At 30.0% G+C, this 72089-nt stretch overlaps 3 protein-coding genes and 2 long non-coding RNA genes across 6 annotated transcripts; 2 read left to right on the plus strand and 3 right to left on the minus strand.

The window, feature by feature from the left end:
* Positions 1-8621: 8621 nt before the first annotated feature.
* On the plus strand, positions 8622-16011 carry LOC126673594 (uncharacterized). Of its 2 annotated transcripts, XR_007639339.2 has the most exons (3): positions 8622-8776; positions 9236-9359; positions 15944-16011. It is a non-coding gene; the product is annotated as an uncharacterized LOC126673594 (long non-coding RNA). The 2 variants fall into 2 exon arrangements; XR_007639338.2 differs by lacking the exon at positions 15944-16011 and having other exon boundaries at positions 9236-9774.
* Positions 14003-15616, minus strand: LOC126673593 (NAC domain-containing protein 83). The gene is made up of 3 exons (XM_050367799.2): positions 15102-15616; positions 14666-14952; positions 14003-14574 (listed from the first exon to the last, which is right to left on the minus strand). Exons 1-3 carry the CDS (start codon positions 15280-15282, stop codon positions 14275-14277), a joined length of 768 nt encoding a protein of 255 aa, XP_050223756.1. The 5' UTR covers positions 15283-15616; the 3' UTR covers positions 14003-14274.
* Positions 16012-29833: 13822 nt separating the features above from the next.
* Positions 29834-30882, minus strand: LOC126675358 (uncharacterized). The gene is made up of 2 exons (XM_050369991.2): positions 30710-30882; positions 29834-30522 (listed from the first exon to the last, which is right to left on the minus strand). The coding sequence occupies exons 1-2, from the start codon at positions 30768-30770 to the stop codon at positions 29942-29944; spliced, it is 642 nt and encodes a 213-aa protein (XP_050225948.2). The 5' UTR covers positions 30771-30882; the 3' UTR covers positions 29834-29941.
* A 3499-nt stretch (positions 30883-34381) lies between these two features.
* Positions 34382-36794, plus strand: LOC126675366 (uncharacterized). Its single transcript, XM_050370000.1, has 4 exons — positions 34382-35626; positions 35735-35840; positions 35945-36344; positions 36416-36794. The coding sequence occupies exons 1-4, from the start codon at positions 34382-34384 to the stop codon at positions 36792-36794; spliced, it is 2130 nt and encodes a 709-aa protein (XP_050225957.1).
* Positions 36795-51583: 14789 nt separating this feature from the next.
* Positions 51584-54022, minus strand: LOC126674994 (uncharacterized). Its single transcript, XR_007639662.1, has 2 exons — positions 53877-54022; positions 51584-51857 (listed from the first exon to the last, which is right to left on the minus strand). It is a non-coding gene; the product is annotated as an uncharacterized LOC126674994 (long non-coding RNA).
* Between the last annotated feature and the right edge of the window lie 18067 nt (positions 54023-72089).

Consider the following 72089-nt stretch of genomic DNA (forward strand, 5'->3'; position numbering starts at 1 on the left):
AAACAAAAATTGTACTTATTTATCACTGCTAAATCAAAATTAATAGTATGTGATTACTGGAAGATATTTCTTCATCAAAATAAATAAAAAATTGATTACATCAATAATAACATTATTAACAAATACTAGTAAAGATGGAACTGTTAAAGGAAATAACAAATTGTGTTTTTTCTTTCAAATTACAGACAACAAATGGGAAAAATAAATTGTAATATTTTGTTTGATAATTAAAATAAATTGTAATAGTGAAATTAAAAACATATAGACAGATTTCTGTTTCAAATTTTTGATTATAAATATCATAAACAGTAGTAGAAAATTGAACTATAAACTATATGTTTCCTTGTTTATCTATTTATATTTATTGTATAAATTAAAATTAATTGTTGATGTATCTTACCTTGATTTTAAAAAATCAATTCCGGAACCAGCAAAAGACAGTTTAACAATAGAAGAATAAATTTAACAAAAGATGAATCCTCCCTTCAATCGACCTTCCACTCTACAAAAGAAAAAAAAAACATAACAAGTTAGTTTTTGTATTATTCCCTTGCTATCGACATATCTCTTATCATCGATCTTTTATACGGTTTAAAAGCCGAGCCGAGCTGAACTTCCTAACTCACCTATACAGAAGTTAAAAGATCGAATAGATTATTCTCGCATTACACACTTTATTTTTTCATTATTCGTGAAAGATATAACTCGATACTCACTCTATGAATAGCAAGGTAACGCTATATGCCCATTAACTGAAGAATTAGAGAGCCATCCTTCGAGAAATCTATAAACAGTAATATCAATTCACAAAAAGATGTAATACATTTTTAAAGACGAAATTGATTATCATTCCCTTTTGAGGAATCTTTCTAATTTTAAATCAAAATAGCTTCGACGCATTTCAAAACTTTAGCTATTCGATCTTTATAATTCATTGTGCACGAGATAACCTAATGAATATCAAACTAGTCTTGAATCATTTTAAAACACATACTCTAGTTTTTTTTGTTGATAATTAAACTCATACTCTAGTTAATATCTTAACAAAACACCAAAGGATAGTACTACTAATAAATAACAAAATCTTTCAAAAAAAAAAAATCAATTTAAAGGAGACATAAACATATTACAATCAAAAGCAAACGATAAACCATTAAAGCTGAGCAACGTAAATAATTAAACATATATAAAGAAGAAATAGCTTATTTTTTTCTTATTTTGAACATGAAATTAAAGCTCATCACCAATTGCTTGATTTGGAATTAAAGTGACGCATCAAAATTGGAGGAGTAAAGAAATTTAGACGCACACAGCGTGGCACCGTCACAGTCGCACCACCTTATTCAATGCAAATTAGTGATGGTACCACGCTAGTGTGCGTCAAAATCCTTTCTTTTCTATCTTTTCTTTGGCCTGCCTTTTATTTTGGGAAGGCTCATTAATTAGAAGTCCAGAGGATTGGTTCTATTTATACTACATCATCACTCCATTACCCATCTAAAAGGGTATTCAGCGGCAAATCAAATAGTTTTCATTATTTATTTATTAATTTTGGACGAAATATTCATAGTTTATTACCTTTTTATCATTTTATTTTTTGAAACTATTTCTTTTTAGTATTATTGAATAATGCCAAAACTCTCCTTTTATCAAGAACTTGAAATCTTATCTAGAATAAACACATATACTCCTTCAGGGGGCGGATGAGCATGGGGCAGAGTTGGGCAGCCAGCCAAAACCTGGGGACTAATGTCTCAAACAGGGTGGAATTAGAAATTTTACTATAGAATAATTAATTTGCATAAAATAAAATTTTAAAAGACTAATTGTATAAATTAAAATCGAGTAACTATTAAAAAATTTAAAGGGTAATTTTATAAAAAAAAATACAGGGGCGATCGCTACCTCATATAAAAGGCTGGTTCCACCTCTGGTCTCGAACCACCATATCGCTCTGGTTGCCATCGACGATGTTTCTCTGCCTTGCCTACTGCTAATTTTATTTAAAGATTGAAAGGGCTAAGGCCTTTCATTTTTTTGAAATTTGTTGGGCTAAAATCAAAAACAATTTTAATATTTTCTTAATGTGTTTGTTAAAATAGCTAAACGACATATCATTTGACTGGATTATTTTTATATATCCAAACAATAATGTTTGAATTATTATTTTTGTATTTATGAACAGTCGAATGACACATCGTTCGTTTTTTTTAATTGAACAATGAAATTTTCGCTCCATCCAAGTATGAATTCTGGTTCCACCACTATATTCACTAACTCTTCTAAAATGATTTTTTTTTTATGGAAGCACAAATTCTACTCTAAAATACAACTATTGCTCCCTCCACTGCATAATATTTGTCGCATATGACCATTTTACATAGATTAAAAACTAATAAATATATTTTGATTTGTATTTACTTTTACTAAATTGTCTATATTAATTATTAGTACTTTATATTTGACTGGTCCTTTAAACCTTATTAAGTTATTTATTGCTAGGGATAAATTTGAAAAAATAGCAATTAATGTTTTCTTGAAACTCTAAAGTGATAAATATTATGGACCAAAAACAATTCTCAAATACGACAAATATTATGAACCGAAAGAAATAGTATTGAGAAGTCTGTTGCCCAACGTTTATCATTTGAACTATAACTAGTCAGTTTGGTATGTCATTGATTCATTATTAATCGGGGACGTCTTTTTATTTGAATATTTTTCACTTTATTTAATGAAGTTTATCTCGTACTAAAAAAATAATAATCGGCTTAATATGATTATGGATTAGTTATTATTATCCCATTCGAAGGAGTTTCGGTTTTATAAAATTTATATGTAAATAATTTTTAAAAAAAAATAAAGAAAAAAACTAATTAAATTTTGAATTTAGATAGCTTTTTGAACTATTTCAATAATTAAACTATCTGACAAAATGAATAAAAAATATTTATAAAATAATTATATTTCACTTGTTTAACACTTTTATCACGGTATTTGAAAGTTGAAAAAAGCATATATTGTTTTTTATTTTTTTGGTATCTAAGATTTAAAAATTTCTATATTTCACCAAACGATCCCATTTTAATAGTTCTGTAACGAATAAGAATGCCAGATCATAGTGTTATTGGAAATTTGTTTCTTTTATTCAACTTTCAAATATCTTTTTTGAAGTAAAAAGGTGAAAGATATAATTTTATTTTTATAAATTATCCTAAAAAAAGCTTGTAATATCACATAATAATATCTCCATTTCGATGTCCTATTTAATCATATATTGAAAAAATAAATCTCTCAAAATTAATCATAATAATATATCCATTTCGATGTCCTATTTAATCATATATTGAATAAATAAATCTCTAAAATTTAATCATATAATAAATAAAATTCAATAGATAATAAAATATATTATTGGATCCACAAATTTAAAAAAAGGGTAGCAGAAACAAAAAGAAAATGACAAAATTGCTGCACATGAGCTGATACACGGCTGTTCAGAGTTCATGACATGTGTTTAGGTTAGAGCAAGCTCCAGAGGAAAAGAGATGTTGATTTGCATGCATATTCAGCCAACAAACTACGGTTGGGCGGTGTTTTTTGTAACCTTTGGCTTTCGCAAACTACTCACATTTTCTATTATATATATAATCTATCAGAAAACTGTAGAGAGCCAAGTGGATTTTAGCATCACGCTCAGCCCTCATGGATCCCATCCCGTGCCGCAGCTGCTGACGCCCGCTCACAACTTCTCTTCTTCATTATCTTTTGTTTGCGGCTCCTGGAGCTCATCAATGGCCTTCGTACCCGCTCGATTTCTTTAGATTTGAACCGAATTTGCACACTTATTTTTACAAAATTTCAAGGCCTTCTGAGAAATACTATTTGTTTTCCATTAGCAAGCACTTGCGTGTAGAAATGACCACAGTTTATAACTTTATAGTTTACAGTTCGAAAAACACTTGAACTAGCCCGAAACTGTCCCTTGAATTATTTCAGACCGTTTTGTAACCGGCAATTTCCGGCTGCGCCCGATTCGAAAAATTAAAAAAATATATTAAAATTAATTTAAATTTAAAATTAAATTTCATATAATTAATTAATTAGTTAATTATATTAACAATGAATTATAATTTAAAATATATATTTTTTTAAAATATACCAGCCGATATTTTTAGTTCCAAAAAATTATTGAATCGGCCTGAAATCACTCTCTCCATTTCTGGTCCGGTTTTTATCCGGTTAGAATTTAACGGTTTTTGAAACAAGTTTGACCAGTCAAATTATGAACCGGTTTATAACTCAACCGGGCCCGTGATTTTTTCTACATGTTAAATTTAAATATAATTATTAGTGAAGTAATTATAATCTAAAAAAAACTTGTCGTAATCGAGCTTCTGGGTCCTGATAATTGTTCCACTTTTTCTCTAAATTATTTTACAGATTCATGCACGTTGAAAAATAAGTAAGGACATAACTAAAAACCCTATTTATTGATGTTAAGAAAACGGCCACGGTAGCGGATGTTAAAGAGGCGGTTGCAATTGCAAGCCTCTGGCGGCAACCACCTCCATTGATGGAAGACTACCACATGGCCGGTCACTTTAATCCAGCCTGCCGCTGGTCTCCTCTGCCACCACTTCGTCGAGCCATTACCGCCACTCTACCAAGTAAGTACTACCATTAGTTTAATTTGTGAGATCGTTTCTGTAAATCAACATTATACTGAAATAACCGTCAAAAACCGTTTTCATTTCTTTGAATAACACAAATCGGTTTTATCTTCGTTGACTAGCAATTTTTCTATTCTCATCTACCATCTTCTTCAATCCGATTTTATGCAATAATAATGCTGACTTGAATTAACTGAACTGAGAAATAAAAGTTTTTTGGTTGTGATTTTATCATAGGGATGATAATTAGTTCTTTGATTGTGAATTTGAGAAATTAAAGTTCTTTGATCATGAATTTGAAAAATTAAATTTCTTTGATTAATTTTGAGAAACTCTAAGGGTTCCAATTAAAATCATCAATTTTTCCTTTTTACAATTATGCAGTTACCTCGAATTGCTTCTGTTTCAATTTAAGCTCTTTAACTAATTTCAGACTTTTACTATTACAAATTTAATAGTAAAAGACGTTTTTAATACCTTGATAGTCATTGAAGTTAATAATGTATCTTCTTTGAATTTGAATGATTAGATTTATGTGATCATTTTATCGTTTTTACACTATCATCAACAAAATATTTTTATTAAAATATGAACCCTTCATCCTCGATTTCTTCCTCTAATAAGACCTTCCAAACCTAATTTTTATGTGTTGCTTTGATTGTATCATTAACTCCTAATTTTGATTTGGCGTGAGTTAATATCACATTCTTGGCGCTTTCTCTTTAAAGCATCTTAAATAGTGTTCTTTATTCTAAAAAGTATTTTCAAACAAAAATATTTTCAATAATAAAAAGTAAAAAATAAATTTTATTTAATAAAGTCTCTAAATTTAGAGATTATAGAGTTTATTTAATTTTCAAAAAATAAACATTTATGAAAAAAGTGATAAATGCTACGATATATTATTATGTTTTGTAATATAAAAAGTTGTTTTGATTTTTTAATTTGGAAAGTTGATATGAATTGTTATTTAATTTAAAAAACAATTTTGACATAAAATTTTATAATTGTACTTTTTATAAATTGATAAAGAATCTATGATAGATGCTTTAAAAGAGTGAAGTTTTATGTATTTGGCAATCTCTTAAATTTTGAATGGGAAATGAAGTTATTCAACGATGAAGATATATGTAATCATATACCAAATTACTGGTTAGTCCGTTCTAATTTCTATTTCACTTTACTTTATAATGTCATTATTTTGTTTTATTAATTTTTCTAATGCTTTTATTTTAATCAGTCAAATTTATTTTTGATAAATATGTATTATTATTATTTTTGTTAAAATAAATAAATTATAAATTGGGATGTTTTTTTATTATAATATTAATTTATTTATTATAAAAAATATATAAAATTTACATATTTTGATTTTGACAATTTGATTCTATTTTTAAATCTATGTGTAGTTTGGAATATAATATATTTGTTACGGTTGTTTATATAGATTAAAAACTATGAATTTTATTTTTTTAAACGCATTTTAAAAGTACATAAGTATTTGAGTTTATTAATTTTATGGCCGTTTCTATATTAAAAACTATGAATTTTGTTTTTTTAAAACGCATTTTAAAAATATATAATTATTTGAGTTATTAATTTTATGGCCGTTTCTATAGTTACTTTGTGTTTAATTTACTTTATCTATTTTACTATTAGATGAATGTCATTACAATTCATTTAATAGTGATAAGTGGATAAAGTAATATTTATTTTTAAAAAAACAAAGTAACTATAAACTAGTATAATGGCATATTATTTTATTTTATTTTGCTTCGATTTGCCTTTTTCAATTGTGGTATAGGCACGACGATATTTTGGCATTATAAAATATTGGTGGTGGAGTCACTAGAACTACATACAGCAATGGAGGAGTTGTTCATTTCAGACATCGCCGTCTAATTTTGGAGAAGATTGTGAAGTCCTTATAAATGCAATACATTTCTCCAACACTAATAACAAGAAGGCTGGAGTAGTTTTAGTTGATATTTTTTTCTAGTTTTTCGATCTTCGGAAATTAGATTTTAATTGGGTGGCCCATTTGGTGGCTAAAAAAGCCCTTGTGGATGACTGCTTTGCAGTTCTCATCATTTAACTATGGAATGGCTTATTCGTTAGTGTTGAAGAGTCATTTTCAATTTGTATATATCATTCTTCAAATAATGAAGTTTAACCTTTGACAAAAAAAAAAGAAGTAATTATAATCTTACTTAGCTTTTTATATTGCACGTCTTCTCCTTATTTAGTTATTTATGGTGATTATTTAGTAAAATACGAAATTGGGACACATGATACCATTTTTTCCATTATATAATCATTGATGAAAAAAATTTAAAATACAAAAACAAAAGTAATTTGTTGAAATTTCTTTAGTTATCGCTTATCAGGTGTTAGTTTAGATATAACTAATAATCCAACTATTTTATTTTCGAATTAAGCCATACACATTCAGCATGACATAAAAAAAATTCTTAACATATATTTTCTCCTCATATTTTAAAATATTTATTTTAAATTAAATATTAAATATTTAAAATTCAAATTTCAATTTTTTAATATTATTAAAGGTCAACATCAATAAAAAACAAAAATACGAGAATCTCGTTAAAAATAATAATATGTTATTTAAATTCAGAAATAGAAAATAGAAAACAATAAGCAAATTAAATAATCAAACAATATTTTGATTTTCTAGTTTTTTATTCGGAAAATAAAAAATTGAAAAATTGAGAAGAAAATTGAAAACAAAAAACAAATATTATTTTCTACAACTAAACATGACCCAAAGATTTTCTCGGAATAATCTCGTTTTCTAAAATAGTATTTGGACTTTAAAGTCTCATTTTTATTAACAAAAATTACTTTTTAATTTTTCGATTTTTGTAAAAATATTTGTAATACATATCAGATATCTCAACGATGCAACATATATCGAGTGAAAATATAAAATATATATAAAATTGATTAACAAATATATTTTTTAAAAGGATTAGCCAATTTTAGACTTTAGAATTTATTTATTTTTATCTAAATTTGGTTTAATCCAAATCAGTTTGTTCTTTTTCGTATAAATTTGGTCTTTTATTTTTAATTAACTTTATTTCTTAAAAAAATTGATTTCAACTATTAAAAATTACTCAATCCGTTCTAATTGATACACCATTTTCTGTTTTTAGTAATTAATTTTAAAATAAAAATCTTATTTATCTATAAATAGACATAGTCATCCTCGAATGAATTAATTATTTTGTATTTCAACATAGAAAAAAATTGTTTTTAATAACAATGCAAAAAACATCAATAAAAGAACTTGTTATTAATAGATTGTTATATATTTGAAAAATGATAAAAGGATAAAATTAGAAAATTTATAATAAATTTTAACTAATTGTTTTTAAATTAAGTATTTGTCCAAATGTCCTAGCATTTTAGGACAGAAAGTAAGAATTGACCTGATGTCTAGTTTTTTTTTATAAAAATACGTACTTTCAATAAAAAAATTATTTGATACCCAAAAAGTTTTTAAAAATACATAATAGGTTTATACTTTTTACATACTGTATAAGATATGTATTGATAATGTGCCAAATATGTATCAAAACATATTTTTTAAAATTAAAAAAAAACATTAATATGTGATATTTTTTACATTTTAGGTAAAATTAAAATTATTTGACTCAGTACATATTTTTAAAAGTTAAGTGACTTTTTATAATAATTTTGTAGCTATTTCAAAATTTTAAATTTATATTTTAGAAGATGAAACTGAATAAGTTATGACGTGATCCATCCGAGTCCGGCCCGTGAACAAGTAGCTCCACAAAGGCCCAGTGTGTAAGTAACAGAATCTTCCAACCCTAAAAAGGCCTAGGTTAATCAATCAAGTATAGATTAGGCCTTGAATTCCTTTGGCCCAAAATCTATCACTCGCCTAAAATTCGTAAAACATCTACGGCCCACCAGTGAATAACGAGGCGGGAGAATCGACGACTTCCAACTGTCTCCCGCGAGAGAGAGCAATGTCGTAGAGGAGTTGAAGTTTTGATTTTATATTTGCTCTTAAAACTAATGGAGATAGTGATGAACTATACTGCGTATGAAAGGTGATTTTCTTACCTTTTTCTAACTTTTTTGAATCAGAATTTTCAGTAATCGTCAGTTCAATTTTCTTATTGATGAATTAGTTCTTGGCGTAATTTGTTCCTGATGAATTGTTGAAGATAACACATTATTGTCGCCATATTACATGAAATACGGATTTCACTGATTAGTGCAAATTTGATTTGTTTCTGTGAAAGCATAAATTATGCAGCACATACTGTTTGTTTTGCTCAAAGGATAAATGCGAGTTCTCTAACTGTTCCTAAATTAAATTGACCTAGCAATCTAATTTTTTTTTGGTGCATTTGTGTTTATACTCTACCTGTTTATCATTGTGCTTATGTTTGTGAATAAACTAGAAAATACTTGCGGAACATAGACTTTTTACTTAGAAGATTTGCTTCTCAGTTGATCGATTTCTGTATGAAAATTTGAAATATAATTTAAAATATTTATTGCAGGATTACTGACACTTAAAGGCATGTGCAAAATTCCGACTACTCCCGTGATAATTGTGTGTCGGTATAATCTTTGATTATGGAAACAAGTCAACCACAGATGGATTGGGGGTGCCACGCTGACCAAGTAAGAATGTCTAACTCTATTAGGAATGTTTGGTTATTAATTGCTTCAATTTTTCTATGGTCGTCTTCAATTTGAGTTGATTGCTTTAGGTAGTCTCATTTTGATCCATATGTGGCTAGAAATTTATGCATGTTTATGTACATTGTCCTTGATCGCACAATTCCATGCTTCGTATTCCTATATAAGCATGACAAGTATACTTACTTGCCAATGATGATTATATTATTACACCAGGGAGCGACTTCTTAAAATTACTCAATACGTACGGCAATATAGTTTCTGTCTTTGTTGCTTGAATTGAATAAATTGCTAAGAACATTAATTTACGACTACTCAGTTTACATTGGACAGAGTTCTGCATAGGTTACGGTGATTTAACCGTGATAGTGAAATGAGTTACCAAGTAATACTTTAAGTTCAGTTCTTGGTGTGATCTTTAGTTACTTTTTAGCTATGTAATAGTGATATCTCATTTCTATAGAGAATCTCTACAATCTCTTTTTCAGGGTGATAATTACACATCACTTTTTCATTTAAATCTTTCCAGTTAGTTGGATTATAAATCTTTCCAGTAAGCATAGTGGTCCATAATAGTAATAGATGAAACTTGGTCTGGATGGACTCTAAACCACCAAAGGAAAGTTTGAAAACTCCCCTCCTTGTATCAGCGGGACCAAATGACTGATTTTGACATAGGAAATATTAGGATGACATTTTTTTTAATTGTATTTTGTGAATGTTATTAATTTAGGATATTGTATTTCCCCCATCTTTCTTGACGTTTAAACTTTTATGCACAACCTTTGACATGTCTGCCTCTCTGAAAATTCCTTATTTGACAATCCTATGTCTACTATCTCGCCCTTTATTTAATAGCTAGTTGAACTTTTTTCTTTTGGGACATAATTATACAGCTCTGGAGATTATAAATATATTGAAAGTTCTCTTGACCTGCTATTATTTTCTGCATATAGCTAGAAACTAGTATAAGTTATGAATAAGCAGGTTATCTGCCTTTTCATGCTCTTATCGGTAGTTAGTATCGGCATATTATGCCTATAACTGCATAGAGCCTGAAATTTCATTGACTGTCTATTTTAAACTATCTAGAGAATTAATTTCCTCAAGATTATTTGATATGTCCATCTGCTGTTATGAGTTGTTTATTGCCCAGTTTCCGTGTTGCAGCATAACTCAAATGCTTAAATAAATCTAAATCTATGTAGGGCAAGTTTATTAAAAAATGTTTTAAATTCTTTACTCTTGAAGTAGTCAAGCTTCAGGCCCCTAATTTTATTAGAAATCGAATGGCCTAAGTTAACATTGATAGGCACATCAACTGGTTGTTGCCGAAGGGGGGCAATTAGGCCCTTCATTTATAATAAGGGACCCATTTCACATGTATAATTTCTTAAGATAGATTTGTATTTCATGAGACCAGATCACTTGAATGTGGCTAAAATAATGCACAAGTCATTGTTGCAGAGATACTAAGCAACCCCTTTAAACTAAAAATTGTCCAAACAAAACAGTAATTTTATAAAGTGGTTGGTTTAGGGAACTGGTCAACTTACATTACTGATAATACATTCCCTGCCTGCAAAGTATTTGTTTGTGTAATGAAATGTCAAAATTGCCCATCCATGATAGAGACTTTCCATTGCATTACCCTCATAAGGCAGGTGAGTTATTGGTTCTTTATTGGATTGACCTAATCAGGTGAGGCTAACAAAAGTTTATGCCCTTTAGTGTGTGGTCTACCATGACGGGCTGCCCTCGTGATTGACAATATCTCAAGCCCAAGTCAGCAATCCACAATCATACCTCTATCCCCCCTCTTTTTTCTTCATGAAAATGAACCATGTGCTAGGATGACAAATCCTGTTGTTAGCTGAGTTCACTTTGCTAATTAGTTATCTCAGTGTGTCTTTAATGATCAAAATTTAGTTAGGATATAAACTCTAAATCCATTAGTGCAATCTTAAACTTATCCTAAACAATGAATTAATGAGCGGAAGTGCGCATAAAATTGGTTGGTTAAATATTTTTGCGGTTATCCAATTAAACTACTTTTACTTAAACATTTAATTTGTTATATTTTAGTAATCTAATATTCATTTTTCGGTAACGGGAGGTTACCGGTTAATTCCGGCAAAAGTTTCCTTATGAGTCAATCTGTCCCCATAAGCAAAATTTAACTTGAACTGATCTGTTAACCTTCCATTTCTTGAAAAATAAATGCTGGGTTACTAAAAAGTAACAATTGAATGACGGTAACTATTCTATAGAATTAATATAGCTGGGTAATCGCAAAAATATTTAAATCCTAAAACTGGTCTAAATACCCTCTTGATTTGAGCCAAAGGAAAAAGAATTAAGTATTTTATATTAAATGAAATGGAAATTAGTGACGTGAAGAACTCCAACAGCAGCATAAGATGATTTTGATTCTAAACCACTGTCACAAGAAACTCTGGTCGGCTTGTTTTTATTTCTTATCTTGCTGTAGTTGTTTATTCTAACCACTATCTTGCTTCTCATTTCCTATTATGGTATGATATTAGCTCAATTATATATTAATCATAAGGTTTATTATATGCCGTCCTCTCTCTCTCCTGTGTCCACTTGTCACTCTCTTATAGGCTTTCTGGCCCACCCTTTAACCTTTTCTTAGGCATCCACAATGATTTACACTCTTTAAAATATTTTGTACATTATAACATTACCATAACATCACTCCATTATCCCCTATTTTATTAAACTAGCTTTCACAACAGATTACACACTATAGAGAGTATATAATAATATGAACTCAGTCAAAACATATATTTATTTTCTTAGTTTACGATATATTTTTCTTATTAAAAAAATGATTTTATTGATTTGGAGAATGTTTTATTAACTTCCAATCCAACTGTGAATGAATTTTGCTATTTGATCTTTGGGTAGAATGGAAAACTACCTTACAGGTTACTTTAAACGTTACAATTTGCATGAAGATTGGATGATCGATTATCATCATTTCATAACTAGTGATTGTTTAATTTATGATCTGGTTAAGATTCTAGATAATTGAGCTGGTCAACTGTGAACTAGGTCCTGGCTGTTGCATGTATGACATGTGTGGGAGACAACCTTATTTGTTTATGAATTATTAGAATATAATCATTAATAATGCACAAGATTAATTAGCTAATGTATATAACTTGATTAAGTCAATAGCTGCACAGTAGTTGGAAAATAGTGGGAGGGTCTCAATTGTTAACAGATGCAAAACAGGGTTTCATTTTATTATATAGCTAGAAACTTGATCGATCTGCTCAATTTTTTTGTACTTTGTCAATTTTTACCTTAAAAGTTTCAAATACTTGCAGGAGGGTGCAAGAAACGGCATACTTAAAAAAATCATTAACTTAATTAACTAATTAATAACCTAGAAAGGTCATAGGATTAGCTTTGGACCCCAACTCATCTTAACACCAAGATTCTATTATTTGTTGATTTAAGTCTCTCTACCTTCACCTACTGGTCTTGCAATTTCAAAATTTAGTTAGCCATGTTTCCTCACCTTAACATACCAACTCCTCTTGTTTCTTATGTTTGCTGTATAAGTCTGACAAATTGCAGTATTGTCTTAGAATTTTTTCAAGAATGTCTGTTTCTTTAAACAAGATTCTATGCGTTTTTCTATGGTATAGATATGGAGCGTACATGTGAAGATTTTGATTTTGAAAGAGACCCAAATAGACCTTATAAAACCTTGAACTTTTTTTTTTGTCAATTATATCTAATTCTCTCATATATTTTTTTCTCTAATTGAATTCTGTATTTTTGATTTTCTTTCAATTCTACCATTTCATTCAATTTTAAATAAAACTCCGCGAGTATTTTTTATAAATGATTCGATGTGGCATTGGACCTAAAAAAATTAAAAGGTAAAAGAAGTGTAATGACAAAAAATGATACTATTTTTTGATTGAACAAGTATATACATTGAAGTTATTAAAAAAATCTGAATTTTTAGTTATTACCCTTTTTTTGTATTTAACTTTTCAGGTCCAATACTAATTAGAATAACACGTAAGAAATAAATGCTGGAAATTATTTTTATTCGAATCGAATGGTAGAGTTGATTTTATTTTTGGAAGTATAGGGCAACCAAAAAAAATATGGAAATATTAAAACAAATCAGAAAATGTTTCAGAGTTTAGGATTTTTTTTGTCATTTAAGCCTTAAAATAATATAACTATATTACTAATAATAATAACATTGTGGAGATTAGATTCATTTTTATTTAGCATCAAAGAATTAGGTTCTCCTGAGTAAATTTTACTTTTTCTCAAGTGATCCTGGAGGAACCTCATGTGAAGGTGTAATCTTGCAAAAAATCTTATTCTTGTTCTTGTTCAGATTCTTCTCCAAATGGGTTTGCCTTTTTTTTTTCTAAAAGAAAAAATTGGACAAAAGAATGTTTTGACAGTTTTCTTTTCGAATACTGATTTTTGCACCCACTTTCAATCCCTTTATCCTTTTTCACCTTTCATAATTCAACCTTATATTTCCTTCAAAAATAAATTGCCTTTTAGTAAAGAATTTCCTTGCTTCATTAATGGAGCAACAGCGAAATGTTTAAAGACAGGTCTTATCTGAAATTCTGGGATTGATTATAAGTTAAGCTATCATTGGACAATCTATTCTTCTCCACATTGCTGATAACACTTTTGTTGTTTCTTTTACTTCCTTTTGATATTGCTCTTTCTGTTTAGGGATAAACATAGATAAGAGACACGAAACCTAATGACAAGAGCATTAGATTGCTTAGCTGGGTTATTCTGATTTGGAAACCAGATGCCAAATTACTGATCATACAGGAACCTGAAGATAGGGACTAAAAACTAGAAACTAAAATTCTAATTATGTTTTTCTTCTGATATAAGGAAAACTATTGCAACTACTACTTTCTTCGTGATCATCTATTTCGTTTGATGACACTTCTGTGACTCCGCTTGACCCTGAGGATGACGAGGATGGAGCGAGATTCAAATCTGTCCTCTCCTTTCTCAAGAACTCGTAGAAAACAGGCTTTGTGCTTGTTGTCAGCTTTCGCCCTTTATTTTCATTGCCAAGTTGAGGATTTTCCTCCTCAGTTTTATTGCTTCTCTTCTTCAAAAATATGCGGCAAAGAACCCAATTGTCTGTTGGCACCAAAGGGCTCTGTAGACAAAGTATATCAGAATTAACTGTTAAGAATGTCAATTGCTGCTGAATTTTGTTTCTATGTCTCAAATGAAACTGAAAAACTCACCTGGATTGAGTTTTTCTTTTGGAGGGAATTGCAGGAAGTGTTATCCCTGGTAACAAGGCGATATTCGTGCATGATCCAGTCAGTCCTGGCACCATGAGGGGGTTTTCCTCTGTAAAAAACTAGGGTTTTCTTCATCCCTACAAGTTGGTTACCCTTAGAAGTTACAATTTCCTTGTCTAAACCAGTTGCCTTCCAGTAGCCAGAATTCGTCGCTCTGTTGGATCGATTCCCATTTGGGTACTTGGATTCTCTGGTGCTGAAAAAGTACCTTTCTTGCTCCAAATCACCTGAAGCATAGATAATCCATTTGTCAATTCAAGTCAATTTAGCTGTTATCAAATGCCATACATGGCATTGCAGTTAGGTTTCTAAAGATACAAGTAATTCAACAAATTACTTGAATTTTACCAATTTATCAACATAAATTGTGACTAACCTGGCAAATCCCAAGGATCAGATTTGCAGACATCAACTTCAGGGATAATAGAAGCAGGCAAAGGGCATGCAAACACCTTCCTCTTCAAATACTGAACAACAAGCTCCTCATCAGTTGGGTGGAACCTAAATCCAGGCGGCAGTCTAAGAACACCATTCTTGACAAAATTGAGCCTCTCCATCTTCTATAAAATTAGCTCTGAAAATTTAGCTCAAAATCCTCAAACCCAGAAATGGAACCACAACTAATTTCAGCTCAAATCAGAACGAAGTAGTTCATAGAAAATTAGCACAATTTAACAAAGAAATTGAACAAGAATAGAGTAATATAATAATTTAAAAAGAGAAGGGAGAGATTTGTGTATGTGTGTGGCTAATTGAGAGGGAAAGTATGGTTTCTTTATAGTAATGGGCGTTGAAGGCTGGAGAAAGAGAGAGAGTCTTTAGAATAAGGACGACCCATTTGGCGTAAACAAGACTCAAACTCTTGTTCTTGCTCGTAACTTTTGACGCTTATTTTTTGTTAAAAACGTTTGTGACTTTAGGGCAGTTTAATTTTTTATTATTTAAGTGTTTGAAACGAAAAAGGTTCAACTTTTTTAATATTAAACCAAATTTAATGCATCTCAAACTAAAACATTTAGCTTAGTTCTCCTCGACGTTTGTGTCTGGGTATAACCGATGCTGTTAAAAGCTCTTCTGGACGTTTTCCCTTCACTTATACTATAAACTCCTCTTTTGAGTCATTTCTTTATTATTTTCTTTCAACTGATTTACTTTTTTTCTTTCTATTTCATGCATGTGCTGTGAACTCCATTAATGCATCACCATTTGGTATACCAGTTTCTAAAGAAGAAGAAAACATTTGGCATAGTACTACTTTGAAGCATTTCTAAATAATAAATAATTATATAATATTAAAATTTGTATTGGTAGTTTTGCTGAAGTTAGATTAAATTATTGTATTTTTCTTATAATATTATGTTATAATCTCAATATAATATCATTATAAATTACCATAAAGTTAAATTTATACGCTGTTGGGTTTGTCCATTTTTCTTTAAACTCCTGTGAATCCACAAATTACATCATAATTTAACTTAATTAGTTTGATTTTACATTTGTACATGTAATTCTAGCCAACTATTAAAACTATAAGTAGATTATACTCTTTTTTTTATGTTGTAAAACAATTTTTATATTCATTCCGTCCCGAATTGATGTAATTTTTAATTGCAGTATAAATTATGAAATTTAGCGTATTTTTACACCAACTTTCCATTTCGACAATTTAAAATACAAATTATTGATCTTTTGCAATTAAAATATGGATTGGATTATAGGCTAGGATCGGTGAAGGTTGGAAGCTCAACCATCAACTGCCGTCTATTTTGGAACTCCGGAATAGTTTATTTTAACATTTTATTTTTTGAAAAATTGCTTGATTATTGTAAATAATTGATGATTCGCACCTAAAATTTATCAAAGTTATATTCGTGTTAAAATTATAAAACATGTTAAAGTTATAATTTATATTGCAATTATCCTGAAAATGAATTATAGTTTTTTCTATCTGAAAGTACAAAATATATTTGAAATTTCAATTGAAATATTTTTGTTAGTGTGTTTCCATTCTATTGTGCTTTTCTGAGTTCATCAAGTTTATAATTAAGCAACTATTACTATATTATAATAGTAATATAAGTAGGGCATAACGATTTTGAATAGCTTAAGGAGCATAACGAAAATATTGGACGGTGGAGAGGGTAAGATAGTCCTGGCACGCAAGGATGAAGGACAGAAAAGTAATTTAAGAAGGAAAAAGCAGTAGCATAGCATACAAGGAAGAGGTTGCAGCACCGTATGGGTGAAGTCAGCTTATGTCATTTAGGTTACAGCTGGAGCACACCAAAACTGTCTTAATGGCTAAAGGTAAAAGTACAAAAAGTACCCTTCCATACGCCACACGAGTCTCTAATACTGAACCAAATATAACTTCTTTGGCTGGCTCTTGCAAGGGGAACAAATTTTAATTTGTTTCTCATACCCGAACTGCCATAATTATCTCCAGTTTTATCGACCAATTTTTCTTTTTTTTACCTGTGTTAACCTTTAAAAGGTCCAGCCAATAACTCAGAACTCCAACTTAGATCCTACGTTTGCCTATAGTTAGAAATTCAGTTTCTGATTTTTCCGATGAACCAGTCAATTGGTAATTTACTAGTTTAATTAATCATGTATTAATCGAATGTTTTGCTTGCCCATCGTACATTACGAGGTCGGGGGGGGGGGGGGGGGGGGGGGTTCGAACCCTACCTTGTCCATTATTTGTATATATGTATGCCATGTATATACGTTAGTATATAGTATATGTTGTGGCATTTATATCTTGATTTGTAACTATGAAGCTCCGTTAGTCTTTGGAGGTTTTGTATGTAAGGGGAGACATGGAGATATTTATACATTAAAGGCCAAATGTCGTAAAAAAGCCAAACCTTTCACAAAAGTCCCGATCTTTCAATTTTGTCGATTTTGGCCAAAAATTGATTATTTGGTTTCACAAAAGTCCTGATCTTTCAATTTTGTCGATTTTGGCCAAAAATGGATTATTTGGTTTCACAAAAGTCCTGACCTTTCAATATATGTACATGCCATGTAAGCGCCACATAGGCAGATTGAAATCAAATTGAGAGTTGGCCACAATTGAAACTAAATAGTATGTTTTTGGCCAAAATCGACAAAATTGAAAGGTCAGGACTTTTTCGAAACTTTTATGAAAGTTTTGGCCTTTTACGACATTTGGCCTACATTAAAACATGAGTAATGTTATTTAACTCCCTATTTAATTCATTTTACTGTACCACCTGACGTGCCAATAAACGAGTGGACTAATTTAAAAAAGAAAATTGAAATTAATAGATTTTGAGTAAAAAAAAGCATGCCATGTAAAGCAGTATAATAATACTCCCTCCGTCCCAATAGAGTTGTCCACTTTGCCTTTATCACATAGTTTAAGAAAAGCAATCATTATTTATAGTTTTTGTAAAATTTTCCTTACTTTTCTTGTCATACCCCTATTTAATGTAGGGTCCACTTGCAATTTACTTTTATTAGTGGACTTTAAATAGGGGTAATGTAGGAAAATTAAGTGAAAAGTTAGTTACTTTTTGAAAGTGGACAAGAGTTTTGGGACAAAAAAAATTCTCAAAGTGGACAACTCTATTGGGACGGAGGGAGTATTAGTTAAAAAGTAGGAATGCATCGAGGATATTTTTGGACACACCGTGGGTGCATTTAGGGACATGCCACAAGTATTTAAGTGATTAAATTTTACTATTGGAGTTAATTTTGATGAATCTCCCTCAAGCGCTTGCATCAAACTGTTAGGTCGTGGGTTCGATTCTTTCCACAAGCGCTCCCCCTTCCCTAATTATAAAAAAAAAATGATGAATCTCATTTTTTTTTGGAAATCTTACTTATTTAAGCTTAATCTTAATATAATAAAATATTAAACATTTGTTGCTTTTATTAATTATAGTTAAACTTTTTAAAATCGGTAACTGACAAAAGATAACGAATATGCTAAAATGGAATAATCTTATGGATTTGTAAAAATTTGGCTATAACTGGCAAAAGCGGCAAATGTTTGGTATTTTATTGGAATTAAGCCTTTTATTTATATTTTGTGAATCACAATATTATTTATATAATATGTATGTTTATTGTATATATGTCTAACTGTAAAAAAAATATATGCGTCATTACAATATAAATAAAAATCTTTTAATTTTTGCAATATTATCCTAAATTAATTTTATCGTTGCAATTTTATCCTTTTTTTAATTAATTTAATTGTTCCAATTTTCACTCAAATTTCTATACCAACTCCGTAATTAGCAAAATTGATTTTTTTATAATTTATATTTTAACTTATAATGTAAAAAAATTGAAAGTAATGTTAAAATGTTATTTTAAATTTGTAATTTTTGGTGGTTGAAAATAAAAATAAAACTAAAATCTAATAAAGCCAATAGGCATTTTAGTGAACCGAAAGAAAAATGGATAAAATTGTTATGGAATTGTCAAATTGGAATAGTATTATAAAAATTACAAAATTCAATTTAAATATTACGCATAAAGATTTGGATTTTTTTTACAATTAGGCCTTGTATATATATAACATTAATATACAAATACATTTAAATATATTTTTAATTTTTTGTGTTACCGCCGTGTTCGTGTCTCGTTCTTTTTTTTTTCAATTTTGTTCGCTGTGGTCGTATCCACACATGTTGCGGTGCTTTATAGATTGTAATGATATCCTAATGTTTAGTGATTGTTTGTAATGGTGAGGGTTTGTCGCTGAAAGTACATCTAGTCTCTATTTAGTGATAAAAAAAATCAAATGTTTGGCTCGGAATAATAAAATTATTTTTATGGATTTAAAAATTTCATCATGTATATCGTATATAAAAATAATTAATTTATAAAGATAATTTTAAAATAATGCATTGTGCATTAATGGTGGATTTTCAAGTTATAGACGACAAATTTTAAATTTTTTTACTTTAGCAAACAGTTAATTTTAATAGGTTTCATTTAAATTCATAGATTTATGAGAACAAATCATCTAAAGTTTCTGATTTAAATGTTTTAGAAGCTAAATGGTAAAACAAACTTGGTATTTTCTACTTTTTTTTTTATGTAAATGTCTACTTTTCTTTTAGGTTGGTAAAAGTAGTATTTTTGAGGACTAAGCTAATGGTTGATAGTATATGCTAAATATGTCTCCTGAGATTGCTTGCAGAGCTAGAAGAAAATCTTGATGATATGGAGAAATAGATGAACCAAAAGAAGATGTCTCAACCCAAAATCTTTTTCTTGCAACTTAATTTGTTTTCTTTTTAATACGAGAAAGTAGCAAGTAAAAGGGTAATTGCACAAAAGGGTGCACGCATTGGATGCGTGTGTTAGCCAATTTGATTGTTTCTTGCAAATGCTTTCTCATTTTGGTTCATAAGAGGGAAAAGGTGGAGTGAGCTCTCTCTCTTCTTCTTTTTCTAAGTGGGAGTGAGATCGTTTTATCTCTATTTTTTTATTAGAGGTGTAATCAAGTTGAGTCAATTTGTGAACTATTCGAAATTGATTTAAAAAAATACTAAAACTAACTCGATTAATATAGTTGAATTGTAATTTAAACTACGTAAGTTAATTAAAGAGTTGGGCTAAACATTAAAATGTTCGGTTTGATAATCAAGCTCCCAAAATGAAATTTGATAGAATTCAAATCAAGTTCTAGTTTTAGATTTAAGAATCGAGTTGAGTTCAATTTGACAGTATTTTGACTCGACTCGACTATTTAAATGTATTCTTTTGTTGTCTTAAACTATTCTCTAAAAATATATTAAGGTGAAGAATATGATCCATGTCGTGGTGAATTTTAAAGGCGAGAATTGTTTCTTGTAGTCTATCAATACTTAGATCATATAAGTTTGATTTAATTTTGTTAAGTATGCTTATAATTGGGGATAGCAAAGAATATTTTGGGTTAAAAATTAGGAGGAAAGGGTAGAATTGTCATTTTGTTGTGGTTGTAACTCTTATGGGAAGGTGGTGGGTGAAGAGGAATAAAGATAAAAGGGGCCTACTTGCCTCCAAAACGACGGGCACCCACGTCGGATTCAAGGCAAACTGACAAAAATGCCACCTTCAAGTTATGCCCCATTTCAAGATTTTCCAAATCTTCTTGTCTCGCTATCTTGTATCACATTGAAAATTTAGCAGAAATCGTCGTCTCAAGAATCTTTTCCTTCTACAAAACGCAATTTTACCCTTGCAAAATTAAATCCTTTTTTTGTTTTCTTAGTCTCATTTAGCTCTTAATTTCTGTCATTGACTAAGAGAATTTCTTTCTATTATTTTTTGCTCATTATTATTGTCTAACCCCATGACAATTAATTTGGTATTTTTCGCCTTAGTAATAACGGCTGTACTTAGGAATCTTGGGGACTTTTGATAAATTTATGATTTAACATAGAAAAGGCTAATTAAATAGAATTTAATTTCTTTATGCATTGTCAATCACTCAAATGCAATTATACAAAAATTAGACATTTATAAAATTATGACTATGGCTTGTACGAAATTGAAATAAATAAATAAATCGGTCACTACTCTTACTAATACGCAAAATATCTATATCTCATAAGTTGGGCATCCAATTCTTTTATTTTGACAACTAATCCTAATTTCTGGTAGAATACTTAAAAGATTAAGAACCTCTTCCACCAAACAATGATTAACAATAAATAAACATTTTTAAAGTGATTGGATCCCATGTCATTGGTTCAATTTTATAATCTCATGCACCAAAAAAAGGATAAATTTTTAAACAAATATAATTTTGGTTCATAATTGAATATTAATAATTTCGATTTAGCAATAGGGGTAGTTGAGGGAAAGTGCACATAGAAAGTGGAGGGTAACGTGGGACAGTTGAGATTTTGTTAAACTTGGAGCCTCAAACATTGACATTATGAATAGGCTTAATTCCGTAGGGAGAAGGGAAACTCCTAATTTATAAAATTATTTTTGTTTTCATCATCAAATAAAATATTATTCTCACACAAAATTTATCATAACTAGAATTGATGAGTAAATTTTTTTATTAAAGTTTGAGTTGGATGATAAATGATGTAGATTTCCATCTTTAAATATGTCATTGATTCTTTACTAAATGAATTCTGATTAAAATTATATTTAATTGTTTCAATCTATTTAGTGTAAGTTTTTTTTTAATATTTATATTATAGTAACTTACACTTAATAATAATTGAATTTTATAATTGTTTGAATAAATGTAGAGAGGAATGAATCGAGAGACAGGCCCGAATTATGTCTAGCTCAATTTTGACCTCGTTATACAACTCTGAGATCAAACTTTAATGAATTTAAATTCAAGTTCAAGTTTGAATGACATCCAAACTATTCAACCTCGATTCTAGCAAGCTCGATTTCAATTAAAACAAAAAAAATTATACTTAATCAGATGTGACGCTTATATTTTTTTTACCATAAATATGAAATCCAATCTATTAAAATAATATATATCTAATTTAGAAGAATACAAATTTAATGTAATAATAAAATAGTAGTACTTATTGTTTTAGAAAGAGACTCTTTAAGTTTGTTTGTGTGAGTTGGCTAATAATCACCCATGGCACCTCAACTTTAGGGGTACGGGCACTAAACCCCCTGAAGTTTAAAAACGGGCGCTAAACCCCCTGAATTTTGAGGCGGCGCTCACAAAACTCCTTTTGCTCCAAATATGACCAAAATACCCCTGGCGCCGTTTTTTCAGTCAATTGTCAGTCTTAAAAAAAAACTGACACTGCCATATCATCTGACACGTCAGAATTATACCTTAAAAATTTCAAACACCCAAAATACCCTTACTTTAATTTAGAAAAAGACAAAAAAAAAAAAAACTCAATCTAATGAATTAACCCAGCAACTGACCCGACCAATACCCCAACCCGACCGACCCGACCACCGCCGGAAAATTTTCCGGTCATCTTCTCCGATTTAAAGATGACCGGAAAATTTCCGGTCATCAAAAAAATTTGTTCCTCAGAGGAACAGATCTGTTCCTCAACATGAGGAACAGACCGATCTTTGCTTCTTCAATTTCTATATTTAATAGCCATCTCTTTTTAATTTTTGATTTGTTTTTCTCGAAAAAAATAGAGAACAAGTAATGAATGTTGAACCGCCGTTTTATGTAACAGATGGAGGAGTTTGAGAGGGCTGTCAGGTTGAGCCATGGGCATTATCGTGATGATATTACAGCATCTAGGCATAAACAGTTTGTCGCAGCTATTGAAAGTCAGATATCACATGTTGAAGCAGAGTTAAGGAAAGCTTTTATTCAGGAAGGAAAGCAACCTCTTCAATGGGTCGATCTCAATAAAGAAGAATGTGATGATTTGGCATTATTTCTCTCCGGAACTCCCCAAACTATAAAATGTGTGAAAGATGATCTCAGTGTAGTAAGACCTTCTGCAGATCTGTTCCTTGAGGAACAGATCTGAATCTGTTCCTCAGAGGAACAGATCCGACGATCTGTTCCTCTGAGGAACAGATAAAGATGACCGGAAAATTTCCGGTCATCTTCAAAATGGAGAAGATGACCGGAAAATTTTCCGGCGGTGGTCGGGTGACGGGTCGGTTGGTGGGGTGGTGGTTGGGTCGGTTTTTGGGTTGATAGATTGGTTTATATTAAATTGGGTTGGTTTGATTTTTTTTTTAATTAAATTAGGGGTATTTTGGGTTTTTCAAATTTTTAAGATATATTTCTGACGTGTCAGATGATATGACAGTGTCAGATTTTTTTTTTAAAATGTCAGTTGACTGAAAAAACGGCGCCAGGGGTATTTTGGTCATATTTCGTCCAAAAGGGGTTTTGTGAGCGCCGCCTCAAAGTTCAGGGGGTTTAGCGCCCGTTTTTAAACTTCAGGGGGTTTAGCGCCCGTACCCCTAAAGTTGAGGGGCCATGGGTGATTATTAGCCGTGTGAGTTTCATGAGTTTTTTTATCTGATAGAAATAACATCGGCTCTAGATTGAATTTTTAGGTTAATTTTAATTTTTTTCAAGATGATTTTGAGTAACTTGCGAAACATTCCAATTTTCTAAATCCTACATAAATTATTAGATTACTAAACAAATCTTCTATTTAAATAAGGAAAAGAAATAGCATCTAAAAATATGTATGAAATTAAGATTCCCACAAGCAAATGCTCTAAGCCCACTTGCATTGAGTATGGAAGAAAAGTTAGCTTTCGTAAGCCCAATTGCGGCTATGATTTTTCCCCTTTCTCTTTATTTTTCTTTTCTTTTCTTTTCTTTTATTTATTTTATTAATTTGTTCCTTTTCGTTTTTCTTTAATTTCAATTTTTGTTCGAGAGTCAAAGGAGTTTGCGTGTGGGTGTTGAAGAGGTTTTTAAGGAGAAAGAAAGAAACGTCAAAGGATGCAATTATTGTCTTTTGAGTAAATTATGTTGTTCACTTAAAAATGTCTTTCTTCTTCTTTTAAATTATTTAACTTTCTTCTCTATATTATATAGTTTTGTATTGTCCCTTAATTTTTTTAATTTTAGTTTGTGTTAACTTACCATTCTTTCTTAGTTTTTGTGGGACACATGTTAGACTTTTAATTTTACTTTAGTTTAACCATTTTGAGATTGCCCTGATCAAAAGCATTTGAATTCCATGGAATTCAACTTGCATGTTCACATAATTGAAGAGACAAAGAGAATTTAAAAGGACTAGTATTTCTATTTAAGCAATTTGTTTGAAGAATTGGATTTTTGGAGAAACCTATGACTGAAATAATACTTGGATTTGGCTGCCTACCTCTTCTCCAAATAAATGTTTTTAAAATCAGATCGACCGGTCTAATCAGTTATCGAAATCTAAAAACGGGGTTAAATCGGTAAAACCCGGTTTATCAATAATGTTTGGATTTGGCTGCCTGTTTTTTCTCCTCCAATATGAAAATAGTGCTTTTCAATGAATTGTATACCTAATGTTGGAAGTTAATTATTGCATGAAAAGAGGTGAAATTATTAGAGAAATGGATTTTAGGGTTCAAGAGCTAATGCTTAGTCCTTTATGCTAATCATTTCTATATCATGCCTTTGTATTTTCTCTTTAGGCATCATATGCTATGTTTGAAAGTGGAGAATTCATATCTTTAACAAAACAATAGAAAATTTTGCTGATTTGATGGAAATCTATATAAAATAGAAAGCGCGCACAACACTCTTATGAGTTATGATAAATCAATTAACATTAGGATTATTTTTTTGTATAAAAATATAAATTGAAATAAAGGAGCATCCAATAGTTTGAAATTCTAGAAATAAAAGGGTGGAGCAATTCAAAAAGTGGCTATGGATTTCAAAGTTGACACGAGTGTACCCTTCATATCCAGTAATTTGCCTTTTGAAGGTCATACATAATTGTTTATAAATATTTGGGAGCCCCTTTTCTTTCATTTAAAGCTATTGAAATTAATTTCACTTCCATAATCACTTAATTTAAATTATCAAAAAAAAACATACCAATCTATTAATGTCTTTTTATAAAAATTGCAGTCAATTTTATTAGCAGATACATTCAAATCTGTGACATAATTTTATTTTATTTTCAAAGATAAAATTTGAATTACATAGGTAGAGTTCGAACCTTAAATTTTAGTATGATATTAAAACTAGAGGTGTCAAAATGGGCATGACACGATAACACGATTCGCCTAACACATAAGTTTGACGAATCTGGTTGAGGTTTAGCATGTTCGTGTCGGAAACATGTCAACCCATTTATAACACGAAATAAATGGGTCGTGTTATGGGTTGACTCGTGAACCCGTCAAACTCGCCTAACCCGTTTACAAATTATATTATTTATAATAATATAGAAATAAATTAGTTATAATTTCATAAAATAAAAATAAAATTCATTAAATATAATAAAATCAAAATTTATAATTTGAATATAAATTGATAAATCTAAAGCTAAAATAGTATTTATATGGTTTAAATATTTCATAGGTTAAATGGGTCGTATTAGTCGTGTAGTTGTGTTATTCGATTATCTTAACGTGTCAATCATGCCGTGTGATCAAATTTAAAATCCGTGTCGTGTTAGGGCTGAATTTTTTAACACGAATAGTTAAATGAGTCGTATTCGTGTTGACCCTAATCGTGTTAAAAGAATGGATCGACACGACACAAATGTGAACCGCCAACCCATTTTAAAATCCCTAATTGAAATAAAATGACTATTAAGCTACTATTCTCTGCGAATGTTTATTTAAAAAAGAGATACACAAATCACCCAAGTAGAAAAGAGGATACATCATCTCATATATGAAGTTTTTACTTACCAAAAACATCAAAGTATTTTTTTTATACAAAGAAGGAATGCCTAACAAAAGTAATCTTATTAAAATGAAAAATAATTTATTTAATATAGAGTGATATAAGTAAATTAAGCAACCTCTGGGCATTTACTAATATTATTAGCAAATCAACCTTGCCAATCAGTTTGTATTTTTCTCATTAGAATTCAATAAATTATAAATTTAAGAAACATTGGGATTTGACAATGAAAAGGAAAGAAATATTTTATGGAATAAAGAAAAGAAAATAGAATAAGTGCCTTTCTTGAAGAAGAGGTAAGAAAGGATTCCAGGGCATGATAGAAATAATGAAAGACAAGACTAGGACCACACTAACACAATTTGCATTTACATTTATTAATTTTCAAAAAATAGACATCCAAATTTAATAACCTATACCACTTTACTACGTAAGCTTTTGAATTAGACCCGTGTTTGATAAATCAAGGAGTTCCCCTTCCAATTTAGTAACTGTCGGATTCAACCCAACAACTTGCATTTTGCCATTTCTCATCCTAATCCTAGCCTTATATATCCAAAATTACTTCAATCCTTAATCAAATTGGCCTTATAAATCCAAAATTACTCAACTTTTTTTATCAAATTGTATACTTTCCTATCCTTATCATTTATTCCCCATTAATCCCTATTTAGTTGATTAGTCAAGTTGAAACACATGATCTTTCGGGATGGTAAATTGCAATTGTTAAAAAAAAGTCAATTAAGCTAGTTTCTGAAAATTTCATGTCATATTATTGCTCGGATTGATTGAATAGAGTGAATCGAGTTAAACTTGACTCTCACGGTTACTATTTAGGTTGAACAAATATATAGTAAATTGATTTTTAATTTTAAAAAGAGACAACGATTCATTAATATTACTAATTTATGAGTTTTAAATTCAAAAAATGTGAAATATATAAATTCAAAAGTTTTGCCATTTGGATTAAATTATAAGGATGATTTTTGAATGATAAATTTTTTAAACAATATATCACACATAAAAAGTGATGAATTTTAATTATCTCACATAACATAAGGGAATTTAAGTGATGGATTTTGGAGATGGTGAGTTTTTAAAATTTATGAATTCTTATAGCTTTTTATCGTATCAAATAATTGATTTTATTTAAATTTGTAATTTTTATAAACTTTGAATTTAAATTCCTCAATCCAAACCATACTTTGATTATCACAATTTTAATAAATATTTATGATTTACCTAAATAATTGGCCATGAAATGCCTTTTTTTTGCTACTTGACTTGTAACTTTGATTTTCGACAAAAAAAAAACTTTTAACTTTGATTAAATATTGTAGCTATAAATTGTACCTGAAGTGGTACCTTTTTTTTTCCAGTAATGCATAGAGTAGATTTGAGTATCAAAAAGTAGGTTTCACTCATCGAAGGAAACTTCCACAAAAGCCTTAACAAAGAAATTGTTGGGTTTTGTAACCCACAAAAAATAAAAAAATTGGTGGGTTTTGCATCACCATGATGTACAATTTTAAAGCTAAAACCAAAAATTACATTTACCCTTTTTAGCTTTATCCCCTTTGCACATTAACTTTTGGTTTTCAACAATTGATTAATCAATAAAAATTCATTTTGCTCCATAAATTTAGCACAAAAAATCAATTAAAGCTAAATTTATCATTTAAAAAATATTGACATTTTAAATAATTTTACATCTTCAACATAAAATTGATCAATAATATTTTATCACGTCACTTTCAATTTGTATATAATATTCTAATTCTTTTTAACACATCATCTGAAAGGTTAAAACGAGTCAAACTGCCATATTCATAATTTTTTTTTTCAAAATTTAAATTTAAATTTTAATGGATTTTTTATGCTAAGTTCTAGTGCAAAATATGAACCTTGGTTGATTTATTAATGCAATGCAACTTAAAATTGTTAATTGTGTAATATTTTGTGTTTGGGCCGCTTAACTTCAAATATTAAATTATCGGCCCATATTAGAGTGTTAAATATGACATTGACCCACTATTCTAATGTTAAGTTGTTAGGGCCTGACAATCCAAAAGAAAGCCCTACTAAAATTTTGTTTACATATCAAAACTCCCTACTAAAACTTTTGTGTGTATGTGATAATCGGCTAATAATCACCCATGGCACCTCAACTTTGGGGGTGCGGGCGCTAAACCCCCCGAAGTAAAAAAACGGGCAGTAAACTCCCTGAACTTTGAGGCGGCGCTCACAAAACCCCCTAAGACCAAATATCGCCGTTTTTTTCGTTTTCTGTCGACGTGGCATCCAATTTCTCGTCCGGACACCAAATGGCGGCGCCTGTCCCCCCTGCATGCATGTCTGACACCTGCTGCTTGTGTAAGAATGCGTCAGTTGACTTTTTATTAAAAAAAAAAAAAAAAAAAAAAAACTGAAAAGTAACCGCGGTAATTTATTTTTTTCTCTCTCCTACTTTTCCTTTTCCCCACTCGCTCCCCTCACTTCCGTTTCACTATTTTCGTTTCAAATATTTTCGCCACGCTTCGTCTTCTTCCCCTCGTTTTTTCGTTTCTTCGCTGACACTGACCTAGGGTTTGCTCCTTTCCCATTTTTCGTTCAATCTTTCTCATTTTCCTCGCATTCTTCCCCATTCTTCCTCCATTGTTCAACATTGTCTTTCATTTACCGAAAAACCTAACTAAAAGAGAGTGATTAAAAGAGAACATTACTTCTGCAACAAAGAACAAGAAAGTGATTAAAGGTTAGAAATTTAAAGTTACTCGTTATTTGATTTTTTGTGGGTTGGTTAGAAATGTTAACTCCACTAACATGTTGGCAGGTTTTAGTTTGTGTGGCTGCAAAAAATGAAGAGAAAAGGATTCAGTAGACGAAAACGAAAAGAAAAGAGTGATTACAGAAGCGGGCCTCCTGGAACTGCTGGGTATGGCTTGATGGATAATTCCAGCAGCGATGATGTTGTTGAAGGTATGCTTGTAGTCTATTTTATAGGACATTTTTGCTAAGAAATTGGCGGGGGTTGATGACTGTAAAAGTTGATAAATTTGTAGGACCACTTAATTACCAAACATGTCAAATTGTTTTTTTTAGAGATAAATTGGTTGATTGGTTTGGGACCATTTCTTTTTGGCTGTATATGCTTTTTGAATAATAGAATATGCTTGCTATGCTTGGTGATTGTGATAGTTGAGTTTTTAATATGTCTTTATGTGTTGGAACTGCTGTTTTAGACAATTAAGTATTATTGTTTGTGTACTTAATGATGGTTGGTTGGTTTGTTGGTTGAATTTAGTGTTGCTTTTTTTTTTTTCTGTTTTTCAGTTTCCCCTGCAGAATTAAATTGTTTTACCATCAACTTACACATTGGTGGGGAACTTGGGGAGTGGGGATATCATAACGGGGAAGTGAAGAGTAGGGTATATAACCTTGATGTCATTACAATGGGTAAGTTTGATAAATGGGTGGCAAAACTGTTACCCAAGAAGCTTGTTGACTACCATTGGAAAGAGACAGCCGTAGAATATAACGTTGGGATAAAACCAATCAGCCATGAGGATGATTTTATGGAAATGGCTAGGGCTGGGTCAAAGGCGGGGAGTGTTGAGGTGTACGTTAGGGAGTACTCCGTTGGGGATGTTAGGAAATTACAGCCTAAGAGAAGTCCTAGTCCTCCCCCTCCATCATAAGCAAACAAACAATAACGACCAATTCACAATAATAAACGGGAATATCATAAGCAAACAATTACTTCTCCAACATTTAATCAACCAGTGCAAAAATATAAATTCTCAGTATTAATACTAATTGCAAAATAAATATTAACCTAAAAGGTTACAACTGTTGAAGCATAACTTTGCACAAACAAGGTAACTCAAGTGTGTCAATCTTCAGTCTGAACCACCAGACTGCTGCTTCTCCAGGGGTTCATCAACAACTTCAGGTTCATCAACAACTTCACTTTGCAGCACCTCCACTGGTTCACCAGGACTTTCAATCTGCAGCACCTCCACTGGTTCACCGGGACCTTCAATCTGCAGCACCTGCACTGGTTCAGCCTCAGCAACAGCCTGCAGCTCCAATGCATCATCCCCATCTTCAAGTTCTTTCAACTCAAATAATGTTTGTCCAAATACAGGCCTTAGGTTGCACACGTCATCACAGCTTAACTTCCTAACATACACATCAACACTACCATCTTGTGCCCCAGCCAGTGCCATGTCCATGACATGGTCATCGTTTTCCATAGGAATTAATTCTTCAGTATACATGCCAGCCCGCCTCCAATAATACATTAGCAATCCCTGAACCTTCAATTCAAGTAACCACTTATCTAGACTATTTAATCCTATATCCTCAATATGAAATTTTCTGACAGCCACATCCTCATTAAAATAACCAAACCATTCAAAGTCTCCATTGTAGTTAAGAATAATTTCAAAGACCTCAAAAAAACGTTCTTCACTAGTAGCTGCGCAAACCAACAAATTTAAAAACAAACAAACAATTTTCAATTACTGAACAAGTAAAACCCAAACTGAAACAACATCAAATGACAAACTAGAAACAAAATACCCGCAAAAAACAACATCCCATAAAAAATCAACCCCAAAATTCAAAATAATAAAAAAAAATAACAGAGCCCAGAAAAATCATACCTTTTCGTTTCTTCCCTTCTCTTTCTTCTTTTCCCAATTTCGTCGTTTTTTTGGATCCCATTTTCTGAAAATTAACAGAGACAGACAAGACAAAAATTTAAAAACACTTCGGTAAATGAAAGACAATGTTGAACAATGGAGGAAGAGTGGGGAAGAATGCGAGAAAAATGAGAAAGATTGAGAGAAAAATGGGAAAGGAACTAACCCTAGGTCAGTGTCAGCGAAGAAACGAAAAAGCGGCAGTGAGGGGGAGAAGACGAAGCGTGGCAAAAATATTTGAAAAGAAAATAGTGAAACGGAAGTGAGGGGAGCGAGTGGGGAAAAGGAAAAGTAGGAGAGAGAAAAAAATAAATTACCGCGGTTACTTTTCAGTTTTTTTTTTTTTTTTAAAAAAGTCAACTGACGCATTCTTACACAAGCAGCAGGTGTCAGACATGCATGCAGGGGGGACAGGCGCCGCCATTTGGTGTCCGGACGAGAAATTGGATGCCACGTCGACAGAAAACGAAAAAAACGGCGATATTTGGTCTTAGGGGGTTTTGTGAGCGCCGCCTCAAAGTTCAGGGAGTTTACTGCCCGTTTTTTTACTTCGGGGGGTTTAGCGCCCGCACCCCCAAAGTTGAGGTGCCATGGGTGATTATTAGCCGTGATAATCCTACTTTTTCACATAATATAGTGCTGCAAAATTTTAAAGTTTGCCCATTGATAGAGCCATGATTATTATATAAGAAGGGTAAATTTCTTTATTGCCGAGTTGACTAATAAAAGGACTACCCTTTTCGTGGAGATTATAGGACATCTCTGATCGTTCACCTCTAATGTGACACGTTCACAATATATATTATATAGGAGCAATTTTTGAATGTTGGAGAAACCAAATCGCAACATGTATTAATTTCCTATACTATACTAAACTCTATAATAGTTAATACTCAATAAATTCCTATACTATACTAAACTCTATAATAGTTAATACTCAATAAATTAATAATTTTAATAATTAATATAAAATTGAGAAAATAAACTTCTTTTCATGTTGAATAATTAATAATTCTATTATTTAACAATTAATAAAATTTAAAATATATTATATTTAAATATTAATTATTAGAGATATTTTTCTAAAAATACATATATTTACAAAGAAGAAGTAGTAATACATACAACAATTGATGATTTATTTGGAACAACACTGACCTTATTCTGTAAGGTGGAAGCTGTATTCCATCAAATCATGACTTTTTTGTTCACTTGAGAAAATTTCAAGGGAAATTATTAGATGAGCAAATAAAAACAAGTCAAGCATCCATAATACAAAAAAATATTAAAAATTATTTTACTTCATGAATACATGTTCTTGATAATTATTTTTTGGTTTAATATTAAGTTGATGTTTTTTTAACTGAATACAAAGTTATTTCTTTTAAAATGAGTGATTGTGAAGTGTATTTAGTTATTTTTTTATAATATGATATTAACATTAGGTTTACGAATGAAAAATGCTTTAAAATATATTTTATACTTTTTATAATTTTTTTATACAATTCAATAAATTATTAATTTTAAAAATTAATAAATTCTTGATCCACCATGTATATTGATTATTAGAGGGTCGACTATATTTAAGTAATTTTTGGAAGTTCTTGTCCCTTCATGCCCTCCTAGACATGTCATTGAAGATGCTTATTAGTTTAATAATTGTATTATCTTGTCATGATATATAAATAAATTTATCAAAATTAATTTAATGTAAATTTATTTTTTTTAATTTCAAATCTCTTCATTTTATTTGTAATTCAATTTTTTAAAATTAAAATGTCTATTCTTATATTTTTTTTACTATTATTGTTAAAGAAAAAAAACGCTTATGGAAGTAAAATTTTAACAGAATAACAAAAGAAAAAAGACACAATAAAAAGAGATAAAATAAATACATCATACGACTAGTTTTGACATATGACCGAAGAAAAAATAACGTACAATGGAATCTATAATAATTAATATACACGATGAATTACAGTTTTAATAAGTATTAGAATTATTAATTTCTATAGAAATAATTATGAAGAATATAAAATTTATTTTAAACCAAAATTATTTGCACACCGAATATTAATATTATATTATTATAAAAAATCAACTAAATATAATTCACAAGCACTCTACAAATATTACTTATATTTTTCAACCCAAAAGAATTAATATTTTATTCCACTAAAAACACTATTAGCATGACTTTTAAAAAATATCAACATTCACATAGTAAAATAACTTTTTTTTGCAATGCGTAGTAAAATAAATGTTGGATAAAATTATTTTAATGATATTGAACAAATAAAATTTTCTATTATATATATATATATATTTTCCATTGCAGAAAAGAGATCCCTCCCCCCCCATATATATATATATATATATATATATATATATATATATATATATATATATTTTCCATTGCAGAAAAGAGATCCCTCCCCCCCCCCCTCCCCCCCCCGCTTTGCTTTAAAAAATGATGAATATGAAGTCCGTGGGGCTGCAGGTACTATGGATCCTCTGACTCCCAATCGGGTTGCCTTCCCAGGTCTAGCCGGTGTTGCCTGTAGGTCGTGATGTGCCTCGAGATGGCCGTCTCCTGCCCCCCTGCCGGTGGGGAATCCGCTCCCGGGTTGTCGCTCTGATGCATCTGGCCCGTCCTCTAGGCACCTTTGGAAGGCCATTCTACCCGTTAAAGCAGGTTTCTCAAACTATATATATATATATATATATATGTGTGTGTGTGTGTGTGTGTGTGTGTGTGTGTGTGTGTGTGTGTATGTGTGTGTATAAATATTAAAAAATCTACCTTACATTAATATTTAAATAAAATATATTTTAAATTGTATAAATTATTGAATAATAAAATTATTAATTACTCGATATAAAATAAGAAATAAAATTTAATTTTTTAAATATTAAATATGATAGGATCTATCATTGCGTAGTTGAAATTTGAATCTCTCATGTGGCTGCAATAAAGAAAAAGTTAAAAGAGTGAAAGCAGAAATGGGCCAGCCCATTAGAGGTACTTTAAGATTGCACAATTGAGGTACAATGGGATCAAGCAAACTACAGATACAAATGTTCCGTGGATTATTATGGATCCAACGGTAATTCGACCAATATCAACGGCGCATTTTAATTCATACTCTAAAATGGGAAATGTTGATGTTTAATTATTTTTCGAATTTGTTTAGCTCTATTAACACTTCTAGTGACACTTTTGTTGAGTGTGTGAATAGAAGTGTTACTCAGGAGCAGAATGCCATGCTTCTTAGGAGTATTGATCCAGACGAAGTAAAGAATGCAATGACTAGCATGCATCATGATAAAACGCCCGGTCCGGATGGGTTAAACCCCGTGTTTTTTCAAAAATATTGGAGGATTGTAAGGCCGGACTTGGTGAGATTCTGCCAGCATTCTTTTAAATCTGGACACTTTGAAGAAGACATTAATGATACTGTCATTGTTCTCATTCCGAAGTGTGAGAATCCATCGGTCATGGCAGATTTGCGCCCGATCTCGCTGTGCAACGTGGGGTACAAGATTTTTGCCAATGTTTTGCTAACAGACTGAAGGAAACATTGCCAAATCTCATTTCGGAAAATCATAGCGCGTTTGTTAAAGGGGCTTATGATGGATAACTTTATCATAGCTTATGAAATCAGTCATTATTTCAAGAGGAAGCGGCATGGAAGAGTTGGTACAATGACTTTAAAAGTTGACATGAGCAAAGCATATGATAAAGTCGAATGGTTGTTTGTTGAGAGTATGATGAAGAAGATGGGTTTGGACTCAAAATGGATCAGAATTATGATGTTATGCATAGCTTCTGTTCGTTATATCAAGATTGGCGATTTTCAGCTTGACAACCCGCTTGTTCCTGGAAGGGGTCTTCGCCAAGGGGATCCTTTGTCCCCGTATCTTTTTCTTATTTGCGCCGAGGGTGTGAGTTCGAGATTGAATGGGTTAGAGGCAGCTGGAAAAATTTATGGGTGTGCGGTTAGTAGACTGGCTCTGAGAATAAATCATCTTTTTTTCGCGGATGATTGTTACCTATTTTTCCGAGCTGTGAAGGAGGAAGCTACTATCATCAGGAATACTCTTCTAGAGTATGGGTCTGTTTCGGGTCAGGTTGTTAAATTTAACAAATGCAATATCCGGTATAGTTTCAATACCGATCATAGAATGAGGGCGAAGATTAACAATCTAATGTGCATTAACAAAGTGGATAACCAAGGATTATATTTGGGCCTGCCTTCATTAATTGGTAGAAATAAGCGGGATGTTTTCCGTTTCATTAAAGATAGGGTGTGGCAAAAGTTGCAAGGGTGGAGAAGTAAGATGCTTTCCTCTGGTGGTAATGAGATCCTTCTCAAATCGGCCGCACAAGCTATGCCTAACCATGTAATGTCCGTCTTCTTAATTCATGTAGATCTGTGCGCTGAGCTCCAAAGAATGATGAATTCTTATTGGTGGAGTAGAGATTCATCGAGCAAGAAAGGTACTTCGTGGTCTAGCTTGAATAATTTATGTACACCGAAGGGTTTAGGAGGTATGGGCTTCAAAAATTTACATGAATTCAATGTTGCTATGCTTGGCCGTCAATCTTGGAGGTTATTACAGAACAAAGAGTCGTTGTGTTTTAAAGTGTTATCGACAAAGTACTTTCCTTCCGGCAATTTCTTCGATGCTACTTTGGGCAATAATCCGAGTTTCACATGGCGAAGTATTTTTGCAACTCAGGAGCTGATGAGAAGTGGAGTGAGGAGAGGGATAGGACCTGGATCGCAAACTAGGGTATGGTATGATCCCTGGCTTGCTAATGGAAATAATAGGTTCATAGAGAAAACGGCTCTGGAAGGGTTAAGTAACACAACGGTGAACCAGTTATTCGAACCCAACTCAAGAGAATGGGATTTGGGTTTACTCAATAATATGTTTTCCCAATTAGTGGTAGAGCGAATTTTAAAAGTCCCGTTGTTCTAGCGAAGAGGGGAGGATTATTGGACCCGAGTGCATGAAAAAAGAGGGAATTATTCAGTTAAAACCGGCTACTGGGCTCTGTATGGGGAAGTTACAGGTCTTGTGCATGGTATTTGGAAAATTATATGGAAGCTGAATGTTCCAATGAAAGTGCGAAACTTCTTGTGGCGAGCGTGTAAATCGTATCTCCCAACTACGGTAGCACTGTTCCAGAAACGCCTCCACGTCCAGTTGGCAGCAAAGTTTTCAACTTAAGGCATGAATCAGTGGAGCATGTATTGTATCACTGCCATGTTGCTAGGGGTTGCTGGAGGAGATTGGGAGTTCAGGTGCCCGGTGATGATAACACGAATGCCCATGAGTGGTTGCTCCAAACTTTTAACTGCAAAAGCGTTGATGAGAGGAACGTTAAAGCGATGGTCTGCTGGAAAATATGGCTGCATCGGAACGAAGTCGTGTGGAATGATAATTGGGGTTCTCCGGAGTTGATTGTGAATTCTGTAGCTAGTGATTTAGTTGCATGGCAATGTGCTCAAAAAAAGATCTGCCAGCAATTGTCCTCCAGTTTGGGCAAAAATGATGGCCTGATCATTTTGAGAGCTCTTCCAAGAGGGTGGCTTAAAGCCAACTTGATGCTGCCGTCTTTTCTGATAACAGCGGTATTGGCGTGCCTTGCATGGTCAGGGACAATGATGGTCGGCTGATCCAAGCAAGAGTTGTTTCGTATCAAGGCTCTTCCACAGCAAGAATTGCTGAGCTGATAGCGATTAAAGAAGCCTTGAGCTGGTTAAGGGGAAACCAGAATGTTATCTTCGACTCTGATGCATTGGACGTTATCATGGACCTTTGGCTGCCACTAAAAGCCGGGATTGATCCGATTATTGATGAGTGTAACTCTCTATCGAAGCAATTTAGCAACTGTCGTTTTATTTTTGTAAGGCGGTCTGCGAATGGAGATGCACATCTGTTAGCGCAAGCCTCTCGTTCTATGCCAGGCCAGCAGGAATGGTTTCATATCTTTCCAGCTTTTCTTACGCCTGTAATTGCTTCCGTTATTGCTTAACAAAGTGGCTCCTTTATTCAAAAAAAAAATGGGAAATGTTTAGAGCAAATTATTTTAAACCCTCACATTTATCATTATTCACATTTTAGTCTCTCTTATTTGAAAATCAAACGATTGTCCATCACTTTTGATTCTGTCAACAATTTAATTTCTCCGTTTATTTTTGACGTTAGTCAACCAAGTTAAAGGATTTAGGGATAAATTAATTTCAAATCGGAGAAAAAAACAAAAATAGAGGACCAAATCGTTTTGTTATAATTAGTTTTTTTTTCTTTCACTTTGTCTTTTGACTCGGTTGACTAATACCAAAAAATGGACGGAAAGACTAAATCGTTGACGGAAATAAAAGTGAAGGGCCAAATCATTTGATTTTCAAATAAAAAAAAATAAAGTGTGAATTATGACATATGTAGGGGTTTCAGAGTAATTTGCTCAAATGTTTACTAATTGTATCATATTTTATTTCCCTACCAATACGATTCCTAAATTTCAATTTATAACTAAAATATATCAATTATAATTTTACAGCAGTAAACTATTTTTGTATAAATTTATATTTTTATCAACATAAATTGACATAGTAATCACATAATGTCCATGTTGTGTGTGTGTTTATTTAAAAAAGAGGTATTGTTAAAATAAATCTTTACGTTTTAGTTTTTTAGAAATTTAAGTTTAACGTTTGAATCTTTACGAAATAAATCCTAATATTTTTAATTTTTGTATTTTGTAGCCTCATTTCGAAATTTGGTAATTTTGTCATCTTTTTTTAGGCTACATGGTGCAAAAATACAAAAGGTTGGAATTTTATTTATTTCATTTTAAACTGTTGGAATTTAATATGGCAATAGTATGGCTCATATGTAAATAATTGCCAAAAAGGATTTGGACTACAAAATGCAAAAATTAAAAAAGTTAGGGTTTGTTTTGTTACATTTTAAACGTTATGCTTAAATTGTTAAAAAGGTGAAAAATTAAGATCTGTTTTGCCAATACCCCTGCATTTAATGGATGAGTTCATTTTACTACCCTGTTGTTTGAGCTTTTGACATGAAGGGTCTTGTATAAGTTTTAACATTATAAAGGGTCTCTGTGGTATGGAATTTTATCAAAAGATGTCCAATTTTTACACTTATTTTATAATAAAATATACTTAATTGATATAAATTAAGTAGTCCAAATATAAATAAATTATTTAAAATTACATGAACAAATTATAATTTTTATTTATTTATTAAATTATTAAAAAATAATTTGATTTATTAATATATTTTTATATTTATATTTATATTTAAACTACTTTAAATTGAAGAAAAAAAATTGAGCGATTAAATTACACTTTTTTATATTAATTAAGTCATTTAACTAATTGTATTAATAAAATTGAATATCTTTTGATAAAGTTCATACTAGAAGAACTCTTTATTATGTCAAAAATTTCACATGATTTTTTGTGTTAAAGGTTAAAATTCCAGAATAATAAAATAAATTTAAAGCATCTCCACTCTTATGCTAAACTAGCCTCACAATACTAAATTTAGCATTTAGAATGAAGAGCACAGTTCCATTGCTATACTATATCTGTGCTAAATTTAACATATGCTAAATCCCGTGCTAAATTTGGCATCAAATTTAGCATATACCAAATTCTTCCATCTATTTAAATTAATTATAAAAATGCTATAAATAATAATTTTATTTATTATAATAGATTTATTATAAAAATAAATAAATTGTTATTATTAAAAATAATATTTCAAATATTTAAGTAATAGCGTATTTTATAAAAAACATAAAATTAATTTCTATTTTGTAATATTTTGTAATATTTTTCAATTTTTTTATTATATATATTTAAATTTTTTGATCTATTATAATATATATTATAATATTTAATTAATATTATTAATGTGATTTAAATATTAAATAAAAATAAAATTATTAATTAATTTTTTATGTTTATTGTATATAAAAACAAGTTTATTATTTAATATAGTATTGTGCATTGGAGCAACAAATTAAAAGTCATGTGATATTTAGCATTTTGCTACATTTTGTGCTAGAAATAGCACAAAATATAGCACATGCAATAGTGATGCTCTTATCCCTATATTTAAGTCATAAATATCTTTTAAAATTATTTTTTTTGCATCTTTTATCAATTACGATCATACCTTTAAATTTTTATAATTATGTCTAATCTGAAAAGTTTTTGTTTATAATTATATCCAATATTTTAATTTTTTTATATTTTTTTATCAATTACAATATCTTCTAATTTCTAAGAATAGCTACTATGAATTTGATACAATCGGTAAAAGAAGGTAAAAGTTTGAAAATTAATTTTTTAAAATTTTTTAAACATAATTAAAAAAAACTTTTCATATTGAACGTAATTATAAAAATTAAAAAATTTAATCATAATTGATAAACACACAAAAATTGAATTTATAAATAATTCACCTATTGATAATACAATAGGTAATAATTTGCAACATAGAAATATGAAATACGGGATGAACTAACGACATATATGGTGGCAAAGCCAATCTATACGCTACTGCTCCTATACGCTCGATAATCTCATACGGTCCAACATACCTCGGTGCTAAGTTTCCCTTAACACCAAAACGAACAACGCCTTTCATTAATCACCAACCTAAAACTCGATATCCTTCCGCTTCAGATCAACATAACTCTTATACCGACTAAATACAGTGTCCAATCTCAGCTTAATCAAGGGTACCTTCTCATAAGTAACCTCAATGATCTCAGCACCAAACAACTTACGCTCACCAACCTCCTCCCAACATATCGGAGATCGACACTTGCGACCATATAAAGTCTCATAAGGTGCCATCTCAATACTTGCATGATAACTATTATTATAAATAAACTCAATCATCGGTAAGTGAGCCTTACAGCTACTCTGAAATTCAAGCACACATCCTGAGCATGTCCTCCAATGTCAGAATAGTCCTTTCAGACTGACCGTCGGTCTGAGGATGAAAAGTTGTACTGAAATTCAACCGAGAACCCAAAAATTCCTCTAACGACTTCCAAAATCTAGAAGTGAAAACCGAACCCCTGTCTGAAACAATTGATATCGGTACACCGTGTAAACTGACAATCCTGTCGATGTACAACTGAGCTAGCTCGAAGCTGAATACGAAACCTTAATTCGAAGGAACATGAAGAAACTGAATGGCATCTATAAAGAATAAAACTTTCTAAAATAGGTTGACGAAGAAATTTACAACGACAAAGTCAAGTAGAAAAAATCTCAACATGGCATTTTCATGTTCGAAAATTCCAACGTGAAATATCATAGGGGTAAAACTAAATTAATACTGAAAATTTTAAATATAATTGCAATAAAATGAAATTTCAATATCATTATAAACATTTTAAAAATTTGGGCTAATAATTACCCATGGCCCCTCATCTTTAGAGGTACGGGCGCTAAATCCCCTGATGTCTAAAAACGGGCGCTTAACCCTCTGATTTTTGTGGCGGCGCTCACAAAACCCCCTAAGCTTCAAATTTGACCAAAATACCCCTAGCGCCGTCTTTTCTGGTCAACTGACATTTTTTATTAAAAAAAAATTAGCGGCGCCACATCAGCTGCCACGTCAGCAAAAGACCTTAAAATTTTAAATTACCCAAAATACCCCTAAATTATTTTAGAAATAGACAAAAAAAAAACAAATCTAACCTAAACCTCTACCCTAACCCAACGGCCGACTGAACCACTACCCGTCAACAACCCGACCACCGCCGGAAAATTTTTCGGTCATCTTCTCCGATTTGAAGATGACCGGAAAATTTCCGGAAAATTTCAGATTTTTGACGACCGGAAAATTTTCCGGTCATCTTCGAATCGGAGAAGATGACCGGAAAATTTCCCGGCGGTGGTCGGGTGGTCGGGTTGGGATATTGGTCGGGTTAGTTGCTGGGTTAATTCATTAGATTAGAGTGAGTTGGCTTATTTTTTTTTTTTTTCTAAATTAAATTAGGGGTATTTTGGGTGTTTGAAATTTTTAATGTATATTTCTGACGTGTCAGATGATATGACAGTGTCAGATTTTTTTTTAAGAATGACAATTGACTGAAAAAACGGCACCAGGGGTATTTTGGTCAAATTTGGAGTAAAAGGGCTTTTGTGAGCGCCGCCATAAAAATCAGGGGGTTTAGCGCCCGTTTTTAGAAGTCAGAGGGTTTAACGTCCGTACTCCCAAAAATAAGGGGCCATGGGTGATTATTAGCCAAAAATTTGGTATGAATTGCAAAAATATGTAGACATTTGATTTTTTGACACCGCTAAACAAATTAAAAAATATTGATGATTTATATTTTAAATTGATAGCATCATAAATTGATAGCATCATAAATGAAATATTAACATTTGTTATCTCTCAAATTGATGCTCTTCATTTTTATATTTATCTTTATTGACATGCTAAAAAAGATTCCCACTACCATAAAATGGGAGGGGCTTTTAAGGTCACCCATTTATCAATACTTTTTCCTTTTATGACTTTAAAAACTTTGTGGGGTTTAATGCACATATATATTTTTTTAATCATAAAATATTGCTACAACTGCAATTTATATAAATAAATTAAACAAAACAAAATCCTATTTTTATTTAAATATTTTTTTATTTAGTTATTTGAAATTTTCTACTTTTTCTTCTTCTTCATTTATAGTACAAATTATTAGAAAGGTTAATTTTAATTAAATTTTTAATTTTAGTTGTAACTGTTTGCTTAATAATTTCAATTATGTAACTCAAATTACTTTACTTTGTTCTCATTTTACTCTTTAGCATCAATAATTTTAAACATTAAGATCATATTTAAATAATTTTTTCTCTTTAATTTAAATAAATAGATATAATTAAAACTAAAATTAAAAATGAGCTAAAAACTGATGATTTTAAAATTTGAGCCAAAAAGTAAAAAGATAAAAAAAATTAAATATTAAGTATCTTTTAATAATTAAGTCTGTTTTGGCCATTGAATTAAACATTATCAATCTAAAAATAGATTGTATGATACATTCATTTCATATTTTATATGAATTTTTTATTTACGATATTTGAAATTTCTCCTCTCTTTTGGAGAGGCATTTAATTTATTATTAAAATATTTAATATATATTTATTACAGTAAAATATTTTATGTTATTAAATTTAAATTTTTATTAAAGTTGACCAATATGGTAGTTATGTAGATGTTCATTGTCTTTTTTTAATATAACCAAGCACACATCACATAATAGCTTTAAGTGACGCCGTATAAGATTCGACATGAATGCATAGGTAGTCGGGAATCAAAATTAAGGAAGGCAAAACAAAAAAAACTTCATATAATATATATAAAATTTAAAATTAATTGAAATATAAGAGGTCAAAATATAATAATTGACTAAATAATATGATAAATTTTTAAAAAATTATAAAAAGAATCTTGTTTTTTATAAAAAAATTAAAAACAACAAATACTCCTCTAAACCACCAAGTGGCTAAGCCACAGCACGAGTGTCACGTGACCAACTTGCAGTGTTCCTTCACATTGAGTTTGTGCATCATTAGAATTGTTAGAACACACATTCCTCTTTTCTTTAGCAGCAGCCAATGTGTCATGCCTGTGATTCTCTCCTATCACGCCCGCGGAGCCCTTGTGTCATGGCGCAAAATCTTCATTGGATTGGTGAAATCCGAAAATTTTAATTCTCGCTAGAAACCTCCGAATGGATCAATGGTTTTGGTAGGTTCTTATACACTAATAAACATATAAGAAACTTTAAATTAATTGTCAAAGTTAAAATTATAGAGACCAAAAGGACTTGGTCCAACATAAAGCATATGAAATTGCTCCCATTCCCGTATAAAGGTCCATATTACCATTTCTTTTGCCTTTCACCAATAAGTCATTAAGGTGTGCATTTCCGATCCTTCTCATTTGATTGTACCCAAGAGTATCAAGATTGACCATGAGTTATCTTACGAGGAGCAACCTCTTGAGATCGTTGATATGCATGTGCATAAATTACGGAATAAGGAGATTCTGATGGTTAGGGTTCTGTAGCATAACCATCATGTTGAAGAATGCATTTGGGAGACGGAGTCTGATATGCGGAATCGTTATCCTTTTCTTTTCCTTGAGGTACGTCGGGTTTGATGTTTTTGAGAGTTGGTATGGTTGTTTTGTGCGCACTATGCTTGATTTTTTGCTTATATATTTTGTGTTAAATTTGACGAGGTATTATATTTAAGGTGGGGAGAATGTAATACCCCGTACTTTTTCGTCTTGGCTTCTTTTGTGTTTCCGACTTAGTTTCAAATTGTTATTTGTTGGAATTATTGAGTGTGGTACATTTGTTGTGTCTTGGTGAGTGACTTATGTATTTCCGTTGAGCCTCTATATGTTTGATGTTAATTTAATTTATTTTCCGGGTGTTTACCGAGACAATATTTGTGTGTTTCCAAAACTGTCATGCTTCTGTAAAACCTTGATATCTCTTAATTGCACCGTTGGATCAAGCTCATCTTTTAATATGTTGTTCTTGAGAGAATTAACTAAAAACTGGTTGGTTGAATCATGTCTTGGAGTCCCAGAAGATCGTTTATTTTAGACAGACGATCATTTGTTTGTATTTTTATGTTTTGTGCAAATAGTCGCTTAGACGAGCTGCCTTACGAACTAGCAGACGATCATCTGGCTGACAGACGATCGTCTATGATCCCATATAGTCATCTAACGGGAAAAAACTTTTTGTTGAACTTTTCGCAAATTCATCCAATCCTTACAAAATTTGTGAACTTATCAAATTTTGACAACGTCGTTGGAGTTTTATCCATTTTTTCGATTAATTTAAACTCTGATAATCTTTCACCCTATTGCAACACCTATTTATCTTATTTAGCTTTTTGATATTTTCAGCTCAACTACGTCTTTTTCACTTCGACCGCCGAATGTTAAAGAATGTAGAATTAGATGTGGACATTGTTTTTGATTTTTTTAGATCACGAGTTAAATTTTAAAATTTTAAAAAATAAAATTTTCTAACTCTATAGTTAGTATGATGAAGATTTAAATAAGTTAAGAAGAAAAATATATAAAATTATAAGAAAATTATCAATTTGAGTCTAATTTTCTAGATGTCAAAAAAGTTTATTTTTTTGGCATAATCAAGCCAAGTGGTCAAATTTCTACGTAGCATGCCACATGAGCAAAATTATAGCGTTGTGTGCCACGTGGGCAAAATTAAATCGAATTGCAATGAGAAATGAAATTAAAATAGTATTATAAAAATTCTAAAAATTAGTTTAAATTACATAAAGACGTAAAGGTTTAGATATTTGGCATTATAAGACCATTTCAATTTTAAATTTTATATAATTTGTTAATAAAAATACTGATGCGAACGATCTAATAATTTAATTTATACAGAATAGCCTAATCTGATGTAGATATATAATAGCTTCTTGTTAGTGTAATTAATATACTATTGTAGGGTAGTATAGTTTTTTTATTGCTTAGTTCTATCTATATAAAGGCCTATTATATTATTTTAGGATTTAAGGATTTCTCTTCTATTGTTAGCCTCTATTATTTTATATCTTATTCTTCTATTCAATCAATGGTTTTCGCATTCTTCTATTAATGTTATCGCTTCTATTAATAAGCCACATGATAATTTTGTTTGCTTCAACATAAATAATTGATTATGGGTCTGTTGCCATTTTTCATTTGTTGTTTGATTTTTGAGTTTTAAAACGTTATATATTGTAATGTAGTTAGATTTTCATGTTGATCCGAATGAATCATCTTTCGTCTCAATTATTTTATCAAAAGATTGGGCGATTTTAATTTATTATTATACCATATTTTTAGCGATTAAGGCTGGCAGTAGTATTTTAAATGAAGGCAAAACCCATACGGAGGCCCCTCTACTTTACCATTTTTGTTCGAGAGACCCCTACTTCAAAATTTTTCATTCCGAGATCTCTGTACTTGGTAAAATCTAATATTGAGACCCTTATGTGGATGGAAAATGGAGAGTGTGTCACACTCTCCCTTTCTGTTAACTAACGGAGCAAATTTTTGTTTGTTAGTCCACATCATTCAAATAGTCACGTTTGAGCAGAAATAATTTTAAAAAAATGGGCCCACCACTTCACCTTTATTCCAACCCACCAACATACATAAAGAATCAATTAATTTTCCTCTGCTTCTTGATTCCACCGACACTACCATCCCTCTTTCTCTAATCTGTTCAATTCTTAGATAACACTAACACCATCATATATTCAATTCTAATTTTCCAAAATTCACAATTCATTATCAACATCTATGGCAGCAAACGAGCAACTGGTACAATCAGTTCTCTAAAAATCGAAATCGCCGGAGCTCAAAGACGACACCAACACCTCCGGCAGCAAACCAGTCCAGAGATCCCAGCCGTACAAAAAGCCCCCTTCCACCGTCATTCTGATGAAATAGAAGAGAAAAAGCTTTACTCGTCTCCGCCTCCGCTTCTACAATCAAGATTCCCACTACAACTTCTTACTCAAATCAAATCTCACACTCACAAACGGCATCAACGGCATTGAGGAGCAAGAAGAGCCCATCGACCCATTAATTGGCCGTGTGTGTGTCGCCGAGCCACTGCGGCTATGGTCATTGAAGAGGTCAAAGATTATGATAAGAGTTGTAGAGAAATTCAGGGTTAGTGAACTGAGAGTGATGATGAGTTTGTTTGTTTAGGTGGGTTTAAGAATGGGAGCCAAGTGTTTGATTGAAATGGGAAGAAATTGAAATTTGACGAGAGTATTTATGATGAGTTTGGTATTTGTTATGAAATTGAGTGTGAGATTAGAGGGTCTTAGAGGTTTTTGTTGAGACTGTAATTAAACAAGATTATGGATTAGTGAGTTTGCTGGATGGGTTTTTGTTCTTAGAGGTTTTTGTTGGTGATGGCCGGACTGAGATTAGTGTAAATCACCGTTGAATTTGAAAAAGAAAGAAATGCAAGAAGATGCCCAGTCAGCATTTATTTTACTTTTAGATTAAAAAAATAAATTACCATGTCATATTTATTAAAAATAAATAAATATAAATATCACTTTTTTCTTCTACCCACTCTCATTAACGGAGAGTGTGACACACTCTTCATTTTCCATCCACGTAAGGGTCTCAGTATTTGATTTTGCCAAGTACAAGGATTTCGGAGTGAAAAACTTTAAAATAGGGGCTTCTCGAACAAAAGTGGTAAAGTAGAGGGGCCTTCGTATGGGTTTTGCCAAATGAAATCCGGTAACTTTATGTATACATAGTAGCCGCCTCTGGAATTTTACATTTGAAAGAATGTGAGAAATGTATAATACGGTAATCTCTGGAATCATTTTGCTTAAACGTATTGGAACTATTAACGTACTATAACATGTTTAGTAGATTAAATGACATGTTATACCATACAAATATACACTACAGAGTTGTTGATAAGTAGTAATAGCCACTAGAAATGCGAGTGGGACATCTGAATTTAATTCCAATAGAAAGCTTCCAAGTATAATATTCATATCCTTTCTTTATTATTTTCTTAAATATGCCAATGATAATAAGAAGACTCAAAAAATACACTATAGAAATTCCACTTTTCCCGCATGGGTTTCGTCTAATGGTCTAAATCTCAGCCACCTGGGCGCCAAAGGTCGCGGGTTCAAACTCCCGCTATGCACTTTCTTAATATGAAGTGGTTGAGGTTGGATTGATAGCTATTATAGCCCGGAATTACCAGATATTTGGGCTTGCGGACGGTCCACATCCCGAGATTTGACAATAATATTGAGTTTCGGCTCAGTAGAGTGAGTTCTCGTCACAAAAAAAAAAGACTCAAAAAATAGTTTGAATTTCTTATTTTAAAAAGACTATTTACACCAAAAATCATAAACTTTCGCGTGTTTTTGGTATTTAATAATAATAATATGAACTTTTATTTTTTGACATATTTGAAAACGGAGGCACCGTTTTGGATGTAAAACAGCGCCGTTTTTGTGTTCAAACTGGCATAATTTAAAAAAAAAAACGTAATTGTGGACAAATTTGTCAAAAAAATAAAAGATAATATGAAATATGCTAAGAATTTTTTTTATTAAATACCAAAAATACAAGAAATTTGGCAGTTTTTAGTACAATTAGGTCAAAAGAAATAGTTAGTTTGAAATTTTTAATCTTACTTTTAAGAATATGGTCTAAAATTTGGTTATTTGGTTATCATGTTGCAAGTCCGTGTAAATAATTATTTTTCAATAAATTTAGGATTGCTTACTTGAAATTTTAATAAATTAACTGTTTATTGAAAAAAGGATTATATTAAATGTTGAAGTGTTGATGAATTTTAGTTCAAGTGATATATACGCCGAACACGATAAGGTCTTGAAATCTAAAAATCAAATCTCGGAAAAGTAATAAAAAACCCTTTTTAATTGTAAGAGGTGAATTAGAAAAAGTGTGGATGTATGTTATGTATGTAGGATATAGGAACATGGATATTAATGTATTTACGAATATTCAAATTAATTTTCTTAATTTGTTAATTTTGTATGATTAATTCAAAGTTTAATCAATTAGCTTCTTTTATTTATTTTTAAAATTACTTTATTTGATGTAATTGATAAAAACAAGTTCTAGTTACTAAATTAATAGCAAATTAATTTTAATTTTAATATTAATTGTCGTATAAATTTAGACGTTAAATATATATTATTGTAGAACATGTATAGCTATCTAGTATCTCGTAATTGTGTGTATATATAAAAGAGTGTATCACTTTTATTATAATTGAGCAGTATTTTTAATATTCGTAAATATACTATCTAGTTAGAGGAGTATTTTTCTATAAAAATAAAAATTAATATAGCATATTTCAATAAAAGTTTATTTACCCCTCAAACTTAATGTAGAAGACAAAATAAGAATAAGTTTGTGATTTTGAAATAAAAGACTCACAAATATAATATTTTAATTTGTTTTACTTTTTTAGAAGAGGTGGCAAAAAATAATCTGAACATTATATATAAATTGGAGACGAGATGACAAAAATTTATTAGACAATTTAAAATTAAAAAGATAAATGACTTATAATATTAAAATTAAATATATTTAAAAAAATACGAGCTTTAAATAATTTGATTTTTTTGGTTAAATTCAAAGAATAAATTGAATTTTTCTTGAATATATTTGTACTGCTAGCTAATGATGTAAAAATGTCAATAAATATAGGCCACACACATATTTGGGTCTCTGTACTATCACTTTTTTCCAACTTAAACCCCTTGAACTATAAAACGTTTAAAGTAAGTCCCTGCACTATCAAAAGTCTCCGATTTAAGTCCCTTCAGGTTATTTTGTTAGAGATCGAGATACAAACGTTTGTCTCTGAGATTGTTTGTTGTTAAAATTTATGAAATTAAAATTTGAGTCCTTGCACTATGAATTTAACTTAAATTTTTAATTACTCAGAATTAATTAATTCAAAATAAATTAAATTAGTTAAATAAAAATAAATATTTTTAAAATTATAATATTTTATAGATTCCAAGGTAGACGAACGGTTTTTTAACATATTTAATTATTTATCAAAATAAAAAATGAATTGTATAAATAAAAAATTATTTTTATTTAATTAAATTAATAAATTTTAAATAAATAAAATTTTAAACTAAATTGCAAAAAAATTATTAATAGTCGGAGATGATTCTGGTGTTGGAAATGCTAAAAAAAATTAGTAATATTAAAAAAATAAAATAAAAATATTATTAATATTATTTGAATTATGTGATAGAAGGGTTTCAACTATTTCCAAACAAAATATTTCTTCTAAAAAATCATCTATTAGCAAATAAAGGGAGTATTAATTAACAAATTAAAAATATTTATTTATTAATAAAAATTTATATATTTAATATGCCATGTAAATTAAGAATTTATGTTTTATATTTATTATTATAAATAATACATAAACGGATCACATTTTAAATCACTATATTAATTAATCATGTTCATTACACCTACATTAAAAGTAGATAAAAATAAATCGTTAAAAACAGGTCACAACCATACGTAGCTTAAATTTTGGGGCTTGCAAGAAATAAATCTAAAACAATTATATACAATTAGTACATTTTATATGTTACCGTCTTTATATGATTATAAGTATTAGCTTATTTTATTATTATAAATGAAAATTACATGCAATAATCTCAAATATAATCATGATACATATATAATTAACAAAATTACGTTTAACAATCTCAAATATAAATCATAATAAATAAAAAAAGTATAAACCACGTGCAACGCACGTACACAACAAACTAGTAATAAAAAGAAGTAATTGGAGATGAAAGTGCAAAATTAGTGCCATGGAATGGACTCATAAACTTTCTCAAAAATTTCAACGAATTTAGCGATATCTCGATGACTACGAAACAAAAGAGTGCTATTTTGAACATTATCGCATTCATCCACTTTGTTTTTCCCATCCCTAACATTCGCCATAGCATGGCCAATTTTGCGATTTGCCGTAAGCTCCACCGCCTTAAAAAACGAGTTTTCTGCTTCTTGATACTTATTTTTGCAGAGTTCAAATACCATTTTTGCTATAGGATTTCCAACTACTCGCATGATCTCATTTATTTGAAGACTTGTTTCTTGTGTTATATTCTTACAGTAATCACATGATATATATAATAATCCATTCAGATTTCTTTCGACGACACTCCTCTTCAAATTCCATTGACGGTAAAGATTTGTAGTGCAAAAATTTTTATCTGTAGTTTTTGCACAGACTGTACCGATCAAATCATTATCAGCTCGCGTTGGAATGAGAAGTAACGCTGTAAAAACAGTAATTAAAAAAACTAACCCAAAAAATTGAACCATTTTTTTAGTTCGTCTTCAAGAATTGCATTATGTGATGACCTATTTATATATTTAAGTGTTGCCCTAAACAAGAAAATTAATATATAACCATCAAATTATTGGCGAAAGTTTTCTAAAATTAGAGGATTTCTTTTTTGGTGGATTAAAATTAGAGGATTAGAATGAAGTCAACGAGAAATATGATTTACTTTGTTATAATTAGGAGATTTTTAATGTTTATTTCATAAAAATATGCTTATTATAGAACTTCCATAAATGTTGGCAATTTTATTGACCAATAATAAAAGTAGATAAAGAATGAATGCCTAAACTTATATGACCTTTTATTTTATTATGGCGTGGCAAAAATTATTAATTGGTCCTCACTTTTATCTATCACTTTTATTAAATTGAATTATTTATCACTCATTTAAATAATTTGATTTTTTTTACTTAAATACAAAAAATACATTGATTTTTTTTTTGAATATGTTTGTACTACTAGTTAATGATGTAAAAATGTCAATAAATATAGGCCAAACATATATTTGGGTCCCAGCAGTGACTAAGGGTGAGCACGTATCCTGGATATCTTCAAAACCAAACCGAAAACCGGACCGGAAATATCCAGGACCGAAAAAAATCCGTTGACCATTGACTTTCCCCGAACCGAACCGTACCCAAAATTTTATTGTTACGGTTCTAGATCTTTTATAAATAACTGTATCGAGAACCGAACCATAGCGAACCGAAGTACCGAACTTATTAACTTTGAATTACTATAAATTAAAATTGTTTTATAAAATTAAATAATATATATTAAAAATATTAGTCTATATATATAAAAAAAATTATTAATTTATATAAAAATAAAATACTTATATATTTTAATGAAAATTATATGAATTTGTCAAATATTTAGTAATTATTAAAGTATTTTTTATAAATTTATATGAACAACACATATTCATTATTTTCTATCATTGATCAAATTACATAGCTTTAACAAAAATGATATAATTTTAGACTTGAGAATATTTAAAAGTACCCTTATCAAATAATCAAAAAATTAATATTAAATCGAACGATAATATACATGTTGTGCTTTTTTATTTTATTAATAATTATTTACTTGTGATAGTTGAAAATATAAAAAAAATGAATGAATGAATAGCTAATTAATTTTAAAAGTCAAAATAACATATTATAATATAGTAGAGTTCACATTTTAAATAAAATAATATCCGTGGTTTTAGTGATATCCGTACCGAACCGTACCAAACCATTAGTACCAAATCCCCATACCAAACCGTACCGAAAAATAAAATCTCCAAACCAAACCGATTATTGGTACGGATCCGGATATCCAATTTTTGATATCCCCGACTTTTGGTTTGGTACCAGAGATTTGTCAATCCCCGGATTCCCCCGAACCGTGCTCACCCCTACCCGGCACTATTACTTTTTTCCAACTTAAACCCCTGAACTATAAAACGTTTGAACTAAGTCCCTACACTATTAAAAGTCTCTGATTTAAGTCCTTCCTCGTCATTCTGTTATAGAGCGAGATACAAACTGTCACGACCCAAACTCGAGGGCCGCGAGCGACGCTAGGGAATGGGAGTGGTTGCTCCGAAACCCGTAGCAAGCCTTAAAAATACTTTAAAAATCACTTTAAATTTTTCGCTGAATTCAAAACACATTTTGAACATTTTAGAATATCTGTTTAAAACGTTATGGTAAAAATCATCGTTTGAAACACGCAAATAATTTTCTCTTTAATTATTACATTTTAGTTTCATACCCATCTCGTTAGGGTTTATAATGCATCTCGCTATGCACACACCATCTCATTGGTTATAACTGCATCTCCTTTTGCAGACGCGTTCATCACATTTATTCTTGTGCAGTCGCTCGAACTTTCGCACATCATACACACATTATAGTATATTAGAGTTTTAGCGGTAAAATAAAATATAATGCATAAATAAGTCCAACGACTACTAAGGCGTCACCATACGATACTATAGCTACTGCAACTCTATACATTAGGAGAAAAGGGTCATCATATTTTATTCAGCCGGGGATTTCCGGAACAAGAAATTGGAAATCCACACCTCAAATTACTCGCCTGTAAAAATTATAAATTCAACGGGGTCAGTTATAAAAACTGAGTGAATGTGTACAACATGTACTAATAAACATTAATATGAAAACAATGTATTCAGATTACCGATTCATATGAAACCCTAAACCATGATTTATGTTCATGTATGCTGTCAAAATAGGAAACATAAATATTTCACCTTAATCCACCTTTTGCGGGTTAACCTTTTATTTTCTTTTGGCCGTATTTTTTTTTTCCTACTTTTGCCAGGCAAATCCGATTTTTACGTATATGAAAGTTCTAGACTCTTCTTAATATACAACGGATTTCGGCTGTACATAAATATTGTCGCCAATTCATTTTTTTTAAAAAGGTTTAACCTCTCAGATCTCGACAGTGTCTCTTTACTGCCTTTGGTCGTATGTATTCTGTTGCCTCTGAAGATCTGTCCCCATATGTCTAGGTCGTCGCCTCAGACTTCCAGACCGTCCTTCGGATTCACACAGCACATGCAACAATGTCTAAATGTAATACGGTGATCACACAACACTATTGTCGCCCAATAGTAAGCACGTTTCAATGCATGAATCTAAATCGGTTTCAAAACTATATATAACAGTTCATGCGATTTAAATTCAAAATAAAATATAGTATTTGCAAATTATGTAAGCTCTTCGCAAATATTTTTAATACTAATATTTAGCAGTATAAGTTGTAAACACACTCACAGTACTCGCTTATTCCAAATTTTAAAATTTCGCCCGTCGAAATTTCAAAACCTTTGCTCGCCGGTTTCCGCGACAAAATTCGTTAGATCTAATTTATAAATTAAACATTAATAAATTTATTAATGCTAAATACTAGGATGATTCTAGACCGACTCAATCAAAGAAACCAAATAGTCAAATATCCAAATTTGATTTCGACTATCTCTTTCCGCGTCATCGTATTTCAATACGATAAACTCTATTCACGCTCGTTTATTTAACTTAAAAAATAAACATTCAATTATAATTCAATTGCAATTCTAACACTTTTAAAATCTACATTGTTTTCTAATATTATACTTTTAGAAAATATAAATAAATACTCTACACTTTTAAAATCCAAAAATATTTTTCCGTCAAATATTTTGGCACTTGGGGCTCGGCCCCCCCTTTGTTTACTGCCGGAGCAACTTCGGCGGTAACAACCGCCGAATGAGCATGGAACTGAGCCACCATGCTCTGTCCCCTCTGCTTCAATTCCGGTGGTTTTGACCGGAAATCACCTAAACACTTAAAACGCTTAAAAATCATTTCTAAGCATTTTCAATACCAAAAATTACCAAAATTAAGTTCAAAAATATTTTTAATTTTTACTTTGTAAAAACATCAGTCCTGTTTTAAAAAAAAAATATTTTCTATGGTTTTAACAATTTAATAAATGATTTATAATCGAAACCGATTATTAATCCGTCAAAACACATCATTTTTGTTACTTTAAATCTATAAATAATCATAAATAAAGTTTACAAATTTTTCATAAATAATTTCTACCCAGAAATTTAAAATGACTTAAATACCCTCATTTTAACAATTTTAAATTAATAAAATCATCAAAACCGACCCCGATTAATAAACCGTCAAAAATTTCATAATTAATAACGTATTCATCATCAATCAAAACTATAAATCAGACATAAATAAAATTATTTCCAGAAATTTAAAATAAACCATTTTCACATTTTTAACTATTTTACGGTTTTAAAACGTTGAAAAACCGAAATCCATTAATTATAAATAACACCAACAATTTTTATCAACATTAATCTATAATAATCAGCCTTTAACATACATATTAAATTCATTTTTAACATCAGCTCAGAAATTTAATTTAATCATTTACCCATATTCAAATATTGATCAAAACCAAACAATAACAAAATAATTCACAAAACCGAATTATTGCCACCAAAATCATCATTTCTAACAACTAAACACAAGTATTTATAACTTAATAAAAACAGAATATAATTACTAAAATTTATGCTTTGAAATTTACCTTGATCATTGATTAAAGGTTAGGATAACGATCTACGAAAGTTTCCCGTCAATTTTTGTTGAGAAAATTTTGTAAGAAAATAAAAGCAAATGGAGTTGTGTTTGATTTTTAGGAGAATTCAGTACCCACAAAAATGGAGAAAAGAATTTGTTTTCTTACTGAAGAAGAAGACAATCATAAAATATCTAGATATTTGTTTCATTGTTCATTCATTTACAAGTTTACCTTTATGGCATTCTTGTAAATAAATTGAACTCTAGGGATAAAATAGACTTAGGACATTTTCAAATAATCCTTCTCAAATACTCTTAAATATTAAATCATATATATATATATATATATATATATATATGTGTGTGTGTGTGTGTGTGTGTGTGTGTGTGTGTGTGTGTGTGTGTGTGTGTGTGTGTGTGTGTGTGTATGGTTTAAATTTATTATTTTCGGGCCTTTAAAAAAAATTAATATTTTTTTTAGCGTAAATCATAAAACTTACTTTTAATACGTAAAACTGCCAAAAGTCAAACTTACGGCAAAACCCATTCCAAGTCCTATTTCCACATTTTTAAATTCATCTCGTGAATTTATTAACTATTTCCGAGGTCCTAATTTAATAAAAATTGGACACGCTAGAAATAGACACTATAAACAATACGAGGTATTACACAAACGTTTGTCTCTGAGATTGGTTGTAGTTAAAATTTATGGAATTAAATTTTTAAGTCCTTGTACTATAATTTTTTTACCATTTGAGTCCCTGCATATTAATTTAGCATACATTTTTAATTACTCAAAATAAATTAATTCAAAATAAATTAAATTAGTTAAAAAAAATAATATTTAATATTTTAAAGATTGCAAGGTACATGAACAATTTTTTAATATATTTAATTTTTTTATAAAAATAAAAAATTAATTGTATAAATAAAAAATTATTTTTATTTAATTAAATTAATAAATTTTAAATAAATTAAAATTTTAAATGAAATTGCAAAAAAATTTATTAATAGTCGGAGATGATTCTAGTGTTGGAAATGCTAAAAAAATTAATAATATTAATAAAAAGAAAATAAAAATATTATTAAAATTATTTGAATTATGTGATAAAAGGACTTAAAATGGATGTTTCTAATAGTGTAAATATTCAATTTTGACATTTTTAATGCGAGGATCCAATTTGAAAAACAAAATGATAGTGTGGAGACCCAAATAGGATTTTTGGTATGTAATTGTTAACATCATCCACATTTCGTTAACTTGCACAATGATAGGAATTTAAAATAGATGTTTTTGATAGTGTAAGGACTTATTTTAAACGTTTTATATTTCAGGAACTTAAGTTGAAAAAGAGTGATAGTAGAGAGACAAAAATGTGCGTTTGGCCATAAATATACTATATAATACACACATGTGGGTGATAATGAAATTGGAATAATGTGTGTGTGTTGTTGTATTTTTCTAGGTTTAATATATTTGCGTGTCCCTGCATTTTTTTCTTTTTTTACATAAGGTCCCTGCACTAAAATACCCCATCATCAATCCCCGCTCTTTAACTTCCCTCATCCTGAACCCTCTGTTAACCTTCTGTTAGCGCGTGTAGGACACACGCCGTTAATGAGACTAGAATTTATTTTTATAGTTTGATATATACAAATAAGGTCCCTGCACTTTTAATTTTTGGTCCCTCCATTTTTAATTTATACAAATAAGGTTCATGCACTTTGATTTTATAGAAACGAAGTCCCTACAATTCTTTTCATAAAATAAAAAAGAATTTTTTTTATTTTTTTATTAGATTATATTAACGATCACTTTATAAAAATAAATATGATTTAGATATTACAGTATATATCGTAAATGAGATCTTTATTTGAAATATATTCAAAATTAATTTTATTTTTTTTAAGGCAACTTAGATATAATTAATAGAAAATTAGAATTCCATTAAGATTTTCGTCTTATATGTCTCCTCTAGAAAATGAAGTAGCCAGTTTTGTCTTTTAAGTTTATATAACCTACTCAAATTCGAAATTGACATATATGAGGATCGACGTCTGTTTATACCTGTAAGTACAATATTGTTATATTATTTTTAAAAAATAAAAAAATATTGGTATAGAGTATCATTTTAATATTTTAATAAAAAATATTAAAATTAATTTTATTTATATGACTTAATATTTACTTTAAAAAAATAAAAAGTCTAGTTCAGTTTTATTTTTTAACATGATAAAAAAATTAATTCATTTAATTTTTTATTTAAAGATAAGTAATAATAATTAAAAATTTAATAAAATTATATTAACGATCATTTTATCAAAATAAATATGATTTAAATATTAGAGTACGTTTCGTGAATGAGGTCCTTACTCAAGAAATATTTAAAATTAGTTTAAAAACAATTAAAGGTGACATAAAAAATTATTAAGAGATTAGAAATCAATTCAGACTTCCGCTTGATATGTCTCCTCTATAAATGGAAGTAGACTGCTCGAACTTGTAAGCTTATATAACATACTCAACTTCGAAGTTGACATATATCAAGATGAACGTCCGTTTACACCTCTAAGTGCAATGTTGTTATATTATTTAAAAAATAAAAATTTATCGGGATAGAATATTATTTTAATTATTTAATAATAAATATTAAAATTAGTTTTATTTCTCTAAGTTAATGTTTAATTTTAAAAATAAAAATTAAATTCACTTTTATTTTTCAACAAAATAAAAAAAGTTAGTAATAAATTATATATTTTTTATTTATAGACGAATAACAATAAATTAAACATTTAGTAAGAATAATTTAAATATTCAATAAAATAATAGTTAAAAGATAGAAAGTGACATTATTATTATTTAATTATATTAAATTTATATCCATTAAAAAATATAAATTTTAATATTTTATACTTAATTTTAGTTTTATTAAACTAAAAATTAATGTATATTTATACATAATCTCTACATTTAAAAGTGCAGGGACGTAACATTAAAAAACTAAAAGTGCAGGGACGTAACATTAAAAAACTAAAATACAGGGATCTAAACTTAAAAAAAATTGAAAGTGCATTAACGACGTCAACACTCGCCTTAACAGAGGGACCTCGGGATGATGGAAATTAAAGTGCAGGGATTTAATGATGGAATATTTTAGTGTAGGGACCTTATGTGCAAAAAGAGAAAAATGCAGGGACACGCAAATATATTAAACCATTTTTCTAATGATGATGTGTGCTAGCTAGAGGGCAGAGGCTGAATAAATATTAATTCATTAGAAAAACACGGTAATTAAAAAGCATGGTTAAATTGGTTAAAATTTGTCTAGTTTTCATTTTATCCTTCAATAAAATTTAATAATATATAAATAATATATTAAGGATTAATTTTTTTTGTTACTATATTTTGCATTGATATTAAAAAACACTATTAATTATATGTTGTAATATGAAACAATTAATTATTTTAAAGATAAACTATACATATTTATATTTATTAAGGTAAGGAAATTTTTTAATTCTTAAATTATCTTTGAAATATAAAAAGAGATTTATAATTTGAAATGTCATAAATAATAAAGTGGCTTTTCTTTTTAGATCGGATATTGTATTAAAGCACCTTCATTTCTTTTATTAGCATAAGTACCTTTACTTAGTTCACCCTTTAATTTATGCTATAAAAATAAAATGTGCATTTCAATGACTGTCAGTGCAACTATAGTAAATGTTATACTCATTTTTCATTTAAATTTAGTGTAAAAACATTTATTTTTATTAAAATTAAATTTAGTTTAAAAAATTTTATTTTAATTAAAATTAAATTTATGTACTATTTTTTTGTCCAAATTAATATTTTTATAAAGAAAGAATTCATTATTTATAAAATTAAAAATATAAAGATTCAGTGACAAATAAAATTGAAGAATCCAATAAAAAACAGAAAAAGTATAGAGGCACAAAAAATACATTATGTCATTGTTTAAAGAATTCAAAGCAAAGATGAATGAGTAATTTGCCTTCTTTAATATTTGAGCTATTTATACTGAATATAAAAACACGGAGAGCCGAGAGAAGAGAAGGGACATGCACATATATGTTAATGTCCTTTTAGTTTACAGAATATAGTTACTAATAAAAACTAGAGAAAATAACAAAAATAACATAAAAGACCTCCCATTTTTTCAAGTTACCATGAGTCTAAACATTATTACACATGTGTCATTCTTTTTTTACACAAATACCATTTCGCTGACATCAGCGCGCATCGGTATGATGCATGCTGATGTCAGCTTTCATCATGGGGTGCACCAGCTCTCTGCTGGTGCATTAAACTTACAGACCCAGGCATGACGCACGGATCAGTAAGTATCCAAATTACTTTTTTTGTTATAAAACAAAAAAATTTATTTATATATTTATTTAATATTTAAACTTTAAGATATTAATTTAATTTTCAAAATATAAATATATTAGATTTTAAAAATATAAAATATGAATATGCAAAAATAATGCAATTTTTAAAATTTAATTTTATGAATTATTTATCAGATATATTATTGATACACGAGCCTAATTTATAAATAATATATATCACATAAGAATTATGTATCAAAGATGTATCTATTATGAATATTTAATATATATATATATATATATATATTTATACATGAGATATACTTAAATAGATATATCGTTGATACATATATATTATTTAAGTATATCTCATGTATAAATTATGTATCAGCGATGTATCTATTAATATATTTAAAAATATGCTATCATGTTAATTTATTTTTTGATAAATAGCATGTATAAATTATGTATCGCCGATGTATCTATCATACATAAATTATGCATATGTTAAGTGTATTTAAAAAATATATTAATCATATATAAATTATGTATCGGCGATGTATTTATTGAGTAAATTTTAAAATACCTACGCGTTTGACAGAAAAAGATACCTACGCGTCGTTTAACTATTTATTTTTTAAATAATAAATCAATAATCATCTAACATATTTGAGATGTATCGAAATGTATTAATCATGTATAATTTATGTATCAGCGATCTATAAAGTACATTAAAAAATGTATCTATCACGTGTAAATTGTACATCATAGATGTATAAATATAACAACGAACCGATCGAATTAGTCGATTGAATCAATTACATAGATAAAAATAAAAAATAACAATTAAATTAGTTAATTAAAATTCAATTACTACATCTTATTCACTTTTTAAACCTAAAATATCTCCAACTCTTCTCTACCTAATGCATTTATTTAAAATAATTGTTTTGTTAATAAACTATAATAAATGTATTTAAAGATGAACAAAGGATCATTTCACCCCCTCAACTTGGCACGAAATATCAAAAAGGCCCAAGTTCGTAAAACCGGATCACTTTTCCCCTGTACTTGGCAAAACCGGATTGGTTTCACCCCTCTTCTACACTCGCCCACTCTCACCTACGTTTGAAACACACTCTCCTAAAAAAAATTGTAAAAACTCTAAAATAGTCCTTATTATTCTTTTACTTATTCAAATTAGTACTTAAAGATTTTGAAAATAAAAAAAATCTACATTTTAAAAAATTCATATATTAAAATAATATTTTAAAAATAATATAGGAATTTTTGTGTACGTTTTCCATCTCCTACCTCACTAACCCCGGAGAACTCCACCCACTGCCGGCGGTACTCGTCTGAGAATAACCATCACCACTTTCGTTTTCATTCGACATCAATTTTTTGAAAACAAACTAACAAATTCAACAAGAAAAAAAATTGGAATTTAAATAAAACCAACATCAAAAAACTGAAAATTCAAAATATATATATATACAAACATTTTTAATTTAAAATTTGGTTTGTATAGTGGCAGCAACTTCTCCACCTCCAGCGACGGCAACCAACAGCTTTTCCAACTTCTCCACCGTTGCATAGAGAAATTACTGGGCAACCATCAACCTCCTCCGTCACAACCATTTCCTTCCTCTTCACATCGTCTCAGCACCTCTAACAACCACAACCACCATCACTGTTAAAAACAAATTTCAGCCAAAACAACAGATCTGTACTTGAACTTCAGCTCCAGCCACATCTTCTTTTATCTTTCTTTCCGCCTCCTCGGCTGTCATGCCAACTAGATCGGGCCATGTCCTTCCGGTTGAACCAAGTAAATATCCACTGGTCTCTGAAATTCTCTTCAACAGAAAATCGTCAAACTAATTATTCATTTTTGTAACTCCATCGGCTCCGATGAACAAAGAAACGCTGTTGCTGCTACGGTGAACGAAGACCCACCATTGTTGCTTCGCTGTTGTTTTTGTTGATGGCGTTTTGATTTGATTACCGTTGTTGCCGGCGGGGTATGGAGAAGGGAAGAAGCTGGTGGAGAAGGGGGCGGCATAATACAATGTAGAAGCAGAAAATAGATGTAAGGGTTTAATAGATTGAAGTGGTTAAAGTTAAAACTGGTCCCTATTCTTTGAATTAAAAAATGTATATGGTTTTAAATTAGGCTCAATTAGTATTAAAGTAGGCCTAATTAGTATTTAAAATAGACTTAATTACTATTAAATTAGGTTTGAACAGAGGGGTCAATTGATCCGGTTTCGCATATCTAAGGGGGTGATTATCTCACTCTCTTTTGGGTAATTTGATACGTTTTTGCCAAGTTCAGGGGAAAAGTGATCCACTTACGCGAACTTGGGCTTTTTTGATACTTCGTGCCAAGTTGAGGGGGTGAAATGATCCTTTGTTCATTTAAAGATGTATAATATATGTATCTATTATAAAATATAAACTGCAAAGTGTGTCAAATGGATTCCACTTAAAAAACAATAAGCCAAAAAAGTTCTCCACTGCCACTTTTTAATTTCACCGTTTTAGATCACTTTATCCTTCTTCTTTAAAATTTGTACACCTTTGTCCTTGCTCTCTTTTTCTCGGCACAGCTTCACTGCAGTGTTTTAAAAACCGAATCGGTGGCCGAACCGGTGAGGCCACCGGTTTCCGGTTCAACCGGTTGAACCGGTTTAATGACCGGTTCAACCGGTTTGATAAATTTAAAAAAAATTCTGATTCACCGGTTTTTTACCGGTTCAATCCGGTCCGATCCGGTTCAACATCCGGTTTTTTACCGGTTCAATCCGGTTCAACCGGTCCAACCCGGTCCAATCAAAAGATCCGGTTTTTTGCAGTTTCAGACCGGACCACTGGCCGGTTCGCGGTTCAACCGGTCCGACCGGCCGGTCCGGTCCGGTTTTTAAAACACTGCTTCACTGCTCTTTCCCTGCTTTAAATTTTTCACTTTTTTTTTTCATTTTTAGGCTTAATGTTAATTAAATTGTAACTTTTGTAGAATGTTAACACAACACCACTAATACCCACCAAATCAATTTAAATTTCATAGAAATCCATTTAAAGATGACATCTTTTTTTTTACTTTCAATTACTTTTTTTTTATCTGGGCAAACACTGATTTTCTGCAAATGGGTCTCAACACCTCATTTTCTTTACAACACCCACAAATTCCATTTTAAATTCATAGAATTTGTATTCATGGGTTCTTTTGGATTAACGCCACAGTTGGAGGAAAACCTATCTCGCCGGATCTGCTGGTTGCTGCCGCCGGTCTGGAGAGGAGAAGAGTCAGTTGCCACCGTCTGTCGGGAGAGGAAAGAGGTTGCCGCTGGTCTTGAGTCAGAATTGCTACGGTCATTCGTGGTAGAGAAAAAGTCACGCGGGAAAAAGATGGTAGTGATAGAAAAGAAATCATGAGAAAATGGCAGTGATGAAAAGAAATTAGGAAAATGGTATTATGCGAAAAGAAGTGCTATATTATGGTTTTTTGTGTTATTTTCTCTAAAAACTATTAAGATAATTAGCACTAATTAAAATAAATTATTTATAATATTATGTTAAAATGACTATAGAGTATTAACTAAAATAAACTACTTTTAATATTTAATTATTATTTAATCATTCAGAGTTATATCTAAAGTAAACTATTTCTAATAAATTCTTATTTTAATTAATGTTTTGTATTTTTTTAATTAAATAATAAATGGTATTTGTTAATTTGTTTTAGTCCATATAAATCACCATCTCTACATATTTTTTCATTTTAATCACGTTCGTTATTGTCATATAAATTTACCACCTTTCATTTTTTGGCAAATCTATCACCGATATAAAAATTTGAAGTACTTAAAAGCTGAAGAATCCAGATTCCATCAGCACACATAAGTTTACATTAATTTCCCTAATTTTATTTTTATTATTAATACAATTTAATTAATTAATTAATAAGGTTAAAATAAATTTATCTACTCATACTATATTTTTTTTATTGAATATATTATGATTTTCAAATTTTACCAATTTGGTTTATCATTTATTCGATTTTTGCTAAATATATTCAAAATTTATTTAAATTTTGCCAAATATGTTCAAATATGCTCAAGTCTTTATAGTATATTTGATAAAGATTGAATAAATGATGAATCAAACTGGTAAAATTCAAAAATCATGGTATGTTTTATGGGTAGATAAATTTGTTTTGCCAATTAATAATTATAATTCAACTCATAAGATACTTTTCAATCCGACAACTCTAACTAGTCTCTAGCTAATTTAATCCAACTAACAAGATATTTTTTAGTTCAACAAAAAGTCTATTAATATTAATTATAAACAAAATACAATAGTATACTAATAATAAATTTAATGCAAATAATGAAATATTTTTTAATCCAACAAAAACAATAATTAATTTAATTTTAATATTAATTTTAAAATATATTAATATATTAATATAATTATAATAAATTTAATATAATACTTACTACTACTTTATTTATTAGTAAAACTAATATAAACTCTAACTAGTTTAATAACAATAATAAATAAAATAAATTTGTATAGTTATAATGAACTTAATTGATATAAACATTGACGAGTCATCTTACGAGCGACGTGCGTAGCACGTAATGCAAAACTATTATATATTTATATTTTTGTCAAGTTAAATAGCTCAAAATATCATTGATGATGATAACTAGTTTTAAGTTCGTGCTTTATAATCATCTTTTTATTACAATAAAAAATAATTTAGTTATTTTCATTCTTTTTGAATATTCACCATGACAGAAAGAATTTTAATATTGAATAACAGGTTAATTAGTTTCAAAATAAAAGATCAATTTGGTAGATATATATTAAATTTTTTTATAATAAATTTATTTTTATGAGGCTTTTTTTGGTTCATCTTCTTTAATGAAAGTTTACGTGTACCTTTTTATGAAAAATTGTTTGTCTTGTTTTATGAATATAAGTTTATCTTCCGTCGTAAAAATATTTATGCGGATTAATATAGATATTGAGTGTAATATTTTTCCGCTGATAAGTTAGTGGCAGTTAATGTATTATATATACTCCTTTTGTCCCAAATTGATAGGCACTATTTCAAATTTCTTTATCCCAAATTATAGGCACTAGATATTTACTTAAATAAGTAATTGTCAAGTATGTCCTCATTAATTATAGGGAATATCTTGAAAATACAACAAAAATCATAAAAAGATAAAAATTACCACTATATTAAATGAGGGCAAATATGATATTTTTTTATAGGTTTAAATGCACAAAAAATCACCAACTTTCGCGTATTTTTGGTATTTAACACGAACTTTTAATTTTGGCGTAAAAATACATGAACTATCAAATTTTTGCATATAAGAGCAAGCTTGTATTCTTTTCAAAAAAAAAAACGATGTCGTTTTAAGGTAAAAACGGTGCCGTTTTAGGGGGAGAAACATTGTCGTTTTATGCCCAAAATGATGTTCGTGTTATTATTGCAAAAATCAGATAGTTCGTGTATTTTTATGCCAAAATTAAAAGTTTATGTTAAATACCAAAAACACGCGAAAGTTGGTGATTTTTTATGCATTTAAGTTTTTTTTATACATTAACTCATTTTATCTAGAGATTATAAATTTTTTAATACTCGTATTTGTCTTAAACTGCCTATCAATTTGGGATGGAGTGAGTATTTATTCTGTTACGATTGCCGAGAATTAAAAAAAATACTCATAAATTAATGGAGAAACACTCATAAACTACTCCAAAGTGGAGTATTTTGATAATATATAAAGATATGTGAGTGAATATTGACTTGTTTTGTCCGCATGATTAATGAAGGTTTGTGATTGCTTAGCTCGAGATATACATAGTTACTGCATAAATTAATGCATTTCTAGGCAAGCTACTTAATAAAGCAATTGTGAACGATTTAGTGCAATTCTTCAACCAAATTACAAATTTAAGATCTCTAAAATGAGATCTCAAAGCCATATCAAAATCAATTTGATTTTGGTATAAATATTTTATCATCCAACGCAGTTTTAATACGAAAATTTGATTGCAACGAATCGAGATAGTTCGAAACATAAATTACTAAAATCATAAATATTATTTAAAAGCTAATAATAGACAATGTATCATTAAAAATGGAGACTAATTATAAAAAAATAGTTAAATACATATAAAAAATAGACAAAACTTGACTCAAATGAATAAAATATTATGTCAAAAATATAATAAATAAAGGTTAAAATACAAATAAAATTTTATTCAAAGTACTAATAAAATCAATTATGTCAATATCAAATAATTTACTTCATTATTTTATAAAATATTGTTGTTAATTCGGCTACTATAATTCTTCAATTCAGTATACTTTTTTTATAAAAACATCTATCTATAATCAATATATCAGATTTTTTTTTAATATATTCAACTTTTGAAAAAATAACATCGATATTTTTTCATTTGATTTTTGACTCGGGTTTGAAAGATCTCAAGCCCGTGCACATTTTCATGTAGGGTATTATCAGAATAATCCCATAAAACAATTTAGTGAAGCAATATTAAGTTTAATCAACAACAAACTACCAATAATACTAATACTAATACTAATAATACTAATAATAATAATTAATAACAATAATCTATAACATATATAAAAGTGTATTAGTGGGGGAACACTTCCATTCATGACAAAAATACCCTCTTCATAATTTATAGAGTTAAACTATTAAAAACCTTTTCTAATCCTAATTAACCACTAACACTTTCACATAAAAACATAATTTCTCTATATGGCATCTCAACTTTAACTATTAAATAGCTTTCTTAATCCTAATCATCCATTTAAAAATTTAAAAATCATACTCAACAATCTCAAATATAAATAGTAAAATAGTCCCTTCATTTTGAATTAGATGATGTTTTTGGCAATGGCTCATGTCACGACCCAAATTATTGACCCGAGACCGGCGCTAGGGAATGAAAGTGGTAGCTCCGAAACCCGTAGCAAGCCTAAAACCACTAATAATTTTTCGCATTTAAAAAATATAATATCTTAAATCTTAATCACAAAGTCATGCACTCTAAACTGACTCAATACTGGTGATCACGCAACCTATTGACATCCAACCGATAATTAGTTTCTCGAATCGTACACTAGATACTCATACTCAAACAAGGAGTGTAAGAACATTCAGATAATTAAACTCACCAAACCTATCATCTTATATAAACAATTCATATAAATGCATATACTGATAATAGTACTAATAAAGTATGAAATAACTTTTATAATAATACGCAAAAGTAAATTTGCCACTCACAGTGACCTCTATCCAAAATTGCATTATCGTCACCCGAACACGTGGGCTCCGTACATTGTTTGATCTCGTAGCTACTCCAGCTCGACGGCCTAGTAATCTGGCGATACATCCAATTCCTATTCAAGTCATATGTACGTTTAATTCATAAACGTAGACTTAATACTAAATTCCTAAGTTATAAACTTAGGTTAATATAATCGTATTTCAAATACGACTCTTAACTTTAATCGTAGTCTAATACTTAGTCGAGATATTCATTATATCTCTTATTCATTGATTCTTAAACTTAAGTTCCTTATATCCCGAAACCCTAATCGAACTCGATATGTTCGATATCCAAATTTCTCGTTTTCGGGGTCCGTGATTCACTTTAAATGTCCGATGTACTGGAAGTTGGAAATCTAGGTCAAAACGGGGTAAAATGTCCAAACATGTACGATTGCTGGCTGTGCGAGCGCCCGAAGGGTCCTGTGCAATTGCACGACCCAGTGTGCGTTCGCACACTACGGTGTGCTTTCGCACAACAACTCAGCCCTCGGAAAAATCATTTTCCGGGCGCTTCGCCGCTCGCCAACACTTCCGACATGCTTTCACTCCATTTTAACGTATGACCCACTTCAATTCTCAACAAAAACGACTATTAAACGCGATTACGATTTATTTAATTCGTTAAGGCGAAATAACCCTTATTCACTAATTCTCGTAATAAAAACATCGAGCTTACCTTGATTTGAAGCTTATAGATGATAGAGAATCGAATTCTGAACAAATCGATATAAAGAACGCTCGATTTGGACGAGACACGACGGAACCGCGGCGGATCGTAATCGTTCGTCATTTTTATTTTCCTTCTTCTGCTCCTTCGCTTCATCTCTGGAATCATCTGATTCCTTCCTTTCTTTATATATAGGTTGGATAATTAGCCACTTTGATCCTTCATTTCCTTAACTTAAACCAATTCTCTTTTGAACTTTCTATTTTAACTTAACGATTAATTATTTACTTTTAACTCAATTACTTACGTATTATTTATATCTATATAAATAATACTAAACCAAAATTATTATTTTTCCATCAATAATCATTTAATTGTTATTTCCGAAGCTTAAGTGGCTAATTTACACTTTAGTCTTTAAACTTTTCAAAAATTACACTTTAGCCCAAAATGCATCCGCGTCCAAATTTTAAAAGGTCTCTGATTGACCCGAAACTTTTGTCTTAATTTCTATAAAACATTTCGCGGAGTTTGGAGAAATAATTTTTATTTCGGGGTTTATATGGTTAAATTACCACTTTAGTCTCTGAACTTTATTTTGTGACTTACCTTAACATTTTTCCTTCCTAATTCCAATTCTAACTTTAGAACTGAAATTTAATATTAAATCTACCGCAATAATCTTTTCAAAACCGTCCGGCTAAAATTTTATATTTATCTTAATTTCTCGGAAATCCTTCTGATATCGCTACTCCAACGATTCAACACTGGACACGTGGTCCAATTAGATACTTAAATATTTTTGGGTATTATAGCTCACCTATTAAGGAGTTAATGAATTTGCCTTAAAATAGGTCTAAATGACTAATTTAACCCTAAACATTCACTTTGTGGAGAATTTATTGCTCTAAGTTGGAAAGTGGAACATAAGGATATATATGGAATGTAACTTGAAAGTGCATGGGTACTGCAAAATGTCAACTATTTCCAAACAAAATATTTCTTCTAAAACGTCATCTATTAACAAATAAAGGGAGTACTAATTAACAAATTAAAAATATTTATTTATTAATAAAAATTTATATATTTAATATGTCATGTAAATTAAGAATTTATGTTTTTATATTTATTATTATAAATAATACATTAACGGATCACATTATAAATCACTATATTAATTAATCATGTTCATTACACCTACATAAAGTAGATAAAAATAAATCGTTACAAATAGGTCACAACCATACATAGCTTAAATTTTGGGGCTTGCAAGAAATAAATCTAAAAAAATTATATACAATTAGTACATTTTATATGTTGCCGTCTGTATATGATTATAAGTATTAGCTTATTGTATTATTATGAACGAAAATTACATGCAATAATCACAAATATAATCATGATACATATATAATTAACAAAATTATGTTTAACAATCTCAAATATAAATCATGATAAATAAAAAAGTATAAACCATGTGCAACGCACGTACACAACAAACTAGTAATAATAAAGAAGCAATTGGAGATGAAAGTGCAAAATTAGTGCCATGGGATGGACTCATAAACTTTCTCAAAAATTTCAACGAATTTAGCGATATCTCGATGACTACGAAACAAAAGAGTGCTATTTTGAACATTATCGCATTCATCCACTTTGTTTTTCCCATCCCTAACATTCGCCATAGCATGGCCAATTTTGCGATTTGCCGTAAGCTCCACCGCCTTAAAAAACGAGTTTTCTGCTTCTTGATACTTATTTTTGCAGAGTTCAAGTACCATTTTTGCTATAGGATTTCCAACTACTCGCATGATCTCATTTATTTGAAGACTTGTTTCTTGTGTTATATTCTTACAGTAATCACATGATATATATAATAATCCATTCAGATTTCTTTCCACAACACTCCTCTTCAAATTCCATTGACGGTAAAGATTTGTAGTGCAAAAATTTTTATCTGTAGTTTTTGCACAGACTGTACCAATCAAATCATTATCAGCTCGCGTTGGAATGAGAAGTAACGCTGTGAAAACAGTAATTAAAAAAACTAACCCAAAAAATTGAACCATTTTTTTAATCCGTCTCCAAGAATTGCATTATGCAGTGACCTATTTATATATTTAAGTGTTGCCCTACATAAGGAAATTAATCTATAACCATCAAATTATTGGGCGAAAGTTTTCTAAAATTAGAGGATTAGGATGAAGTCAACGAGAAATATGATTTACTTTGTTATAATTAGGAGATTTTTAATGTTTTTTTTTCATAAAAATATGCTTATTATAGAACTTCCATAAATGTTGGCAATTTTATTGACCAATAATAAATAAAAGTAGATAAAAAATGAATGTCTAAACTTATATGGCCTTTTATTTTATTATGGCGTGACAAAAATAATTAATTGGTCCTTCACTTTTATTTATCACTTTTGTTAAATTAAATTATTTATCTCTCATTAAATTAAGTTATATTTATTTATGATGGGTTACAATTAAATAAAATTAAATGATACGATCATTCATTTCTATTTTCATTAATACATTAGTCCTTTCACTTATATTTAATGTTAGTCAATTAAGTTAAAAAAATTAAAAAGATATAATTTTAATTTAATTTTTAACATTAATATAAATAAAAATTATAGTATTATGAAATTTTAATTTATATATCTTTTTGTCAATAAATCAAAAAGAAACTATTCCATTCCTTGAAAAAGTTGAAAAAGCAAAACTCACAGAAATAGCGCTGCAACTCTCAACAACATCAAACTACTCTCAAAAAAACCTTACTTACATTCTTTGAATTACTAGTCCTCCATCTGTTTTAATAGACTTGTCCATTTAGGGAAATTATTTTGTCCCAAATTTTTTGTCCATCTTTAAAAAATAACATTTTTTAAATTTAATCTTCCTATATTATATCTATTTAATTTATTGATATTTATAAGTAAATTAGAAATATAGGCTATATTAAATAGGAATATGATAAAAAAAGTAGAAAAAAGATACAAAAATCTATAACAATGATTGTGTTTTCTTAAACTGTGTGATAATGGCAAAGTGAACAATTCTATTGGGATAGAGGGAGTATATAACAATATAAGGGATTAGGATGATTAGTTTCACTGAATTAGTACAAAATTTTATTCCTTATTCTGCCAACAATAGCCTAAATAGTAGCTTCTATTTTTGCTCATCTCGAGATATACATTGTTACTTTATAAATTAAAACATTTCTTAGTAAGTTACTTGATAGATTCTGATCTCTGGCGACGGGATTGAACCTGCAAAAAAGGTAAATGGCTAATCGGACTGTGTTGTCCGATTAACTCTCCGATGCTTAAGTCTGTATTGAGTTTAAGACCAATTTAACTTGGGTCATGTGAACGTACCCTGACTTCTTTATATAGTAGTGAGGTTGGACCTGTTTGAGTCCATATAGGAAACAAATTCTTATATGGAAATTGGATTAGATAAGGGTCGAGATCCCTAATTGATAGGAGAGAATCTCGGTCCACCTTATTAGGGAAGAGTCCTTTGATGTAGGTCTTTTCATAATTGTGTTATATCCTATTTAAGAGGATATTTTCGTATTATATTCGAGTATACCTGCTCCAGTATTATAGCTGGTTTGTTACGCGATTCCTTTAATAATATCCTATCTTGGGAGATCGCCTTTAGAATCCTAAAGAGTCCGGTCCTCATCTTTCAGTCGATGGCTACATGGATTATATTCCGAGCCGGGAGAGTTACTGAGGATTCACTAGTTCGGTACATCTGATGTTGGGTGGTCACAAATGACCTTTTGTATACGAGTCCTAATTAGGCTGGGCCAATGATTTAATGCACTTACCGGAATATCACTGGGCCATGCCCAATGTCACTCAATTTATGTTTTCATCAGTACTTAATATAGCAATTGTGCACTACTTACTCCAGTTCTTCAAAACCAAATTTAAAATTTGAGATCTCTAAAATAAAATCTCAAAAGTCATATCAAATTCAATTTGAGTTTGGTATAAATATTTTATCACCCAACGCAATTTCAATACAAAAATTTGATTTCAACGAATCGAGATAGTTTGAAACATAATTTACTAAAATCATGTTGGACCCTTGTCCTTTCTCAACTCCTTTGTTTTGAATTTGACAAACAACAATGAATGTTCTAATATTGTTTATAAGTGTGTAGGGACACATAGAAATACTCGGAAGTCAATTTGGAGCCTCCTAGCAAGAATCAAGATTTCACAAGTTTGAAATCGATCCATCAGTTTTTTCACGAGCGTGACACAACTAGGTCATGGGCGCGACTCCAGTGTTGCGGGCGCAACACCAAACCCTCACGGGCGCGACATTGCTGATGTTCAAACCCTAGTCGACCGTTGGAGATGTCATGGGCGCGATAATCATGTCACGGGCGCGACATTCATGACCGTTGAAGATTCAACAAATATATTTCTGAAGCCCTAGTGAGAAGTTGACATGTGGCAAGAGCTGTTGAATATCTGCTGATAAAACAGATGTCGCGGGCGTGACTCCAGGCTTCGCGGGGGTGACAAGCTTGTTTTCTGCAAAGTACATTTTGTTTGTTTGTGCTTTGTTTGTAGATTGCCTTGGGTATAAATATAAATCCATTTGCAATGTTTCAAGGTTAATGATTTACAAACCTGATAGGAGTAAAATACTCCTATATTTAGAGTGCTATTCTACATGCTTTTATATATTTTCACCTCGCTTTTCTATGATAATGTATACCTTATAGCGTGTGTGTGTGTGTTTCAGGGAATCAGGAGCATTGCAGAGTGTTTTGCGGCCAAAAGAGTGAAGAATCGTCAAAAGCGGAAGTCGAGTGTGAAAGGAGCGAAAGTCGGAAGCAAGCGAAGAATTCTCCTTCATCTCAAAGGGTGTCTCAAATCAAGATACCCCACTTAAAGGAGTGTCTCGACTCGAGACACATTATAACGAAGGGCAAAAGCTTTGGAGAAGCTTGTCTCGAATCGAGACAACACCATAAGTTATGTGTCTCGATTCAAGACATGTAATAAGGAGGAATCTCAGTTTTTTTCTCAACATTTGCACATGGTTTCCTCATTTGGCCAAACACCCTTTTATGAGCTGTCTCCTATTTTTTTATTTGTAAACACTATATAAACCATTTTATCTCTATTCTAGGTTAAGTGTGATGTGATAGAGAATATTAGTCACTCTTCATTATTGTAGCAACAACTTTCTCTTTAGCTTTTAGTTTTGTTCTTATTGTTCTTACCTAATATAGTAATAGATCATCATTGTTTTTGGTGTTCATCAAGTTTATTTCCAGATTTTGCTACTTTAGGAAAGATCATTTAATACAAGTATTAGTCATTTATTGAAGCTTCATTCTCTTGTTAAAGCTTTTATTGTTCATTGATTATTCCAAGGAACCTATTCTTTACACTATGCTTAATCTTTATTCTTGTTTAATTAGTAGTTTAATGATGATTGATTAGTGACTAGACCCCTTGTCTAGGGGTTATTATGATTGTCATGATTGTTTAAATAGGTGATTAGGGTTAGGGGTACTGGTTTATTTTGGTTGTTGTGCTTCTTGAGCTTAATGCCTAGATTAAGTTAGCTTCTTAACCTTTATTGTGTGGTTTAATTAGGAGGGTGTGAGCTAACTAATTACACTATACCTAGGGGAGCACATGGTTTAGACCTAGATGCACTAGCGTGATTTAGGGCTATTTTGGTTGTGAAGTTTGCTTATTAGTTGACTTGATTGGGTCTATTGAAATCTATGAGAACGAGAGTGGATTAGA

Source organism: Mercurialis annua, linkage group LG3 (genome assembly GCF_937616625.2).
Source record: "Mercurialis annua linkage group LG3, ddMerAnnu1.2, whole genome shotgun sequence".
NCBI lineage: Eukaryota > Viridiplantae > Streptophyta > Magnoliopsida > Malpighiales > Euphorbiaceae > Mercurialis > Mercurialis annua.

Coding starts and splice junctions, on each gene's coding strand:
- LOC126673593 (XM_050367799.2), bottom strand. CDS start 15,282: ATGGAGAGGCTCAATTTTGTCAAGAATGGTGTTCTTAGACTGCCGCCT. Junction 14,953..15,101: donor TGATCCTTGGGATTTGCCAG/GTTAGTCACAAT, acceptor TCTATGCTTCAG/GTGATTTGGAGCAAGAAAGG. Junction 14,575..14,665: donor AAAAGAAAAACTCAATCCAG/GTGAGTTTTTCA, acceptor CTTTGTCTACAG/AGCCCTTTGGTGCCAACAGA.
- LOC126675358 (XM_050369991.2), bottom strand. CDS start 30,770: ATGGGATCCAAAAAAACGACGAAATTGGGAAAAGAAGAAAGAGAAGGG. Junction 30,523..30,709: donor AGAAGGGAAGAAACGAAAAG/GTATGATTTTTC, acceptor TGGTTTGCGCAG/CTACTAGTGAAGAACGTTTT.
- LOC126675366 (XM_050370000.1), top strand. CDS start 34,382: ATGGATAACTTTATCATAGCTTATGAAATCAGTCATTATTTCAAGAGG. Junction 35,841..35,944: donor AGTTACAGGTCTTGTGCATG/GTATTTGGAAAA, acceptor GCACTGTTCCAG/AAACGCCTCCACGTCCAGTT. Junction 36,345..36,415: donor TTGAGAGCTCTTCCAAGAGG/GTGGCTTAAAGC, acceptor TTGCATGGTCAG/GGACAATGATGGTCGGCTGA.